A 69,538-nucleotide genomic window follows, 5' to 3' on the forward strand; every position below is an offset into this window, starting at 1 on the left:
TTTCCTTACTGTGATCCCTGATACCCAGAACGGACAGCCTTGAAAAGCACTGCGTTCAGCGCCCCCCATCCCGACGTTGTCGGAATGGCCTAGACTTGGCTTTCCTAAGACCGGGCTTGGGTTGAGGGATTCCCTCTGGCCTTCCTTGAGGCTCTCGGGGAGAATCTCATTGACTTTGCAGGTTGAGGACACTGCAGATTGTCATCTCTACTTTTTTCCACACCCTTTTTTCACCACTGCGCCCATTTCAGGACTTTGGTGGGCTCCACGGGGTGTTTCTGGCACCATTGTGACACCCACCTTCAACATCGGGCTCTGATCCAACCCCACTGATCCTCCATGGCAATGCAGTCTTTTTCTTCCCTCTTTTCCCTACTTTAGGCCAACGATTCTTAATGAAGGCCTGCATTCAAATTGTTAATAATTTAGGTTCCTGGGTCTCAGGCCAGACATTAAATCAGAATATCTGGGACCTGCATTTTGTAAACACGCTCTCCCAAGGCAATTAAGAAGCATGCTTACATTTGTGAACCGCTGGTCAAGAGTCTCTCCTGATTCTTCTGTGGTTCTTTGGTGTCCAGGCTCCAAGTTCCCTTTACTGCTCAGCACCCCCATAGTTCCTGGGGCTCCCTCCCTAATCACGTTTTTAAATGTCACTACCCCATAGGCTGATTAATTGCTCCCATTTAGGGAAGGGGAACATTGACTTCTTACTAACTAAAGATTTTAAAGAGAACAAAAATGTTCTCAGTCCGGACTGCTTAGGTTCAATTCTTTACTACTAACCTGCTATGTAACCTTAGGAAAGTAAGGCCTGTTCCCTCATTTGAAAAGGAGGAATAAGAGTACCTTCAAGGGTCGTTATGAAGATTTTTACTTATACAGCAATGCTATGTACCATGCACTATTCTCACCACCTTGCATACATTAACTCACTGGTTAAGTACTTAAAAACTGTATTTTGGCACATAACAAACATTCGGTATGTGTTACTTATCATCAGTATCCTTTTCCTGCTCAACAATCAGGCCTAGACTTTTAGAGCTGAAAGAGACCTGGTTCATTCACCCAATTCTTGAATTCTACAGAGGAGAAGACAGGCCTAGGCTGGCTCACCCAGGAGAACATAGATCTGGGACTCTTCCTATTGCTGTGGTGGGCCTTGTAGGCCCTGCCCCCTTGGGTCTCAGTATCTGGCATCTGCCTATGGGTAGACTTCAGGGCCACATTCAGAAGGAAAGTGCCCCTAACTCCTCAGTGGGCAGATGTCAGGTTGAAGAGGCCTTGCACCCACACAGGCACATCTCGGGCTTCTACAGAAGGCTTCAGGCCTTTCCTGAGAGCAGGCCTCCCACTATGCAGCTCCTAGAGTCACCTTCTCCACCACCACCTATCACTGACACCCACCAGAGCAAGTCTCTTCTTTCTAGCCTCTTGAAATCTGGGGCAGGATAGAAAAGCAAATGGCCAGTGGGATGTCAGAAGTGTTCCATTCCCTCTTAATCGGCTTATGTTTCAAGATCTTGGCCTCAGGGCCATGGCTGAGCCACAGCTCCCAACTTGGGCCACAGTGATGCCAAGGTAGATCTTGGAGTGGCCTTATCCTCCCAGATTTCCATCAGCTCTTGCAATTTTTTGAGATTCCTTATATCTTTTAAGAAGAGCTATGTAAGTGCTACTTCATGCTACAACCCATGTACACGCACACACCCCTTGTAACCAGGTTCCACCCCCTTAGTCCTGGCTTCCATGACTTACAGATTGTTCCTAACAGGGCCTCCGCAGCCATTGGCCAAACTGCTTCTCTTGGCTTAACCAGGAAAATCTGGGTCAGATTTTCTCTCAAAACACACATGGTCTCTTTAGCTATCAACCACGTCAGATGAGGTTTGGCTCATGGCATAGGGCAGTGCTGCATTCCCAGCCACACCCAACCCCTGTGCCATCTAACCTCCACTCTTGTTTCTCAAAGTACTAAGGTGACCACCCCAGACCCTCCCTTTCTTGGGACCACTGGGGGCTTCGTCGCCCCCGGCTCCATCATCAGAGATCCTGTCTCAGGGCCCATTCTTTTGGATCCCATCTCTCACTATTGGAGTTTTCTTCTGGGGTCACCTTTTCTTCCCAGAGGACACCAAGCCAGACCTCCAATGAGAAGACTCCATTGTAGGGGGTAAGGGTGAGGGTAGTGGGAGAAGTGTTCCTCTTCCAGTGATAGAATACAGGGCCAGGAATATGGGATCATATTTCTCTCCTGCTCGGGACTTCCTGCTCAGCCCTTCTCTGGCTCTACCCCCATCCTGTGTTCCTAAGTGCCAGGCCTGTGTAGTCTCCTTCCAACTGCCCCCCATCTAGGGATTTCATTCAAAGTCCCATCCCTACCTATCCTGGTTATGCAGACACGTAGCTTAAGAAGAGACAGGACACCTAGGTGGCTCAGTCAGTTCAGCATCTGACTTTGGCTCAGGTCATGATCTCATGGTTCATGAGTTCAAGCCCCACATTGGGCTCTGTTCTGACAGCGCAGAGTCCGCTTCAGATCCTCTGTACCCCTCTATCTCTGCCCCTCCCCCACTCATGCATACACACACACACACACACACACACACACACTCTCTCTCTCTCTCTCTCTCTCTCTCTCACTCGCTCGCTCAAAAATAAACATAAAAAAAGAGGAGTGCTCAACAATACCTCTGGGCAAGAGGCCTCTTAAAAGTCAATGTCAGAATATTCTTTCCTGGAGCCACATAGCAAGGACCGTTAGGGTGGGCAGAGGGTAGGCCTCATTACATTTGGACTATAGCCGACACCTGCTGGTGCGCCTTCACTTTCTCCTCCTTCCTGGAAAAGCTGCTCTGGCTTCTAGGTTGGTGGAGTCCTACACGGGACCCTACCTCATGGGAGCTCTCTGGGCAGGAATTCCCAGGACTGGCTCTTTCTAGCCAAATGGGGAGGGGTAGTGCCCAGAGTCCCACTTTCCCCCAAAACTAATTCCTTACAAGTTGTAAAGAAGACTTCAACCTCTCCTTCCCCACCTCTTCTTCCATTACCAGCACCAACACCACCATTGAAACTCCTTGAGAAAACTCCAGCAAACTGGCCCAAGTTAGTATGTTGCTACCCCTGATGCTCAGTCTTTTTATTAGATCAAGTTTGTTCTTCCCCATCCCCACTCTCTCATTCATTCACAGACGCCCGGGACACTGGGGGCCCTGGGGCAAGCAAAGACTGTAGGAAGGTGGACACTCTCTCCTTAATCATGTTCCTGGCTGCTCTAAGATTAGAAAGTAATTGAAAATGTCTGCCTTAATGTCTTCCTTTCCTCCTTTTCTGTATGCATAGCTAGTTACTTTCCTGTTATTATCTAAATATACAGAGTAGTCTGTGTCATTTTATTAATCTTCCTGTGTAAGCCGCAGTAAAGACTGCAAGCCCAGTCACCATCCTTCATTACCATTCATTCAGAAAATATCTACTGAGCCCGGATTAGGCGCCTGGCATTGTTTCAACCACCTCCTCAGCCTGGTCTCCTCCTTATATCCCACCCCCCGTGAAAAGCTCATCACAATTGCCTGGAAAGTCATATATCCTTTGATTAATTCTGTTTTATTAACCTAAGGAGAAATAAAGCTTTCCTCAACCTCTCAAATTCTAATTATTTTCTTACAGTGGATTAACTGGGACTTATTTTGAAACTGCTCACCTAGTCCTAACAGAATCAGAAATCAGTTTTTAAAGGGTCGATCTTTGCTCATACTTTAAAGACAGATGCTACCAACTGTAAAAGAAAAAGGTCGTCCTGAGTGGCTAATGGAGGGGGGGGGGGGAGAAAAAATGTCCTACGGTAGGTAGGTCGGAGCTAACAGCTCCTGCTTTCTAGCTAATGAAAGTCAAACCAGGAAATGGGTTTAGAAATACACAGTGAATGGGTAGAAATTAGGATGCAAAGAGATCTTTGTAGAGAGGGGTTTCTTTCAGGGGCTTGGTTGGACTTGCTGATGAGAGCTTTTGCAACTGAAGTTGACTTAGAAATCATATGTGTGTGGGCTTTACAAACCTACACATAACACCTAATGCTTTTTTAACCAGAATAGTCAAAAACACACGTATTTTCACACTGGTGCAAACTCTGGCGGGCTATGGAAGGGTGCTGGGGTCACTTCTCGTTTTATTTACCCACCTTGGTAGGAGCTGGGGGCATCTTTCCCACCCCCACCTTGCCCAGCACAGAATGTCACATCCTCCTGGAGAGCAGCGCTCAGGCCCAAGCTCCTTTTCTGGGCTTTCTCAGCAGGAGAGTGCACTCCCTCCTCCTCTCTTAGGCTCTCCCTCCAGTGGGAGTGGCAGCGTGGGGGTGTAGCTTTGTGCTCAGGTTTGGGCTCAGGGACTCGAGCCCTGTGGGAGTAGGGACATCTGACTTCCTGGGCTTGGGTTCCTTGAGAGCCTCATTTGCTTCCTCACACCCTGTCCCCTTCACACCAGGGCTGTTTTATTGTTTTATAACCTTCTTTAGAGCTTCAGTTGCCAAAGATTCCGATGGGGCTATTCTCCAGTTTCTCACTTTACCAAACCCCAAGTCTTGCTGTTTTAAGCAGTTTGGTCACTTGCAAAAGCTCCCCTTTCAGATCTAAGCAAATTATAGAAACCTCTAGGCATGTGGCTACCTTCACCTTTCTCACTGAGTCCATCCACAACAATACAGATCCAAGTGTTAACTCCAGCTGCCCCCCACAAGCCCACCCAGCCTCTCCCTCACCACCCTTTTTCTGTTGAAGTTTGAACAAAATCTCAAATAACTTCTGGTATATACAAGTAAGAGGTAACCTTTGATTTTCCTCTTTATTTACCACATCTAGAGCTAGAAAATGATTGAAATAAAGGAGCTGATGGTACTCACAGTGAATGCAGCCAAAGAATCATAAGACATGCCCACCAACCAGTCTTTTCGAAATAGCCCTATCTCCCAACTTAAACAGACTTCTCTGAAAAGATGCTATTTGAAAAGCCCAGGGTATTGATATGAATATGACCCCCCTTGCATCCTGAATATTTGGAACTATTTAAGTGTGAGAGAACAGTTTCAGTGAACCTTTATTTAGTGAATAAAAGTTTAAAGCCGAAGGTTATTTATGGTTGTGCAGAGATGAGACCTGAGTGGCTATTTACGAGCACGTGATTCCAATAAACTTTGTTTTATGGCTTGAGAGTTGACAAGCCAAAATATAATTCCCACCATAAATTAGGTTAAGAGCATACAAGTGCAGATGCTTGGTTCTTGGAGCAGCGATAGGGAAGTGAGAGGCTCCAGCTAGCGCCAGGCTCAGAAGGAGACAGTTCGACTCCCAGTTCCCCTGCCCACTGGGAGAAAAAAACAGTAAGTCACTTACTACTTTTTCCAGGACAACTCCAGGGGTGGGGGATTTCTCTGCCTTGTCTTTTCTGCCTGGGGTGAGGAGAAGTCCCATCGAAATTAATGTTCATTTTAGCCTAAACCTAAATTAACAAATAGAATGGGACTCCTGGGCTCTTCCCCTCCCTTCGGGACATAGAAAGTTAGGAACTGAGGGCTCCTACCTCACAAAAGGGACTTACTGTCTCTCTCTTCCTCATAATGGAGCATCTGCTTCAGACGGGAATGAAACTGTGGTAGTCTAGGTGGAGAGAGTGGCGGGGGGGGGGGGGGGGGGGGGGGGGGGGGAGGGAGAGAGAGAGAAAGGATAAGGATTGGAGATGGCTTTGCCTCTGAGATTTCTCAGAGAAGACTGCCATCATAGAAGGGATGAAAACTTAAAGCTGGACACCAGCCCCTGTGAGGATCAACGCTTTGCTTTGTGGGCTCTCCAGAAGCAATACTGACAAAATACTGCCCGGTCCATAGAGCTGCATAACAATCTAAAGCATTGCCATTTACCTTCAAACCCATCGATTTTCCTCCTCCTTCGTTATCATTTGAATCCTCATTTCCCTTGGAAATTGCTCTTTGTTTTGAATTGAGGCAGGAGTGGGAAGGCAAGTCCCAGTCATGCCTGGTCCTTCTTTGGGAAGGAGAAGACAGGTTTGGGGGGGCGCTAGTTGGGGCTGAGGAATTTGAAACTAATCTGAAACTGGCAAAAGGGGTTGAATTGCTCCCAGCGCGAGGCAGACAGGGCGCTAGGGCAGGGGACAGATGCAGCGGCTGCCCCCTCCCCAGTGGACTTGCGCCCACCCGGCTGATTGTGCAGAAGGAAAAACACAAAGGCCCATTTTCTCCTCGCTTCCCGTTTTCCCACTGGGGAAACCCTGTTACAGGCAGCCCGAGTCTGGCCAAGCAACCAGTAAGGTTTTGCCCAAGGGTGCATGGAGTGGGGGAGGTGTTGGGGACCATACTCTGCTACTCCCCGGGTCTGCCCTTGAGGACTGCGGTCTCCCGCTCCGCTCCGCGGAGAACTTGGCGCAGTTCCTGGGGGCGGCACCCGAAGCAGGGAGGTCTGGGTATTGGTGGGGTGTCTGGGCCTTGTCATTTTTCTGTGTATCCTCTACCTCTGCTTCATTATCATGTGGAATTTAAGTGACCCCCGTTTTCATTGCAACAGGTTCGGGACCATGAGAGGCTGCGGCTGTAAGTACCTTCCCGTTTCTTCCGAAATGCGAAGAGGCGGTATTGATAACTGGGGAGGTGTCGGCAGAAGGGCCGCGCCAGAAGAGTGGGCGGGTGGAAGAAGGGCCCTGACTGCCCTGGCCTGGCGGTGCAAGGGAAGCTCTCTCCGGGGTTGGAGGCTCTAAGTTGATTGAGCTCCTGGATGGATTTTCTGGGGCCTAGTTCACAGTCACCTATCCAAGAGAGCACACCGCAGGCTCTCACCCTTGTCTCCTTGGGCCTCTCTGGACCTTCTGGGCCTCCCCGGGCCTCCCCAGCTCGCACAGGTGCAGCTCCGCAGCAGCCTATGCTTCTGTTAGGAGCTTGCAGCTAATTAGCAGCCCGCTCCATTAACAAGTTGCGGCGAGCATCGCTTTCTGCTCTAACCAACCTGCTAAACACCAAAGCAATGCGATTCTCTTCCGCCCCCCCAGCCTAGCTTAACCCGTTCCAGCCTGGCGCAGTCTTCTCTTGTCTTCTTTTGTTTTTAATAAAAAGTCGAAGGAAAGAAAGAAAAACGTAACCCTCTACGGCTGCGGGTGTGTGCAGTTGGCCCGCTTCCGGGAAGGAAGGGCTGCGAATTCTGAGCTGTAAGTGGAAATCCCTCCTCGCCCCTCCCCCGGCCACAGCTCCAGACGTTTGGGCTGTGGGCTGGGGACACGGGCTGAGCAAGGAGGGAGAGATACGAAGCTTCTGGTTCACTTCTGCTTCTCTGTAACTGCAATTCGAGAATTTTCGCGCCAGAGCCGCTAGTGTTGCAAGCAAACGTGGTTTTGGTGGTGGTAGTGGTGGTAGAGTTGCGGTGGGGGCAGAGATTCTTGGGGTCCTGGGCTCAGAACTTTGGATCTTTCTGAGTTGCATGTGCCGAGGAAGACAGGTACATTTCTGAGGAGGCCTGTGGGGTCTCCAGGAAGACTATCCCATTTAAGTTGATGGTAGTGGCAGGAGAACCGAGGAAAAGATAGTGACCCTTCCCTTACTGCAAAATGGAGATGACTTTATTTTAATGGGAGATGGAATGAAGGAAGGCGGAAGGAGCCAGGGACCCATCCTCTCTGGTGAGACACCCTCTCTTCAGGGTGGAAGAAACTGGTGCTTGGCTCTGGGCCAGGTTTCTTTGCCTTCCAGGGTGGGCAGCCTAGTTGACTTCCTGGGGGCTGTGTTCACCCCCAGGAGTGGAGATACCGCCCAGTTCATAATTCCTCTCTATTAATCAGGCTGGCTTAAGTGAAACGGGCTCTGGGCTCCAGGCTGGAAAATCTGGTGTCCCCAGGACACCCTGGTTTTGCCCCCTTCCGGCTGCTGCCCCTGCTCTGGGTGCTTATCTCTGCCAGGGCTCTTCGCTTGCAAACCCGTTCGGCGGCACCCTGTAGCTGAACACAGCACAAAAAGCCCGAGAGATCAAAAGCATTTGTATGGGCAGTTGAGCGGGAGGTGAATATTTAACGCTTTTGTTCATCAATAACTCGTTGGCTTTGACCTGTCTGAACAAGTGGAGCAATAAGGTGAAATGCAGGTCACAGCGTCTAACAAATATGAAAATGTGTACCCTCACCCAGGTCCTCACCCGGGTCCCCACCCGGCCCAGCAGGCTCCCCCAATTTGTCTGGATAAAGCCTAGGCCCAGTGTCCCCAGGCAGGTGGGTATGTGGGAGCATTCAGCATTAGGGGAAGTTGGGGGGAACCACCCCCTTCAACAAGGAAATTTGGCTTGGGGCAGCCTCAGACTCTGGTTAGAATTGGCACCCAGGAAATCCCTACAAAATAGCCACAGCACTGGAACCAAAGGATGGGGGGTGTGGTGGGGAGCATGCAAAGTGCAGAGCAGAAGCAGGCAGCCAATTTTGCCAGGCTGAGAGGCAGAAAGGCGTTTCTCTGCTCTACCCCACCAGATGAAGGCTGAGGCTGAAACTAATTTTTGAATCACAAGGAGGAAATTAAAACAATCAAAAAAATTTTTTTCTAGCACCTCTGGCCTATGCTCACAGATCCAAAAGCCGGACTTGAGCCCGGGGCATCCTTCTGCCCCTGAAATCCATCCCGGCCCTGAGTGAGTCTGTGTTCTTGGTGCCCTAAACCGAGGGGTGAGCCCTAGACAGCGCTGAGGCACTGGGGCGGGCGGGTGCAACTCATGAACTTTTGTACTCTTGTGTGCTGCTGTCGGCAAAGCAAAAATAATGAAACTTTGTGATATGTTTGTAAATGATTTCGAATGACCCCTCGCCCTGCCCTTCACCATTAGCACTCCGACCCCAGCCCAGGGCAGCTTGGTGCCTGCAAGCAGTGCCTGCCGCAGGGTCTGCAGCTCTGGACGGAGAGGACAGCCCGGCACAGGGCCCAGGAAGGTAAATGCAAGACCTCTTGGGGAACTAGCTTTGTCAGCCAACCTGGCTTGCCCCTGCACTGGGAAGAAGAATGGGCAGAGGATATTCTCCTCTTGCATCTTTTCTCCTGCCACTAAGGGCATTTGCTCCTTTCTGGAAAATACCACTTGATAAGGGGGAGGGGGTGGATCTAGAGAGGAGGGTAATAAAGCCCCCATTTCTGGGATGGATTATTTTTTCTTCTTTTCTTTCTTTCTTAAGAAGAGTGTCCTGTCTCCTTGGCTGCTCGGTAACTCCGGCCCTGGTGCAAGGATGGGGAACTCGTTGCTGCAAATTGTCACCGAGCTCTTCAAGCTACCTGAACCCTCTCTGAAAGTGCGAGTGGCTGCGTCGGGCCGGTGATGGCTCCGAGGAAGAGGCCGGGGCTGGCAGCGGTCTGGGTACCCACTCTAGGTGAAACCCGGAGGTAGTAACGTTGTCTATATATACCCTGTAGAACCGAATTTGTGTGGTATCCACATAGTCACAGATTCGATTCTAGGGGAATATATGGTCGATGCAAAAACTTCATGTTTCTCCGAAATAGCCATAGTCGGAAGCTGAGGCCAGAGGCAGCCGGGTGCGGGTCAGTTTCCTTTCTGTTTTATTACCTTAGACTCCAGGAAGATGGACTGAGCCTGGTGACACGGGGGGAGCCTTTTCCCCGAAGCCCCTCACGTTTAAACAGAGGTTCCCGTGTAAACCCTTAATTGGTTGCATGAATGCAGGGCCAAAGGGCTAGCTTTTGGGGAACTGGGGAGCAAGGTGGAAAGCCAGGTAGCCCCAGCCCCAACTCTGCCCTCAAGGAGCATGAAGTGAGGTCAGAGGGTGCCCAGTGAGGAGGCTCACAGGTCGTTGACTGCCACGTGGGAAAAGGGAGTGCAGGGTCCTTTGGAGCCTATCTGGGTGAGGTGGGGGTGCCATCATCACCTTCCAGGCCCACCCCTCAGCTGTATGAGCTGGGTGGAGGGCGGTCTTGCCATACCTGTAAGACTGACTTTGGCTAAAAGCACTCCATCCTGGGCACTCACAGAAAGCTTGGCAGTTACTCATCGCCTGATTTGATTCGGGCCCGCCAGACTGTTGTAACTTTTGGGTGACCCTGAGGAAGACAAAGCCGGGACTCGGCCTTTGTATGGCAGAGTCCCCGTTCCCGCGGGCGGGAGCCCTGCCTGCCTGGGGTACTCTGCCCAACTCAGAGGCTGCCTCACCCACCGGCCTTTTGGCATTCTGCAGCCTGACAGAGTTGGGGTTTCATTCCCCCTTGAACTGTACCCATTTTGGGGGGCTGTATTTCAGCGGGGGTGAGTGGAGAGGACACTGGAGGTTAACAAAGTCAGTGGCAGACAAAAGCTGGGATTACCTGCCAGGAATGAGGGTGCGGGGAATTGGAGAACTACACTAACATCTGGCGGGGGCCCTCAAATGTGCCATGGCGAGTCACTTGATTACACGTATGTTATTTAGTTAAATTTGTGAAAATTATGAGATGCTCACCAACCCGGTGATAAACTCGCTTCCTCGCTATTGGCTGGCTTGGTCACATGGCCGCCAACTTTATTCAGTTGACAGCAAGTAGGAGGGCCCTATGGAAGGAGAAAAAAAGACAACACGAGAAAAATTAGTATTTTCTACCTTCTGAAATTAATGGCCATGAGTTCGTATATGGTGAACTCCAAGTATGTGGACCCCAAGTTCCCTCCGTGCGAAGAATATTTGCAGGGCAGCTACCTAGGCGAGCAGGGCGCCGACTACTACAGCGGAGGCGTGCAGGGTGCAGACTTCCAGCCCCCGGGGCTCTACCCACGGCCCGACTTCGGTGAGCAGACCTTCGGAGGCGGCGGGCCCGGACCCGGCTCGGCGCTACCCACGCGGGGTCACGGGCAAGAACCCGGCGGCCCCGGCGGCCACTACGGAGCCCCAGGAGAGCCGTGCCCCGCGCCCCCGGCACCGCCGCCCGCGCCTCTGCCCAGCGCCAGGGCCTGCAGCCAGCCGGGCGGCCCCAAGCAGCCGCCCCCCGGGACGGCACTCAAGCAGCCCGCGGTGGTCTACCCATGGATGAAGAAGGTGCACGTGAATTCGGGTAAGGCATGGTCCAGCGACCTCTCAGTCCCCACCCCAGCCTGGAGGCCTGGGCCCCCGAGAGGGGGTGCAAGTGGGTGGGGGCTTGTGGGGCTTCAATGGGCGCCGCAATTACTCTCTCCATAAATTTTTATAGCTGAGGGAGCAGGCCGGGACCATGTGGCTGGCTGCTTGGCTGTGGGCGAAAAAGGGGGTGGAGATGGGGGTGGGGTGGGGGAGGACTCCATTTTCAGAGCGGACGGAACCTGGTAGAGGAGGAGAGGGGGGTTTTCCAAAATGCTAGGGAATTCCGGAGCTCTCGGTGGGCCAGGGAGATGGGAGCACGTAAGGGGATCCCCGCCCCGGAGACTGGGGGAGTGGGTGGGTGGGAGTGAGCGGGTGCGCTGGGTACAGAGGACGAGAGGGCGGGAGGGAGGAAGGGAGCGGGCTGGGGAGTGCGCTGGGAGGGCCGCGGGCCTCGGGCACGCCAGGAAGTGAGCGGCAGTGGCGAGGGCCCTAAGAAGAGCCGGGCGCTGACCTGACCGTGCTGTCTGTTTTGTCTCGCAGTGAACCCCAACTACACTGGCGGGGAGCCCAAGCGGTCTCGGACGGCCTACACCCGGCAACAAGTCCTAGAACTGGAAAAAGAATTTCATTTTAACAGGTATCTGACCCGGCGCCGTCGGATTGAAATTGCTCACACCCTGTGTCTCTCTGAGCGCCAGATCAAGATCTGGTTCCAGAACCGGAGGATGAAGTGGAAAAAAGACCACAAGCTGCCCAACACCAAAGGCAGGTCCTCGTCCTCGTCCTCCTCTTCCTCCTCCTCCTGCTCCTCCTCAGCTGCCCCAGGCCAGCATTTGCAGCAGCTGGCCAAGGACCACCACACGGACCTGACGACCTTGTAGAAGTGGGGACCCTGGGCCCATTCCTCCCTGCGCTCCCGGCTGAGCCGAAGCTGCGGGGGCAGGCCAGGCTTGCTGTCACCTCCCTGGGCTCTAAGGTACTGTGGGGTGGACCTGGGATACGCAGGCCGCCCTCGGACTAGGTTAGCATCCTGCCCGAGGGCAGCCCCCTCCCTGAAGCGGGATGGGGGTGGGAGGGGGGCGGGATTCTCTCTCTAAGTATATTATCATATGGCAGGAGCTACTGAGAACATAAACCTTGGCGAGTCATTAAACTTATGAAAATCTCTGCTGTTGGATTTTGAATTTGCAAATGAAGGTTGGATGCTTTATCCCAGTGTGAATTTGAACATCCTCCCCCACCCCACCCCTCCAGGGATCTTGGTGGCTTAATAAAGTGGGGGAGTTGAGGCAGCAGGTTGGCCATCCCTGTGCTAGGTGCTTTCAGTGGAAACAGGGAAGCTGGGCCAGGATTTCTGAACTTTCTGGGTTATCTGTATAATTTCCGGTGTGAAAAAAATATTTTGCTCCCGGTGGCCCCATGCCCAAAGAAATGAGTCTAAGAAGGAAGTGGAAATAGGTTGGGTTATTTTATGTTTAGATTATATTTGCTTAAATATTTATTTGTTGGGGGATGGGGGACAGAAATAACTGACATCTTAATGCCAAAAATCTTAAGAAGGTGAAAGGGGCTGAGTTTCAGGGAGAAGAATCAGAGATGTGTGGACTAACTTCTGGCTCTAACCGGCATTTTGAACTCCACCCCTCCCCACTCCCCGGAAATGTGTGTAGGGGGCCCTTAACCCTTTTAGAGGGAAGCAAAGGGTCCACTCAAAGTTGAGTTCTTGAAAATATATTTCCACATGTGCTTTTTTCAGCACTGTGCTTACAACTAGTTCTGGGTGATTAAAGGAAAGGGAAAAGAGAAAGAAACAAATGGTCCAACATTTTCCTTCTGGGGAAAGAAAACAACACCTCTATGTTCTGGGTCATTAGATTGTGACTGAATTTTCTATTCCAACTGGATTCCAAATGCTGGATTCCAAATTACCCATGTAGCAGTATTTTATAGGAATTGGTGTACGGCCTATATGGGAGAGGGGGTGTGTGGTGGGGAGAAAGTGGGAAGGTGGGGAAATCTTGCTGTAAAAAAGAAAGAGAACACTAATTGAATCTAGAAGCCCACAAAAGTTGGTCTTAGGGTTTTTTTCCCTGAAGTTTCTTTTATTTTTTAAACAAGTGTAAGGAAGTTTTTCTCAACCCATTGATTAGAGGCAGAGATTGTAAAAGTATAAAAGTTTTAGGCCCTCCTCCTTGCCTTAAGAATAGTGGTTTCATAACAATCACTCTCAAACAACAGAGGAGTGATGTTCTTTAGTCATTTTTCTTATGCCTTGCCTGAGGATTCAAGGCTCATTTTTCTAAAATGCTGACCCTTAAGGCTAAGGGGGGGGTGGGGGGGGAGAGTCAAAGGGAATGGCCAGAGTTCATATACTCAAATGAAACAGACTTTGGAAGTTTAAACCCCAAAGCTGTGGGCTCCAAAAAGAAACCCCTGGTTGTAGCTACCAAAAAGTGACAAAAGAGGGGAGGGGAAAAGGATGAGCTTGAAAGAGAGATTAAGAATTGGAGCTATTTTTTTTTCAGTGCTTCAGAATGCTTTATAAAGTTCAGAGATAATTTTTTAAATATATTTAAGTGGAGGGAGAAAAAAAAAAGACTTTCTCTGCACGCATGTTCTTTGGTGTCTCCTGAGAGCTGAGAGCAGGTATTCACTGGAGTCCCTAGGCTGAAATTCCGCTTCTCTAAAGTATCTTCCAAGCCTTGGTCTTTTGTATTAGACCCTGGGGACAGCTCTTTGTTCCTCCTTGGGGTGAGCCTGGCTCTCAGACTTGCACATGGCAATACTTGAATATCGCCACGTCGGGATATTAAAGATGGATATTCCTGCATTATTCGCATCATTGTTTCTATGACAAAAAGCAAAGAGTTCATACATAGTCAAGACGTCTTTTTTCTGACGCCCTCACGTTGAGAAGCTGAAAAGGTATTTTACTGAAGTTCGGCTAAATTACAGAATCAGGTTCATCCAGAGGACAAATTTTCTATTCGATTAGCTGTATTTCAGCCGGGAGGACTGACCTCTAAACCCTTAACCTTTTGGACTCTAACTACCCTTCTCTTCTTTTTTTCCCCCTCTAATGGGGAGAGCAGTCTTTGGATGTAGCATTTGAAAAGAGCCGCTATCGTCAGAGGCAAGTTGGAAAGTTGCTAAGATTCTTTCCTAAAGCCCAAATCTGTGAATATATTGAACCTTCTCCTTGGGAGGGGGGAAAAGTATATATTTTCACGACACCCAACTACATATATATTATAAAGATTATTATATAGATTTCCCCATTCCCAGAAGTTCAGGTTATCTACCCCAGCTTCAGACCAAATGCCAAAACTGCTTCACTGACTTCACCCATGTCCCAGAGGAAAGCCAAGAGGCATGTTTTGTTGAAGAAAACCCACCTTCTTCTCAAACATAGCTTCACTACTTTGAAAAGTAACTTAATCAGAGAAACAACTTCTTTGTTTATAAGTCTCAGTTCTCCTCAGTTTCCAGGGATTGTCTTTTGAAATGTTAATGGAGCTTGGATGGCCCAGGGGGCAGTCCTCAACCCTGTGGTCCCAATCGGACCCCAGCGTCCATTTGGGCCCACAGGAGTGGGGCAGGGGAGAAGCAGCAGCACCCCCCCCCCCTTCTCAAAACCACCTAGGGCAGGGAAGGAAATGAGTTTCCATCTGGGAACATACTCTGGAGAAACCTAGATGTGGAAAGGCTCAGTGCCCATTTGCTTTCATTTGTTTCCAGTTTGTTCCCCCAAATATGAGCCAGAAGTGTTTGTTTTGGTGTTGTTTTTTTTTTTTTTAAGCTGTGTTGGGGTCGTGACTGGGGAGGAGTGAAGTGTTTACCGAGGACATTGCTCCTCAGACTCCCATCTCACTTTGTCCATTGCAGCCTTTTGTTGGGAGATGACATTGTCTGTCAGCCCCATGGTGTCTGTTCACACAGGATGCTTTTTTAATAGAATTGACCAATGTTCTGCTGCCACTGATTAAAGTATTATTTATACTAATTGTCGCCTGTAGTTTTGATGTAATTCATTGATCTATATTTGAAATAATAAAAGGTGTAGCGAAACTTCCATCCTGTTTGGTGCCTCCAAAGAAGCATTCTTCATTAAGTCTTCTAAAAGCTAACATTCAATATAAACAATTTATTATTTTCTGCATTGTGCCTGACATGTGAAGGTTAAAGTGTGTAAGGGTTAGCAAATCTGTCATTAACCTCTCCCCCCACACATACACAGTCCCAATTTGGCCACCATGTTTTGTGAGCATTGGGAAGCCTAACGTTGCATTCAGGCTGCAGGGCGTTATTTTTTGGAAGAAAAAATAAGTAACTTCCCAGGCTAAAAGGAGGCTCCAGGTTGGCCCCGGTTAGCTCCAGACACCTCCAATCTCTCTTTGTCTTGTGGTGGGTGAGAGACCTCCCTGCCCCCCAACTCTGGGAGAGTGCTGGGTTCTGGACCAAGCTGAGACTGGCCAGTGGCTGCTGGGACCAAACCCCTCTGGCCTCCAATCTTGGACTCCTACTTTCCTTGTGCTATTTAGTCCCACTGGGGCCTCCAGCACCTGCCCCTCCTTCCCCCAGAGCCCCCTCTGCCCTCCAGACGACAATAAACACTCCCCACCATAAAAAGTGGCGTGCGCTATTTTTTTTTTTTTTTTCTGCAAAGGCTTTTTCGCGTCTTTGCCTTGCCTTGGAGAGTGGGCCAAGACAGGAGTCCCAAAATAGCTAGGGGTGGGGGGGGATTGCTCGCGACAGGAAATGAGCAGAATGCATAAAATCAGACATGTGTCCTTAATATATGGAAGGGCTCGCCTCAGACGCGTGGACATGTGTATTTATAAGTGCGCAGACAGAAGTTTAAATATTCAGACACATTTTATGATTGTCCTCTGCCCGTCTTCTGGTTAATGGCTCCTCCTGTGCCCACCAATACATCAATACCGTTGTGTGTATTGAATCACGGGCAGGGACGAGGAGGAAGCGAGTCCATAGCCGAGCCCGCTTGAGTACAGTACAGTAAATCGGGACCCTCGGCAGAAGGCGCTTCCCGCCCGCCCGCCATGTTGGGGAGCCCTCCCTGCCCCCCGCGCCTGGCTGGGCGGCCGGGGCTCGCCGGCAGCCGGGGGAGGGCCTTTCATAACCCGGAGAATTTTCAAAGTGCGAGGAAGATGATAAGAATAGATTTCTACAAGTCCCGACCACGTGATTGGCGAAATAATTAATTCAGCACGTCCCTTAAGAAACACGGAGTCGTCATTAATCTGCCACGCAAAGGGCTCTCTCCGACTTGGAAAGTGCAGGGATCCCAAGAATATCACCCGCCGAGGGGGGCTGCGCGGCGCCCCCAGCCCTCCACCCTCGGCCCCCAGTGGCGGGCGCGGGAGCGCGGCCAGCAGGTAAATATTTTGGCGACTTTTATTTCTTCGGATTTAAATCCTTAATGAACTTAGCTGTCAGGGCCGCTGACAAATAGTTCCCTTTGCTTCCTGATTTGGAACCGCGCGCCGGCGAGAAGTTGTTAGTGGCTTGGATGGTGACCTTTGGTTCAGCAAAGCTTTGCACTTATGAAAAATTACTGAGAGCGGCCGAGTGCGTGTATGTGAGCGAGAGAGAGGGTGTGTGTGAGCATGTGGGGGTGGGCGAGGGGCGAGGGGGTGAGGGGGCGAGGGGCGAGGGTGCGCGCGGGCTGCTCCGAAACAACAGGAGTTGTTTAAAAAAAAAAAAAAAAAAAAAAAAACCCGCCCGGCTGGGGGACGCGCCTGGCGCACGCGGGCCGAGGTTGCCCGGTCGCCTGTGTCTACCGGGAACAATGGTCGCTGTCACGGCATCTGCTGCCTATTCTTAAACCGGTGAGAAAAGGCCCCGGCCCTCTTTTCAAGCGAGGGTCGTAAATTTTTCTTTGCGTCATAATAGAAGGCTATAAAATCGAGTTGAAATTTTACCCCAGGCAGGTTTTAACCAACAGATAATGATTTCCGAGTTGCTTCTCCCACTCCCCTCCTTTCCCACCCCAGCTCTGTTTCGGCCACCCCAGCAAGGAGTTTCTCCTTCTTCCCCTTTATTTTTGTATTTTTAATTTGGGGGAAGATGGAAAATAAAGGCGCGGGTTAGAAGTCCCTGCCGGCAGGGTGGGAGACCCTGGGGCGAAGGGGAGCCTGGGGCAGGGATGTGCAAGAGAGGCCAGGGAGAGGTGCAAAAGCTGTCTGTCCGGTTGCCTCCCGTTTCAGCCTTTCTTCTCCCACACTCCAAGGAGATTCGAGGTCCCACTCGCCACTACGCTGCCACCCCACCCCACCCCCAGCTTGCCGGGGTCTGGGTCGGGGCGGCAGCGGGCATTCTCCTCCTTCAGCTTGAAACTCAGGGCCGGTGCCGGGGAGGAGAGCCTCTTTATTCGCCTCCTTCCCTGTCGTTGGCTTTGAGGATGATTTCCGCTAGCTGGGGCTGGCTGCGTTGGTAGTTGTTGTGGGATTGTGTGTATGTTTTGATTTCTTTTTTGGTGTGTGTATATTTCCCCGTCAGGACAGAGACAAAGTTTCCTCCGTTATGAATTATACATTCAAACAATAATACATTAATTCAATTATTCAAAGATGACAAATGTTTATGTGCTTTGCAAGTGACTCCGACGCAGATTCCGGGCGCTTTCTTTGAGCTGCTTGCGTTTTTCTCAATGAGAATTGGCTCCCCTCCCACCCCAACCCCACCCACCCCAACCCACCACACCATCCCCTGGTAGGCCCAGAGAAGGAACCCACAAAAAGCCTCCCCAGCCCCGCTGGCAGCCCGGCAGCCAACAGCCTCCCAAGTCCTGGGCTTGGCGGGCACCGGCCCGGGCTATTTTATCAGTGTGACAATTGCCCGGGTTGATGTGATAAATCATCGTAAGTAATTCCTGAAAGGGTGCGAGGCTGTTGGGGGCCGGGCGAGGACTGTAAATCTTTCCGGTTTATTGCTCTATGAACATATGCTCCGATTGAAGAAGGCTTAGATCCTTTCCTGGAGACAAATTCCCGCAAAGCGGCCCCCCTCTTTGGCAGGAGATTAACACTTGCTGCGGGCCCGTTGCTCGGCCCCTGGCGGGAGGCTAGGGGGCGGGATACTCCGGTGGGGGTGAACTGGGGGCACCCACGGTCCGGCTCCAAGAGGCGTCCCGAGTGGGCCTCCAGCCAGGCCCGTCCAGGTGAACAAAAGGAGGAGCTCCCTCACAGGTCTAAAGGGCTCTGAGCAGCCTGTGACCTGTCTTCCGGGACTTCCTGTGCCTCTGCAATGGGGATGAGGAGGACTTTACCCCCTTCTCCCCGGCTCTTCTGGGGCTGCTGAGCACATTCACATTCGCCTTGGTCGCTCGGAGACCTCGCCGGCGGCGACAGGGCATCTGCTCCGTGCCCGATGCCGTTGGGAAGCAGAACTGGCCATGAAAATCAGACTTCGGGGATGGGGTGGAGACTTCCGCATGGTGCGGGATTCTGGGGAGCGGGTCGGGCTGGGAGACGACCTTGGGGACTCGCGGCAGGCCGGGACCTGGAAGCCGGTCGCTCACCCTGGCTGGGAGCTTAACTCTTTCTCACACGCAGAATTGTTACCGTAAATTCCGCCTGACCACTCGGAGAGTGCTGGGAACAGGTCCCGATGTAATATTTCTAAAATAGAAGCTCCCAGGACTCCCAGATAAGCCCGGCTAGGGCTGATTTCTCAGCCACCTCGCCTTCTTGGAGGCGCCGCAGGAAGCGGGAAGCCGCGGCCTGGCAGTCGCCGGGCCTGCGGATTCCGTGAGCCCTGCCCAGGTTTGGAGGCGCGCGCTCTTGGCAAACAGCAGCTCGGCGCCTTGGCGGCTCCACGCCGCGCGGAACCCGAGTGGAGCGCGCAAGACGCAGAGCAGGGAGACCGCTACGGGTCCGGTCGGCTGCTTATGCGCCCTTTCTGGCTCTGGGGAGTGGCGGCTCCTCTGCAGCGTCTGCGGAACGAGCCAGAGCCCCAGCGGGGTGGGGGTGGGCGTGGGGGTGGGGTTTCCCCGAGGTGACCGGCCCCGGTCTGGGAGCTGGAGTCACCCACCTCAGGGCTGGAGCCTGCGCTGTGCCACAACTAATTGCCTCGACCGGGGAGGGGGCGAGCAGCCCGTCCGCCTAGGCGGAGCCTGGCCCGGGTGCGTGCGGATGAGAGGTATCGGGCTCGACTGGGGAGCTAAGGGAACCCTGGGCCTCCGAAGCTCCATAGTCACCTCCGGAGACGCCTCTGAAAGGCAGCCTCTAAAATTTCCAGTCCGCGGGCTGGTCCGGTGGAAGGCTGGGCCAGGGTCAGAGGTCGTGGGGGGTGAGACTCTCAGCGCCCCTCATGCCACTGCCGGTGGCCGGACTGGGGCTGGGTTGGACTCGAGCTGCGAGATGAGGGCTTTCTTTCCGCTCCATACCCACTCAAGCCTGCTCCGGGGAAGGGGCCCGGATCCCACGCTTCCCGCCCCTCCTCCTAGCCCCCAGGCCTGGCTGCGCTCCGGGGCTGGATGGCGTGAAAGTTTCAGCCTCAATCAGTACAATCTTCCCTTGGGGTCACGTGAACAAATATGCTCGCATTTGAAGGCAGCGTCTGTATTTCCCGACCATGAGGGGGTTTCCGGGGCTCTCTCCAAATCCAGAAAGGGCCACATTCCGAAAGCAAAACAAACCCCGAGCTCTGGGGGGTCTGGGAGGGCTGGGCAGGAACCCAGGAGTGGGTGGGGGCGCGGGTGGCCGCCGCTCTGGGCCTGGGAGCGGACAGGCGGGCGGGTGGACCGACGGGCGCGCATCGCAGGCGAAGCCAGCTCGGGGACTGCGAACTCGTTCCTCCTGCGTTTATTGGTAGTTGAACCTCAGCCTGGTTCCGTTCTACCGGGAATTCCGTGTGCTCGGGTATATGGCCGCGTCTGCGAGCGCGCAAGACCAGGGTTGGGACAGTGTTGTCTGCAGACAAAGGGGGAAGGCTAGCTCTGCCCCCCACTGGCGCCCACTCTGAGGCCGAGGACACCAGGTTTATGATAAATTGGGATCCAGGTAAGCAATTGCATGACAAAATGGAAATCTTTGGGCACCGGGCTGCTTGCTGCCCTGAGCGGGATACTAAATATGATTTATTTTGTGTAATCTGTGATCTTGATTATTGCCAATTGGTGAGGCAGTCCGCGTAGACCTAGATACACTTCTACATATACATTGAGGACGGTGATTAATCGTAAGGAGGTGCGCTTTGTGGGGATGCTCCCCGCCTACCCAAAGGTTAGGAGGACACACTAGCTTGCCAGGCTTGGGGGGTGGCTGATGGCATGGTGGGGGGGATGTGGCAGTTTGAGGAGAGGGTCGGTGAAGGGGTTGGGGGCTGGAGGAACTATTTTGGGGGTAAATGTGCAGTTATGAAAATGGGCTGGGAAATGAAATGAATAAAAAGAAACTTTTTTTACACTGTCACTGCCAAAGTAAGATGGAGCGTCATATTAATTCTGTGTCTTGGGCTGCCTGGCTGGGCATAGGCAGGTTGATTTATATGTATTTAAAATAAACTCTGTGACCAGCCAGCTCCCTGCATTGTTCTGGGAACTAGCTCCATATACGCACGCCTTTATCTCTTGCTGTTGGCTTAATATTTTTTTCCTTTAGAGGTTAAAGTGCTTCTCAAGCTTCTCCCCCAAATTCAAGAGAACCCCCAAACTACTCAGAAGAGTTTGAGAGGCTCCTCCAGTACATGCTCCCTCAGTAATCTGGGTTTTGACTTCCAGAGTGGCAGAGAAAAAAGGTTTAGGGCTCCTGGGTTCTTCTCCCCAAAGAACCCAGGATGAAAGCTAAATCATTATTTTGGCTCCTGCTTCCCATCCATCCTTTTGTTTACGGGATCCTGTGGCTCCTGGCTGGAGGAGGACAGGACAATTCATCCTGGATTTTTCCGGGGCCAAAGCCCAAGTAAGCAGCTCCATGAGTCCGAGGGAGCGGCTCTAGGCTCATGGGAGCGTCACACAGCCGGGCCAGACCGGGCCTCTGTGGGGAAGGGTCCCAGAAAGCAAGGAGCAGTCCCTTCACCTACGATGGGACAGGCCCCAGCTGGAGAGGGACCGACTTCCAAGAGGACATCGCCATCAAAGGAGAGCAGTAAAGCTGTTTTGTCAATCGCCTGCTCTTGGCTCCATCAGAACTTAAAGTCACTGGACATTTTTCTTCGCCTGCTGCCTTGGAGCAGCGCGCCTGCCAACTTAGTCAGCTGAATCCAATTACCGCGAGCAGCATTTCATTTGGCCCCGTGGAGCACTCACTTATAACTTCCCCGAAAATTTCAATAATCCGCACCAAGGCTCCCTATCCTAAAGACTTTTCCCGGGGATGCTGGTGGGGGCTGGGGTATAGGGCCCGGCCTGCGCCTGCCGCGGACCAGCTCTCCGTTGACAGCTCCCAGATGGGTCTCCCTCCCGCTACCCCAGTTTCTGGCTGTGGAAAGGGTACTTGAGCTGGTGGCCCAGAGCCAGCAGGGTTAAGCCCACGATTCTGGTCAAGCAGGAGGCTGAAGTTGGGCTTGTGCTGGAGGGTGGGTGGGCTTAGCAGGGAGCTCCAGAGAAGGCAATGGGGACTCTGGGTGGCCTAACGTTGGCCACCTTGGGGTCCTCTTTTCTTTTCCCTTCCCAAGCCTCCTGAGCCTAGAGCACAGGGTGCACAGGGCATCCCAGAATGCCCAGGAGCAAACTTACCCTGATCATCCACGGCTGGAAAAACAAAATCTAGCTACAGGCATCGTGGGATCAGCCCTGGTGGTCTTTCAATTTAGCCCTCTTCTGAGGGGGAAGATCCTACTTTTAAAGAACCCCCTTTTAAAAAAAAATAATAAAACATAGTCAAGCGGCGAAAGTTGATGTCTGTTCACGTGAACGTATCATATAAAGTAGCTTCCGGCTCGCTGATCAGGTCTGAGTACCTGCGTACATCGCACACCCACTGCACAGCCCTCAAGGCGGGCCTAGCGGCCTGGGCCCCCTGGGCCCAGACCGGCTGGGAAGCTGAAGCCTGGGCTCGATATTAGGAGCCCTACTGGGCTGGGATCTCTCCGAGGCGCTTCCGTTGGGTGTTCATTAAGGGGTGAGTTATTGCTGTCTAAGCCAAAGGTCACTTCAAAGGCTTATGGCTGTGTGCTCTGGTCTTTAGAAGGGACTGGAATGCTTTGTGTGGGGCTTTCTCCTGCCCGGTTTAGTGTTTGCAAACTACTGAGTCGACAAATTGCACAGGGCAGATGCAAGAGGGGGGATTGTGTCTCTCCTTTCACCTGACCTGCATGGGCACCCGCTAAGTGCCCGTAGTGGTGGGCAGCTTGGTCTGTTGGGTGGAAGGGATGTGTGTTTCTTAGATTGTTTGCAGCCTAATCCCGACCCAGGAGTGGGCAGCCCAGGCCAGGAGTGTGGTGGGTACCGACTGGAAAAAAATAAATTCAGAGGAACCATGCAAGATACAAAGTACAAATCAGGAAATAGCGCCCAGCTCCCTTTCCACTGGGGCTGAGTAGGGCAGCCATTGACTAGGACCCACCCAGGCCCATCTTTTTCAGGTGCCCTATGCTGTAGCCTCCCTCCCATGCCAATTTTGTACAGTCCTTCTCTTTTACTCCTAGGAGGTTTGGGCTCAGCCTGGGAGACTAAGGCACCTGGAGCACTAAGAGCTTGGCTGAAGCAGGGGGAGAGGACAGATTCCCCTTGTGCCTTTGACCCACTTGGCTCACCCGTTGCTTGAGGGTCTGGCACTTCCCTCTGGTCTGAGCTCCTCCTTCCCCCATCCAGCCAAAGATTTTGGTGTTAAAGGCCACTCACTCCCTAGAAGCCAATCAAGTCTCCCTTTCTGCCAGGGAGAAGGTGCCTGGAATGGGTTCGGGCAACATATACAATAGTCACATTGATTATGACACCCTTAAAGGGGAAAGCCTCTCAACATGTGTGCGTTAGAAGCGGCTGCCACTGAGAGTTTTCCATTTTGTTCCAGATCCGCCTCAACAGAATATCAAAAGGACCCTGAAGAACCTAAAAAGAGTTACAGACAAAATTCGAGAGCTTGCGCGGGGGCACACACACACACACACACACACACTGTGGTGAGTAGTGTGATTTAAAAAAATAATTTCCACTACATTTCCATCTGTCCTGCAACTCAAGGTAGCCATCTCAGGATTCATACATCAAGACATAAAACAAAGGGCGGCTTTGAAGTGGATCACCTCAGTGTGAACTGCTGCCCGTTACATGATAACCGATCATCGGCCTTCAAATTTATGGCGCTTTAATGGGGTGAGCCCAGTGCCTTAAATGGAGGGTGTATTACGTATTGAGTTATCTGGGCTAAATAAGAATGATTTAGAAGGCGCGTCCAGGGCTTCCCATAGGGTAGAGGAGGCTCAGGCTGAGAGATCGAGAGAACTCGGGCAGAGAGCGAGCCCAGCTCTGCAGCAAATATATCCCCACTGAGCAAACCCGAAAAGGAGTGGTTTCAGAATCCCCCAATAGTAAAGCCAACAGGGAGCGAAGAATCGTTGCTATGTTCCAGTGAATTAACGGAGGTGCCCAGCACAAGTCTTGTCCGCCAGAAAGAGATGTGTGGGTTTCCCAGGCCCTGGTTTCCTGGTTTAGGAAAAACAAAAACAAAAACAAGGAGAGGAGCCAACTACAACCTTAGAAAAATTTGAGAGCAACAGAAGCAACCGGCACATCATCGCCTCCCCCTTCTCTTTCAACTTGCCCTGACTCTACCGGCCCATAATTTACTGCGACTGCCGCGCTAGTCACAGCCCAGCGACTGCCGCCCCCTCCTTCCCCGAGCCCCTCGGTCTTTCACGGCCCCGGCGGGAGAGCGAGCGCCGGGCCGGCCTCTGAGCATCCAGCGAGCTTCCCGGCTTCCCCAGGCAGCGGCGGGCAGCGGGTCTTCGGCCCCGGCGGAGCTGCGCGCGTCCGGTCCTACGTCTGGCCGTGCAGCGGAGCTGTTCGGAGAGACCGGCACCGGCCACTTTATATAATCCCCCAGCTCGCGGGGCGCGGGGCCGGGAAAAGTGCGGAGTAGGGAATTCTTTTGCCGCTCTTCCTCCTACGCGGAGCCTGTTTTCCACTTCTGAAAAGTGCCGGGCCTTGGGAAGTGTTTTTCTTTTCATTCCTTACTGAAGCGTTTACTGCCGCCGTGCTTGCAGTCATAAATTTTGTTACAAACCACAATGACAGGTGCATTGATATGCACCGTGAGAGCTCCAGCTGCTTAATAACCCCGTCCCCTGGCCGCTGTGAGCGCCTTTTATTTATTCGGTATCATATTAGGTATTGATCCCGGGCAGAATTAAGTGCAGTGAGCAAGTATCAGGGTTCGGCTGTTTCAGAGGCGCGGCGAGTGTGGCGGTCCAGCGCGGCCCAGGCGGCGGGCGGTGGTCGCTCTGAGGCCGCCTTCCTTCCGTGTGGCTAGGAATCCTTTGGCCCTGCATTCCCAGCCTGCGGTTGGGCCTCCAAGCTGAGTTGGGCAACTTCCCGGGACCGCAAGAAGGGTCGAGTCAGACCCTGTGTAGTGCCCTTACTCTAGAAAGGGCCAGGCTTGGTGCCGGCGGGGTTCTGGGGAACCTGCCCTGGCCGGTGCCCTGGGGGTTGAGGGGAGGAGGAATGAGAGAAAAGGGCAGCTGAGGACTTCGAAGACTGCCCCTCCCCCGACACGGGCTAGTCTTCACCCCAAGGCATTTGGGTCCCCGAGCAAAAATGAGCAGAGATACCAAAGGGCCAGGAAAGAAAGCCTTTAAAGGGGGGGGGGGGGATCGAAAAGATGAGCCACTGAACAGTTGACCATTGTCCAAGTGATTTATGACCCATTCCTGCTTTTTAGGTTCAAGCAGAGTTCACAAGGAGTAGGGATTTCTAGAAAGAAATAAGCTTTTTTATTTTTTTTTAACCAGTTTTGTAACAATATTCTCAGGTTCTGTTTTAGGAGAGGTGGCTTTTGGGGGGCATTATACTGCGGAGGTGGGGGGAGTCTGCAAAGCCCTTCCTGGTGAGGAGAGGGCTACTACCCTTGCTTCTGGGGCAAATAGACATTGGAGTGGTGGATCATCACTGAGTGGGCCTTGAAATTCCTTAAGACAATGAAAACGGAGGCAGAACAGACGCTGTGGTTATTCATGAAGCTGCCAGATATTTACACTTTTAAGGCCCAGTACACAGCTTTTCCTAAGAATATACCATAGGAAAAATATATATGTAAAGCCATCTGTTTCAAAAACCTGGTCAGTTCCTAAAGAAGCCATTTTAATGTGACTGGTCCACCTATCAAGATAACCTTGGTCAACGTGGGAGGCAAGAGGGAAAGTATTTTGCTTCCACACTTGTAAATGAAATGACAGAAGCAGCAGTGACTTCTGGTGGGTTGTCAAATGTGGCCATTCTGATATCCAGAGGGCCCAAGGTTTAAGACTGGAAGTAGGATCCCAGAAAACTCCAGAAACAGCTAAACCAGTCCTTTGGCTTGGGGGCAAACCAAGCCAAATGTTAGACACAGGATGAGGCTGTAACTTTCCATTTGATATTCAGTAACTTTAATAGTCAGAATGACATAGAAATTGAATGAAAGAAAGATTAACATCAGCTTTGCTAGGTAGATATCTTAACTGCATACATTTCAGAACAATAATAGAAACAATTCCTAAAACATAACATCCTAGTATTCTATTATTCCATTGAAAAGGGTCTGTGTCTTATCAAGATAAATGCCATATTCACTTATTCTTTGTAACAAAATGGGCAACAGTATTACCAAACAAAGGCTAATATAAAGGATTTTAAAAATTGGGTTAGGCTGTTTGGTGAAAGTGGAGGGGAAATGAGTGAATGGCAGAGTGGTTTTGGTACCAGTGGTCAAATCCTTTAGGCCACGTAAGTCGTCTAGACAATGTGGTCCATCATGATGACCATGATGGAAGCCCAGGGAGTTTTGAGGAAGGAAAGGTGCCTGAAAGAGGAGATCAAGAATTAAGACCAGGGAGCTGACCTATGAGTTTTCTTTATCAAGCACACAAAAGTGGTTGAATGCTATTAGTTATACTTTAACTCCTTAGGAGCCTTTCACAAGATGGGGGTGGAGTGGTTGACAAGGAAAACTTCCATCAAGAGTCAGAGGACACAAAAGGGAAGAATTTTTCTTAGTTTTTTTTTTCTTCTTCTTCTAAATCTGGGTCCATTCATCATGCCATGAGAGGTTCTCTCATTGGTTGTAGAGTGGGTGGAGGTGGGGTGCAGTGTATGATCCAGAGCAGAGGTCAATAATAATATCTGTTCACACAATTAGATGCAGGATAAAAATGATAAAGTTGTAACATGAAGCATTCTGCGTTTACCCATGCTCCATGCATTTCAAATTCTAAATCTCTTTACCAAGTTTCTAGTGGTATCCACTTAAAAGTAGTGGAGGACAAAGTAAAGAGTCTAGAAAAATGCAGATGAAAGAGAAGAAACATCTTTCTAACCTCAAAATAAGTTTGGGAGTCTTTAAGTGTTCTTGGTTTTTATCTCCTGGTAGATTTCACAGTGCTGACACACAGAGTTAACTGGGTGGATTCTCATCCCGGCACCAGAAAGTGGACTGTCTGGTCTCCATGAAAGATGCTGTGATTTTGAAACCAGGTGGGGGAGATACTTTTCTTCTTCTCCTCCTCCTTCTCCTCCTTCTCCTCCTTCTCCTCCTTCTTCTCCTTCTCCTTCTCCTTCCTCCTCGTCCTCCTTCCTTTGAGAGTTCTGGCTGTTCTGAACTTTCTTTTCTCATCAAAACTGTGGGATGACCCAAAGATTGATTGATAGGTCCATTTATTCACTCATTCAACAAGCATTTATTACACTTACTACATGTAGGGCACTGGGCTGGGTGTTAGGAATATATAGATGAATAAGACACAAGGAGCTCAAAGTCCAGTGGGAGAATCAGCCATTAAAATATATGTCCATAAGTGCTTTCCTATGCCATATCAAAAGCTATTTGACAATCTTGAAGAAAGAAAACATTATCTGGGTGGGGGTGGGGGAAGCCCCTTCTCTTGGATGGAGTTGAGCTAAAGAGTGGGAGTGGTCTTTTCATGTTTATAAGAAATTCCTTCTGACTTTTTCAAAGGTTCAAATAAGTTGAACTTCATAAAATCTCAGCTCCTTCCACTCTGAACTGGGTGGGCAGCAGAGAGCCTGGGCTAGCTAGTCCTTATATATCGACTGTCCTGTCAGTTACAGTCTCTCTGGGGCCTTTTGCTTTTCTTCTCCACAGGTCACCTGGTGCCTGTGGCTACCCCAGCCCTCTCGGGATTCGGCAGACAGTGGAGGTGGTGGTGAAGGAGACAGTGGTGGTCAATGTTATTTGAGCAGGGTCAACAGACCCTGGAACTTCCTGAGTGCACGATGCAGAAGGCTGCTTACTATGAAAACCCAGGACTCTTCGGAGGCTATGGCTACAGCAAAGCCACCGACACTTATGGCTACGGCACTCCCCATCAGCCTTACCCACCCCCTGCCGCTGCCAACTCCCTGGACACTGATTACACGGGCTCCGCCTGTTCCATCCAGAGTTCCGCACCTCTGAGAGCCCCAGCCCACAAAGGAGCTGAACTTAACGGCAGCTGTATGCGTCCTGGCACTGGGAACAGCCAGGGTGGGGGGGGTGGCAGCCAGCCTCCCGGCCTGAACTCAGAGCAGCAGCCACCACAACCCCCTCCTCCGCCACCAACACTGCCCCCATCCTCGCCCACCAATCCCGGAGGTGGAGCGCCTGCCAAGAAGGCCAAGGGTGGGCCCAATGCTTCTGGCTCTTCAGCCACCATCAGCAAGCAGATCTTCCCCTGGATGAAAGAGTCCCGACAGAACTCCAAGCAGAAGAACGGCTGTGCCGCTGCAGGTAGCTCTCTGAGGGGGCTCATCCTGGGCTAAGTCTCCTCCCCCTCCCCCCCCCCCCCCCCCCGCACTGAACCCCAGAGGCTAGCTCAGGCTCATCTAGGAATCAAGAGACTGGGGGCTAGAAGCGCAACTTTGGAGGCCACATGTCTAAACTCCTACTCATGCAGAAATGTCCTTTCTTTTTAGTGTCCCTGATTGGACCCATGCCCTTACAGTGACAGGGTGTTCCATTCCGGGCTGTTGGTGCCATTGCTGGACAAGTCCCATAGTTATTAATAGATAGCTCTTCCATATATTGACCTAACATTTGTTTTCCTGGGTGGCTGGTCATAACTTGGCTCCTTCTCCCATCCAATAGCTCTTCGAAACCTGTGATTCCCCAAGCCTGGGTTTTTATGTATCTTACATCACACGAATCCCGTTCCCTTAAATTAATAAGAACTAAAGTCTGTGAAGGGCTATGTTAAGAACCATGGTAAGCGCTTTACAAGCACTATCTAATTTTCCAAAGAACCGTTTGAGGTAGGTATAGCCCCATTTTACAGATAAAGGGTTAGACAGTTGCACAAGATCACAAAACCACAGAATGGGGCACTCGAATCCAACCGGAGCCTGCAACACAGCCAGACTCTACTTGGTCCACACCAGCCCAGTTCTCCCCATCCCAGCAAATCCATAATGGGGAGGGGCATATCTTAAGGGAAGGGGATATGCTCTAAAACAAGAGCAGCCTTGGATTTCTCTCCCTGAAAAGGGAGACCCCAGAGTTGGGAAGAATCTTCTGTGGGTCTATTCAGGGTGGGCAGAAGAAGATGGGCAGGGCCAGGAGCTCTGAGGCCTACTGCCTCTCTCTGTTTAGCCTGCCTGGTCCCTAAAATTTTCTGGCCTCGTGTCGTTTGATGCAGTTTATCTTCAGATAGATGAATATGCTTCCAGGTCCAGGGCCAGTTTGAGGCATGGGATGTAACTACCTTGTTATCAAATCTCTGGTTTGCCTGCAACTCTCTGGGGCTGCTGCTCTTGGGGGAAAGTGCCTTCCAGCCTGTAAGCTCCTTCTCCTGCCCCTCCCTCCCAGCTGCAAGTCCAGGCCCCTCCCTCCCAGGAGAAATCCATTTGTGTAACCAAGGAGGGAGTGGACAAGCTGCAGAGAGGTGGCAGGGGTAGTGGAAACCAGTGTTCAGACTGCTGCTCCTAGCACTGCAATACTCAGAATGCACCCAGGCTGGCCTTGGAGCCCCTGAAACTCTGGAGAAGTATTTTTATGACTTATCACCTCCCTGGGTTTGGGTGCAGCTGAGCTGGGGTGAGGTGCCATGATCTCTACCCTCATTCCATGCTCCCTGGGGTGCCTTGCCCAGGAGCCAGCCCCTAAGCAAGGCAAGCTGGGGCTGCCTTCCTCCCCCAGCCCGGCAGAGGCTGGGAAGAGTATTCAGAGAAGTCTGTTCCTTCTTTAATGGGGGTTGGAAGAGGGGGGTAGGCCCTACCAGCTGCTACTAGTTTCTCATTAAACTCCTCCACAGCCTTAGCCTTAGGGACAGGATGATGGACTAGGCTGAAGGGGAGGGGGTGGCAGAGTGAATCGGACCTCAGAAGGCAGATGTGTGTGTGTGTGTGTGTGTGTGTGTGTGTGGCAGGGGTGGGGGGTGGGGGGGGCTGGAGTTCAGGTGCAACTCATAGGTATGGCTGGGGCCTGTGAAGTCCCGATTGGAATCTTACGTCTCAGACGCCCCTCCCTCATTCCAGCCAGCATTAAGGTGGGAGGAGAGGGGGAGGAAGAGGAGGGATCCAGGGAAGCACCCCGCTTTGGCCCTGGATGTCCTCCCCATCCCCCGCTCCCGCTCAGCGTCCCCTCTGTCTCCCTTCCTGCCCAGGAGAGAGCTGCGAGGATAAGAGCCCGCCGGGCCCAGCGTCCAAGCGGGTGCGCACGGCCTACACGAGTGCGCAGCTGGTGGAGTTGGAGAAGGAATTCCACTTCAACCGCTACTTGTGCCGGCCACGGCGCGTGGAGATGGCCAACCTGCTGAACCTCACCGAGCGCCAGATCAAGATCTGGTTCCAGAACCGGCGCATGAAGTACAAGAAGGACCAGAAGGCCAAGGGCATCCTGCACTCGCCAGCCGGTCAGTCCCCGGAGCGCAGCCCGCCTCTGGGCAGCGCCGCCGGCCACGTGGCCTACTCGGGCCAGCTGCCGCCCGTGCCCGGCCTGGCCTACGACGCGCCCTCGCCGCCCGCCTTCGCCAAATCTCAGCCCAACATGTACGGCCTGGCCGCCTACACGGCGCCGCTCAGCAGCTGCCTGCCACAGCAGAAGCGCTACGCGGCGCCCGAGTTCGAGCCCCACCCCATGGCCAGCAACGGCGGCGGCTTCGCCAGCGCCAACCTGCAGGGCAGCCCGGTGTACGTGGGGGGCAATTTCGTCGACTCCATGGCGCCCGCGTCCGGGCCCGTCTTCAACCTGGGCCACCTCTCGCATCCGTCTTCGGCCAGCGTGGACTACAGCTGCGCCGCGCAGATTCCCGGCAACCACCACCATGGACCGTGCGACCCTCATCCCACCTACACAGATCTCTCGGCCCACCACTCGTCTCAGGGACGCCTGCCCGAGGCCCCCAAACTGACGCATCTGTAGCGGCCGCCACCGGCCCGAACTCGCGGCGCAATTACCTCTCTTGCTTTGGTGGCGGGGGTGGCGGGCGGGGCCCGCGGGGCAGCTCTGTGACCCCCCCCTCCCTCGCTCTGGCCCGGTTGCCGCCTCCTGGGTCTCGGGCCAACAGCGGCCGAGGCGCAGGCGACTGGGCCTCCCCTCCAGGAGCTCCCTCCTTTGGGTGACTCGCCATAAATCAGCCGCAAGGATTGTCCTCTGTAACCCTGACAGTGCCATATACTGCGGACCGAGGGACTCTAATCTGGTAATGGTGTCCCGAAGGTAAGTCTGAGATCCACCGGCGGCGCGCTCTGCAGAGGGACCAGAGCCCGGACAGCCCCGGGCCTGGCCCGCGTCTAGCTTAGTTGCGGAGACCTTAATTTATATGCTCCTTCCCGTCCCGTAAGGATTGCATCGGACTCAACGACCGTATTTATTATTTGAAGCGAGTCATTTCGTTTCCCTGATTATTTATCCTCGTCTTAATGTATTTATGTGTATATTTGTAGAATTCTCCAGCCGAGCTTAGGAACGCGCTCCCAGGCCGCGGGGGCCACGTCTCACCTCTTTAGTCCCCTTGCTCTGAACTAGTTGAGAGAGTAGTTTTGAACAGTTGTAACCGTGGCTGGTGTTTGTAGTTGTAAAGGATTAAGACCGCAAATTGTCCTTCATGGGTATAGAGTCAGGCGGCCCCGTGGCGTGGCACGACACCCGTTACTCATTTCTCAACAGCCGCAGCCCTCACCACTCGACACAGTTTATTGATTTCAAATTGTCTGGTACTATTTGAACAAATATTTAGAATAAAAAAAAATTTCTCAGTCGGAAGTGTATCTGTGTTAATCAAGCACACTTGGAAGTAGATCGCTCTGCCTTTTATCTTTTGCACACTCCCAGCAGAAGGCCCCCGAATAGGCTGATTCTTTGATATATCTATTTTTCATTTATTTGGAATCTGGTATACGAATTGGTTCTGGGGATACTTGATTACATTGCAGCTATTGACATTGGTGGGGGGTGGAAATCTGAGGATGCAAACCCAGAAATGCCCCGGGGAGGAGGGGGGGATAATCTGGGTAGGGCTTTGTGCTGTGCCTGCTATGCTATTTCCACCACCTTCTTTTTAGACATAAATCGACTTTTTAAGGTTGCATTTACACTGGGGAGGCCAGCTCTCACGTTTCTGCGCTAATAAAAAATAAACTTTGAAAGAAAACTGACAATCAAAGAAAAGACACAAGAAGTTGTAAGAAGAACTGAGCTCTGAAAAAGCTAAGGTGCACAAAAAGAAACGATCATTTGGAGACACGCACCTAAGCTTTTTCTCTAGGAAATGCTGTCAGGACTTTTTCCTTTATGATGGTTGGTGGTTCATTTCTCAAGTAAACAAACGTTCCCCACGATGTAAAGTAATAAAAGTTTAATTAATGGAACACAACAAGTATAAACACCTTGTTTATTCCGGTTTCTTTGTACAACATGGGCAAAAATGTCTTCAAGGATTTATATCCACTTTGTAAATATTAGCCTGGCTTCGGCTAGGGGTGGACAATGTCCACCCGTTTCTCTAGGAGGAGACACTTGGAAAGGAAAGCGCCTTCAGATAAGGTTCAAGTCTTTTGTATTTCAGCAAAGTCAGCCCACGCATCTCTATTCGGTTTGACAAATAATACAGCTCCTACTACATCCCCCTGGTGACACGAGGTGAAATTCCCATTGTGTGGAAATAATTTAACTTCTAATCTTCTGGTGGAACAACAATCGTTTCTATTTGGATGTTTGTGTTTCGCTAAATAATGATAGCTCAAATAATATCTAGTTCCCTTGTTCCTTTGTTTTTAAAATGGCATGTTAGATCGGGGGTGGTAGGGATTATCCTTTTGCAAAATTTCACTTTATCTGAGCAGGTTTAGAGTATACATGTTGTACAAGTGTATCAACAGAATAAATGACTTCAACTGAAGGGATATTTTACCCATTTGCAAGGTTTAAAATTGTTTTCTATGAAATTTGCATCCATAGGCAGAATTTCTAATTGTCTTGTAAGAAATTATTTTTTAAGCTATTAGGGAAGTCAAAGAAGAGCTTGCTGCCTTGCAGGGATTACAACAACCTTTCTTAACTGGCTAAATATTAAATAGATGAATTATCAGGCTGTTTAGATTCAGCCCGGTTTTCCCTCATCTCCTCTTCCTACCATAAATAATAATAAAAATACATAATGCATTATGGCTCCAGGCGTTTTCCAGCGCGGTGTGTTACCGCAGGAGTATCTGCTGAGTCTGCGGGTGTCTGCAAGGCCCCAAGTGTCATCTGCGGCTTAGGTCTCATGGATTAGACTTTAAACGGTGTCTAGGCCGGCTGACATCAGCTTCCTCTCACACTGATGCTCCAGAGAGGTGCGGGGTCGGGGGCTCCCTCTCCGGACAGTTACCCGGAGGCACCCCTCTCTAACGGGGTGGGGGAGTTCGCTTGGGACAAATTGACTTTCTCTCACCTTTGGTGACAGGTTTCCCCGAGGCTTCCTAGAATGGCTTGGATTCTTTCCTGCCCTCGGCGTGTCATGTGATGGGCACACTCCGCCGCTCCTGGCGCGGGGAGGAGGGCGCGGTGGCGAGTCTGGGGAGGCGCTTCCCGCGCGGCCGCCGGCCAGGGCGAGAGGAGGGCCTGCAGCACAGCCATTTAAAACTTCATAAATTATAAACAAGCCGCCTTGGCCTTCGCCATAAATTCTGCTCCTTTTGAGCCCGCAATTAGTGTTAGGAAGCACCGGAGTCTAAACACAACCAAACGCCCTCTGAAGGGCCCAACTGCCCAAGGTTGCAAACCTTTATTTATTTCCCAGTACCACCCCCCTCTGCACCCCGAGGTCTGCGCATACAGTCGCCTCCTCCCCCGCCAGCGGTACACTCGGTTGGGTTCCCGCTCGGCGAGGGAAGGTCACAATAGCTGCTCTATCGGCGGAGGCGCCCGCCTCCTCCCTCCCGGGCCTCGGGAAAGCAGAATGAAGAGCGTGGGGGAGGGGAACACCGGCTGGGCAATGGCGCTCTGGGCCCAGGCCTCTCCTTCCCGGGGAAGTGGGGGGAGTGTGTGACCTGGAGCGGGAAGGGGCAAGCTGGCAGGAGAAGGAAACCTCCACCCCAGCCCGTGACTTTTGCCCGAGACGGCCGCACGGGGTAGAATGGGGGAGCGCACAAGGCCTCGACTGTCCGGCGCTAGGTTGAGGGCGCCGAGCAAGCCGGGCTTCCAGGAGCGGCTTCGCCTTTGTGTGCGCAGCTTCCCCAAGGGCTCCGCGTCGGGAAAGGCCTCACAATGGCACTGTTGGGCCTACGCCTGGAGGTGGGGAAGGGCCGGGCCTCCCTTTGGGCATTGGTCTCTGGGAGGTTTACCCCGTTTGCTGCTCCAGAGGAGGAAGTGGCTCTCTGGCTCAGGCTTTGACCAGCTCGGCTTTTTTTTTTTTTTTTTTTCCTATAGAGGCGGCGGGGAGGGCTGGGGGAGGGGAGGGATCAGCGAGGTTGTGGGGGATCATCCTGAGGCCTGAAGAAAGGGTCCATGGATGGGGGTGGCAGCGGTTTGGGAGCCCCTGGTTGTTCTCTCCAGGCAATCAAATGTTAATTACAGCTGGGTAGAGAAGGGCTGCAAAAATGGCCCGCAGTAGAATGGGAGGTGGGAGTGGGAAAAGATTTAGCCATAAGGAGACCTTGCCGTGGCTACCAGGAGAAACTCAGGCCCAGCCAGGAGTGGGATAAGAAGACCCAACTGAGCTAGCCAGGGGTACGGGGACGTGGCAGAGGAAAGGTCTGAAGAGCAGTCCTGGCCCCTGGAAAGGCTACGGTAAGAAAGGGCGATTAAGTAAATGTTCTGCCTCCTGGCTTTCAGACCTCAGCCTCATCCCGGGACCTGACAGAGAAAAATCCGCCTCTGATGGAATCATTAAGTTAACCATCCATTTGTACCATTTCTTTGTACAGGCTTTCAAATGAGAGAGAATGATAGAATATAGAGTGAGTACTTTCCCCCTGGTGCAGCCCCAAGCCTAGTCCCTATCACAGACACATCAGCCAAATCGGTTTCCCAGGCCCCAGAGGGTGCTAACCTTGCGGAACTGGATTTTTTGGATTTCTATCTGTAAGGAGTATTAAAAGACAGTAATTACCTATACTAGCTTCCCATTTCTTCTCTCTCCCCCATTCTGTACAAGCCAACCCACCCTTGAGTGAAGTGCATCTTCTCAGCCATAAGTCTTGGGAGCCTAGGCTCTCCATCTGTTGAGGTTTGTTCATTAGGGAGGGACAAGGGGATGTGTGTGGGTGTATGTTTGAATAACAAAGAAGAAACCCAACATTCTAATGAAAAGTGTTCCTCTGCTTGACCTGGAGGAGCCAGAAGCTTGTTTACACTATCAGTGTTCAAGGGACAGTCACAGGCCTGTTTGCTTTTATCCTGAGGATTAGTTGAAACTTTCTCTCCCAGTAAAGAACTGGTTAATCCCAGTTACAGATCCAGGAAGGTCCTCTTCATCTGGGAGTTCTTGGTGTTACTTCGGTCCTTCTTTCAGAAACTGTAAGGGAAAAAAAAGGGGGGGGGGGATGAAGAGAAGTTTGTGAGTATTAAATAAAAATAAAAAGAGGGGCAGGAGGCCCCAGTTCCCACAGGCCTACAGCCTCACCACTTTAGGGCGCTGTGCCTTCCCAGAGAGGATATAGCTACCGGTGAGCAGACTTCTCCCTAGACCTTTGGACACAGTTGAGACACAGTTGAGACTGAGTCACCAGCCATACCCTCCACCATCTCTGAGCACTGGCTCACTCTTGCAGAGGGCCCGGATGGAGAGGAAAAACGACTGGGTAGGTGAATCCTCTGTACTTACAGCATTGTTGGTACTGGTGGTGGTGAAGATCATCACAGAGGGTGAAATTTTAGTTTTCACTGTTCCCCTCTCTTCTGGTGCAGCTACACATGCCCTTATCCTTGGGGCCCAAAGTTGGTACCAAATGGATTTACACACCTGGCCCAAAGTCCACGCCTAAACACCTCCCTCAGGTCTCCTAACCACCTTGGCAAGTTGGAATGGTACAAGGGGAATTCAAGGACCCACTTTCAGGCCAGGTGCAGCCTGAAGCACAGTGAACAAAAGTTTCCTTCCACACATGAAGAAGAGGAAATGTAAATGGATGTCCAATCATTTGCAGTAGCAGAAGCAGGTGAAAGGTCCCTAGGAGATTTGCAAGGTGGGCAATAGTAGGTAAATCCTCTTGTCCTAGATCTTGTGGCAAAATATCTTGACTGGTTCCTATGGCTAGTCTGGATCAATTTATGGAAGAATAGTATCTGGAAAATAATGAAAATGGGATGTTTACATCAGTAAGAGTCCAAGGAGGAGACTTAGGATTCGTGGAGGACAGATGAAGTGTTTTTACTGGGAAAGCAGGCCTAAAATCAGGCCAAGAGGACCTGTTGGGCCTCCGCCTTTCTGAAAGAGGGGAGAAGAGCCTAGCTGCCTTAGGAGGAGACCAGGGAGAAGGCCTTTTGATGGCTCTATTGTTCCAAGCGCTTGCCCTACAAATACCACATCCCTCCCTGTCTCTTCCGCAAGGGCAGAGCGGGAAACTGGGTCGGTCGGTTGGGCCGAGCTCGAAGTAGCTACAGCGCTGGCACCAACCTCTCGGCCCCTTCTGCGGCCCCTTGGGGCGGCAACGGCGCGCCATTCCCGTCGCAGGCCCGAAACACACAAAGGAAGCCCCCACCCGTCCTCAGATGTGGGGACACTCTCGGGAGGAGGCTGGCGTGGACCCCGAGTCTGAGCACCTCCCTCCCCCGCGGGGAACAATAGCCGCCGCCTCCCCGGGGCGGCCGGGCGATAGCGCGGCACAAAGGCCGGCTCCGCGCCGCGCCACCATGTGACGCGCGCGCTCGTTCCGCGCTCTCCGGCCTGCAGCCGGGCGCAGTCAGCAGAGAGCCGGAGCGGCCAGGCTGCCTCAATCCACCTGGCACACTTTCCGAAAGACAAACGGTGAGTTAATCACCCAACCGGCTGGCGGCCGCGTCCCCTCTTGCCGGCGAGGAGGCCTGGGGAGGGGCGGGGGGGGGGGGGGGGCTTGGGTGAAGGATTTCTCAGTGTGTGTCGAGGGTCGGGGGGGGGGGGTGGTGGCGGGAGAGGTTAGTCCTATTAAGAATTCATCAATCACCCGGTGTGCACTTTTCACTCGACAGCGGTTCCTCCTACTTCAGAGCAAGTCTGGGCCAGCTGGGAGCCGACCAGAAACCGCAAGCAGAGGAGACACAGGCACCCGGGGTGAGCGCTCACGGAGGGCGCGACCCGCTGCCCCACGCTCTGCGGCGCGAGGCCGGACACCCCCCCACTCCCTGTCCTCCCGGCCGCCTGCCGGCCCCGCCTCCGGACCCCTTGCAGCCCACGGTTCTCCCAAGGGGCGGCCCCCGCGCCCGCCCCAGACGCACGGAGACTGTATACCCTGCCCCCCCCTCCTGCTCCCCGCCCCCCGTCACACCCTTAGCGCAGCTGTACCCCTGGAAAGGGAAGAGGAAAATCCCAGGTTTTGCAGACACTATGTAAGAGTCTTAAAAAAAAAAAAAAAAAAAAAAAGATTCCCAGGGGACTAGAATTCAGGGACGGGGCGGAGCTAGTTTAGTTCTCTTATTTACCTGCAGGAGTCATTTATTTGGAAGGAAGCAAGGGTATCCCTGTTAAACTTGGAACTAAACCTGAATGCCATATAAAAAGAACAATAAAAATACACGTAAAATGCCAACCATAATGATACGCCTCTCCTCTCTTTTCAAGTGTGAAGGAAGGACTGGAGTATTTTTACTTCAGCTCTTTTGGGGTTCATTTTAGAAATACCAGAAAGGGATAGACTGAAAACTGTAAGCGTTGGTGGAGGGAGAGAGAAGGAGGTCATTAGCATTAGAGCTGTTTGCAGCAGGAGGTCATGGGTAAAGTGGGTGGTGAAGCGTTCTTATGGTGGTGCTTGTAGTCCTCGGTAAGTTCTAAGAAAGTTTCAGGCTACCCCCTCTTTTACCCTCTTTTTGAGTGACATCAGCTGAGAAATTTCTGACGTTAGTTAAAAGTTGTTGCCTCAGCCTATAGGAAAGAGCCCCTGAAAGACAAAATCCCAGCTCCTCCCTCCCTGTCTTCTCGCTCAGCATCCTCTCAGGTGGAAATTAACTTGCTTTGGAGAGATGTTCTACTATCATTTTACTTTAGATAGATATAAGCTGTAGCATTAAGTCTTGCACAGTGTCCTGAATTCTTTAAGCAATTACAATACTGGTCCTCTTGTCCTTGGGTCAGAGTCTCTCTCTCCTTGCCTTTCAGCAATACCTGCTGAACAGCTCCTGTGTGCACTGTGCTGGGCTCTGAGATCTAAAAATGGGTCACTAATAGTGTATGCCTTTTGATCTACTGGGGAAGAAAAAGAATCCTAAAACGGTGTGACAGATGCTAGAACAGAAGTGTGGCCTAAAGGTTCCTGGAATAAAGAGAAGGAGCCACTAACACAAGTGGAGTGTCAGAAAAGGCTTCTCAGAGGAGGTGAATTTTGATTCCTGAAGTATGAGCTTTTTAGGTCTAGGAAGGAGGGACATACTCGGTGGAAAGAGCAGCACACGCAAGCAGGGAGGGAAGAAAGAACAAGGTCTAGACCTGGAACAAAGAGAGTTTGGAGTAGAGCATCTGGCTGGCAAAAGAGGTTGTATGAGGTCCGTGGAAAGGAGTCTGGAATTAATCTGCAGGCAGTGAGAGGCCACTGAAGTTTTTAAACTGGGACATGACGTTATCTATTTGGAAAGCTTGCTCTTTGGGAGGGATGCTGTGTCTGACTGGAGGAGGGATAGGAGGCAAGAAGGAAAGAAGAAGGGGAAGCTGCTGCAATAATCCAGCCTAGGGAGGAACTAAGGTAACGAGGATGAAGAGGGAAGACATTTAGGAGGACAAATTCACAGGACTTGCTGACAGTTGGACAAGTGAAAGAGGAGTTATGGATGTTAATCCCTAGGCTTCTATTTAGAGGCCCTGATTGGGTGGCCAGGTCATTCACCAAAATGAATACAGGAAGGGGAAAAAGAAGATTTTGCAGGGGGAAACTAAGGACTTCCGTTTTAGGTCTACACTGTATTTTCTGTTTTGCTGATACATTGTATGACCCTAAACAATTCACTTAATCTTTCTGGCCTTCAGTTTCATCTTCAGTGAAACAGTCAATAGATATCTACCTCATAAGTTTATCAGTAAAGTTGCGTGCGTGCGTGCGTGCGTGCGTGTGTGTGTGTGTGTGTATCTTCACCAGGTCTAAATGAGAGTCACAGGCAAAGCTAAAACCAAGGGAAAACATCCTCTTACCCACACCATGCTGATCAATAACTTAGATCCTGGATGTCCAGTGAGAAATAAGTCTCAGGAAAATTAAAAACAACACCTACTGCTTCCCAGATATTGAATACAGGCTAATGCTTAGGACTAGGTCAGATCATATTGCTAATTAGAGCTCCTCTGCTTCCGGAGGGTACTCTCCAGGGACACATGCAGAAATGTGGTCTTGGTATCAGACCACTAAGGAGGAGGCCTCTTAGCAGATGTCGGAAAGCTTTTTTATATCATGTGTCTTTCAGGGAATGCTTGAAGCCACCCACTCTCTCTGAATCTCCTTAGGCTTCCTTGGGGCACAGTGCAGTACAGGAAAGAGTGCTGAACGTCTGACCTTGGCCATTTACATTGGGTGTGATAATGACCAACAGTTTATCTTTTCTGTGTCGCCATTACCATTTGTAAACTAGAATTATGAAAAGATCAAACAAGATAAAAAAGAATGGCATTTTTGGAGATGCTATAAGGACAAGTAAAAGGTATTATTCTTTATTTATCAGACTGGCAAAAATAAAAACTTTTACTATCCCACTGACTTGGCAAGGGTATGAGGTAACAGGAATTCTCATATGTTGCTGGCAGAAGCATAAAGTGATTCACATCTAAGGAGAGCAATATGGCAATCTGCGTCAAGATTGCCAGCGCACATACTTTTGACTAAGTAATTCCATGTCTGGGGATTTTTCTAATAGGTTAAAAACTTGAACATGTGTTTGTAATGGGAAAACAATGAATAATAAGCGAAATATCCATTAATAGGGGGTTAGTTAAATAAATTGTGGTAGGTGTGTACAGAACAGCATGAAGTTGTAAAAATAAGCCAGGAAGTTCTGTATGCATTTATAGGAAATGATCTTCAAGATACAACAGGGGAAAAAACATGGTGCGAGAGAGTCTGTCTGGTACACCATCATTTAAGCAAAAAAAAGAAAAAAAAAAACGTGGGGGGATTTATAGATAGATAGAAACATATAAGGTATCTCTGGAAAGATATGTAAGAAACTCTTAACTGGTGCCTATGTGAAGGAGAACTAGGTGATGGGAGAAAGATGCTCACTGCATACCACTGTGTACCCTTTGAATCTTGAACCATGTAAATTTCAATGTATACCCTATTTAAAAAATAAAGGAGAAAAAGATTAGTACAAGTGTAACCGACCTGGGTATACCTGTGTTCACACGGTCCTAAATTTGTACTATCCAGTTACATTAATGGAAAGACACCTCTGGTTTTGATCCCCCAGGGGTCAAGCTCAGCAGGAAATGAGGGGATCCTTAACCCTTGCGTGGTGGAGGGGGTGGGGACCCAGATCCACCTCTGCCTTCTCTTGTAGGAGTAGCTCAAGGTTGGGCCTCAGAAGTCTGGAGCACCAGTTCAGCAAATTGCAAAGGGAGGCCAGCAAGCCTCCCAGTCAGTCACACTGCCTGTGTGGCCTTCCAGAAACAAGGGTGTCTTCTTCAACACTGCTCTGCTTGCTCAGCATTGACCCTGCCACAGTGCAAAGGAGGGGCTGTTTTACTCTTTCCTCTTCGTACACTGTGGACAGGCAGCAGACTGTAGACAGCTGGGAGACCCAAGTTAGTTCCCTCATTTTTTGCAGGGTAGTTTTGTCTTTTTTTTTTTTTAAATTTTTTTTTTTTTAACGTTTATTTATTTTTGAGACAGAGAGAGACAGAGCATGAACAGGGGAGGAGCACAGAGAGAGGGAGACACAGAATCTGAAACAGGCTCCAGGCTCTGAGCTGTCAGCACAGAGCCCGATGCGGGGCTCGAACTCACGGACCGTGAGATCATGACCTGAGCTGAAGTCGGACGCTTAACCGACGAGCCACCCAGGCGCCCCATTTTTTTTTTTTTTTAAATGTTTATTTATTTTTGAGAAAGAGAGAGAGACAGAGCAGGAGTGGGGGAGGGGCAGAGAGTGAGGGAGACAGAATCCAAAGCAGGCTTCAGGCTCTGAGCTGTCAGCACAGAGACCAATGCGGGGCTTGAACTCACAGACCGCAAGATCATGTCCTGAGCCAAAGTCGGACGCCCAGCCGACTGAGCCATCCAGGCACCCCGATAGTTTTGTCTTTTAACCTCTGAGTAAAGTTACTCCCTCTTTGAAATGAGGGGTTCAATGTCACTCATCTCTAAGGGGCCTTCTTGCACTGACATTTTATGACATCTTGATCTTTAATCAAAGGAAGAGTTACAGCTTAGGCCAAGGGACATTTCATCCCCTCTGGCTCCCCGGAGCTCAGATGTTCATTCCAGACAATTTGGGAGAGGTGGAAGGAAAGAAGAGTTGGCTCCGCCCTCTTGAAACTCCTATTCCTACTCCTCCTTCCTTCTTTCCATTACCTCAGAACTACTCTACATTTTCTCTAAGAGACCGGGAGAGACAAACGCCTTTCACTTCCTACCTTACTGGCATCCCTAAAGCCAAGTTAGGAAGGTGACAAGGAGCGGAAGCCAGGTCTCTGCAAAGCACTATTTTATCAGCAAAACTTGGGAAAGTTCTACTGACTACTACTTAAGGATATTTTATAAAACTTCACCCCAACTAGACTTAGGCTGCCAAACCAAAATGTGAGAGCCATTTCACATTCTCTGCCCCTACCACCCAAGAGGCTTCTGGGCACTGTTCAGGTATAATGTTCCCGCTAGCCATGAGCTCTCATGATGCTAGCCAAGGGCCCCTCCCACCGAATTACCGCTCTCTTCCCACATTGCCCACCCCAATTTCTGAGAGGCAGAAATTCTCAAAATATGGTTCCCAAGAACCCTGCTTGAGAATCACTCAAGAGGCTTATCACAACTCCTACTGGAGTCAGGCATACTAGATAAATATCTCTTGGGTGGGCTCAGGAACCTGCACTTTTAAAGAAGCTTCTATGCTGATTTCCACCCACATGAATTGGTTTTGGGAGCCGTTATCTAAAGATATCTTTTATCCGATATTAGTCATGGTAAAAACACACCATTCTGTCCATTTTTATTTCTGTCCAACAAACATTTCTTGTATGTTTACTGTGTGCCAGACAAGGGCTTGACCCATGAGCCTTTCATTCACAAAGCTCGCAGGGAAAGGCACAGCACTCCAAACTGTTTTCCTCAAGGAGGGTCCTGTTATCAGGCTTCTGATAGGTTTAGAATTCCTGTCCTTCACCCCCACTTCCATCATGGGATGACTGAAGGCTTCTGCAGAGAACTACAAATCTTGCTTGAGAGAAAAGCCCATCCCCCCACCATTCCTCACCCCCCCCCCCCCCCCCCGCTTTTCACCCCAACAAGCAAGAGCCCTTCTACCCTTTGGGGCTGTGGAGCCAAGAGTCTGCATGTGCTCAAAGCGTCTCCAAGGGGTAACATGAAGAGGCTCGTGGAGAGGGGTTGCAAGAGGCTTCTTAGGAACAACTGTAAACATACAGAAGACCAGAGTGTCACCCTCCCTCACTTCTGTCTTCTGTCTGCAGGAGAAAAAAAAGTTTGTTGTTTGAATGAGAGACAAAGGTTGTCATGGGGGGTGGGGGTTTCAGGGTGGCTGCCCTGGTTAGCAGTATGGGAGAGATTTCAAAGCATTCCTACATCAAACACAACCTGGCAATCAGGCCCCTCTGCTGTCACCTCCTGCTGAGAACTCACAGCACCCGGACCGGCAGGGCAAGTGACCCTTGGGAATTCATGACTTGAACAAGCAATAAAATTAGTAAGACATTTCTCCCATACTCTGTGAACATCTAGGAAACAAACTTTAAAGTTACTCAAAATATCCTACGTTCACATCTTTCTGCATATAGCTCCTCCAATAATATCTTCCGATCTCTCCTTAGAGAACTATAGATTCACATTCTTCTGGAGTAGATTTATAGCATAGTTGAGACCTGTGCCAGAAATGAATCCCTTGTTCCTTTGGTTTGAGAGTATCTTTTTTTGTACAGCCTAGACCTCCCCTAACAAAATGTTCTTACACAGTAGGTCCTTGGGAAATGATGAATCTGAGTCTGAGATGACCAGAGTCTCGGCTCCAATATGAATAAGTCAAGGACCAGTCCAGGGGTTGAGATGGCAGCTCTTGGCCCCAAGGTGTAGGATATGCCAAAGCCTGAGAGGTTAAAGGGAGTAGAGAGAAGGACGAACAGAATGTAGCTCTCTGTACGCAATGATCATTGAACTGCAATTGGGTCTGAACGAATATTGAACACCCTCCTCCCGGCAACTCTCACTCATAGTTCTGAAAACAAAACAATACAATTTTAAGAAAAAAATCTCATTCTCTTTTAGGACATTTTCTTCCACCAGCGAAAGTTCAATCTCCAAAATTTTGCTTCAGAGAAACAGTGTAGACAGCTCATGGGTGGATCAAAGTCAATGCTTAATTGTGACAGGAAGGACCCAACCTTTGCCCCAAGTGCTTAGCAGCAGAAGCCTGGTCTCTGTTGCAATGAAGTTTGCCAAGGCACCTAGGCTGCCTATTTTCCCTGAAACCTTAGAGCAAAGGCCCTTAGTGTGATAAGTTTTGGTCAGATCTGCCGGGCAATTAGGCTTAGTTTTCTGTCCTACATCCTGAGTTGCAGCCTGCAGGATGCCTTCTCCAGAGAGGTTTACAAGGCCATCTTCCTTCTTGACCTGCTGGGGCTTCTGGGCCTAGGAGTTGTGATTAACCGAAAACCTTTCGAGAGAAAGACTGATTTAGACAGAGGTGTGCATGCTAGGTCACTATCCTGGTAAAACTGGCTCTTAAAGTCTAGCCAGGGGTGCATGAGGTGTTATGTGAACTCAGCAGCATCTGGGTCGCTGATATTTTTGTATGGCCATCAGAGTTGGGGACAGCCAAAAAATGTTTCTACATATGAAGTCTCAGCTAGGTCTGAAGAGCTCTACCATTCCCTGTCCAGAGAGCTAGAAAAAAGACTCTATTTTTCTCTTTCAAAGAACTATTTAGGACCTTTGTCATCTGATTGGCTAAAGGAAAAGACTGAAGTAGCAACATCAAGTTTGAAGGGCCATCTTCAGCACAGGATTCCATTTCCCAACCAAATCCCAGAACTCCAGCAGTGCCGCAACACCAGAACTATTAGCTTTGTGCTCACTCCTAGCTGGGTACCCTCCACCTCCCCCCTCCCCACCTTGGCTCAACTTCACCCTCACCAGGGTAACACTTCTGGTGTGGCTCTGTTTATTCACAGGTTCACATCCCTGTAAGGAACTGGCTCCCCGGACTGTGATGGCTCCTATTTTCCCGGCTTCCTCAGAGTGGAATTTTAGGCAAGGGCTCAATCGCTCTTGCATGACAAGTGGATCAGTGAAACAATAATAAAACCTCCGTCACCATAACTAAGAGGCTATAATAGATCAAATTCTCAAGGGCACTTGAATAAGTCAAGAGTAGACCGTATTCACACAGTTTTAGGAAGCCACCCTCTCTCATGACTGCTGTGTGTAAATAACATTTATTTATATAGTTTTGCTATTTTCCTGCAGCCCCAAAGAAATGTTCAAGGAAGTTGAAAAGTTTGTCCATGTAAAGCCGGTCTTTGTAACCTTTCTACTCTTCATTTCCTGTGCCAGTTGCGCTTTTATTTCCCGTCTCTCCACACTCCGTAAACAAAACCGTATTATCAAGGGAAAGACGTGAGCCCATTAACATTGTGAGCCCTCAGATTTCACTCGCAAGAGACGACGCAGCACTTATCTGATGGAACAGAAGCTTTAATTGCTTCAAGGTACAAGCCCGTCCAAACCTCTGAGATCTGACGGCTCCCTGGGAAGCCTCTGCACCCTCCAGCCAAGCGCCCCAGCCAGAGCGTGCGCAGCCCGGGTGCGGGAGCCAGCCTCCCGGAGAGGAGCACGAGCGTTCAACCACAAGCGCAGATGCTGTATTTGGATAACCCAGTTATGGGGGAAGCCTGGTAAACTTCTCCGCAAGGCAGAAACCTTATCTTTTGTCCCAGTCAAAACCTGGCGCTCCAACACTCGCCCCCACCTTGACTCCACAAACGGTAAGAGCGGAAACTGAAGGGACTCTGCCGAAGTAACGTGAAAATCTAGTCTAAAGGTGAAGATCTGATGCCGCCCCAGGGCCCCAGGGCGCCCCAGCGCCTAGGGCACAACATTTAGTCCGGTGAATCGGAGGCAGGCTGAAAGCGAGGGAAAAGTAAACACGTCCTCTAGGTTTAGGAGAAGGGTAACACCAGTGCCAGGAAAACCGAAAGCGCATAGGGCTCTGAACAGTGCCCACGGGTCGAACTCCACGCTCCCTTTTAACCCCTTCCCCACCTCAGTGCCCACTATCCGCACCCGAGGGATCAGCCACCCACCGATCCAGAAGAACAAGCGTCTCGCCCTCTATCCTCTCGTCCTCACCCGAGCGGCTAGTCTTGCCTTTCTCCTCCCGCTTCGTCCAGTGCCCGTCCCGGGGGGGCAGGCGTCCGGCGCTCTCGCCCCGCCCTTCTCCACGCCGCCCCGGGGCCGCGCCCGCTCTCCCCGCGGCCCGGGGGCGCTGGACGGCGGCCACCCGCAGGTTTGGCAAAGTTGGCGGCGGGGCAGGCGCGTGGAGCAGCGCGCCAGTCGGGACCCCGGCCGTGCGGGGCAGGCGCCCATTGGCCGGCCAGCGCCACGTGGCCACCCCCGCTGCTATATTAGGCCACTATTTACCTCCGGCCCGCTCGCCATGGCTCGGCGAAGGCAGTTCGGGTAGAGAGGAAGGGCGGAACGGCGCAGCCCGCGGCGGTCCTGCCCGGCCCCGCGCTCGGGCCCCCGCTCAGGCGGGTGGGCCGGAACCATGAGCTCCTACCTGGAATACGTGTCGTGCGGCAGCGGCGGGGGCGGCGGCGACGCGCTCAGCTTCGCGCCCAAGTTCTGCCGCGCCGACGCCCGGCCCGTGGCCCTGCAGCCCGCCTTCCCCTTGGGCAGCGGCGACGGCGCCTTCGTCAGCTGCCTGCCCCTGGCCGCCGCCCGACCTGCGCCTTTGCCCCCGGCCACCCCCGCGCCGCCCTCCGCGCCGCCCTCGGCCGCGCCCTCCTACGCGCCGTGCACCCTGGAGGGCGCCTACGAGCCGGGCGCCGCACCTGCCGCGGCAGGGGGCGCGGACTACGGCTTCCTGGGGCCGGGGCCGGCGTACGACTTCCCGTGCGCGCTCGGGCGGCCGGCCGACGACGGCGGGGCGCACGTCCACTACGCCACTTCAGCCGTCTTCTCGGGCAGTGGTTCCTTTCTCCTCAGCGGCCAGGTGGATTACGCGGCCTTCGGCGAGCCCGGCCCCTTGCCGGCGTGTCTGAAAGAGCCAGCCGACGGCCACCCTGGGACCTTCCAGACTGCGTCCCCGGCCCCTGGCGCCTACCCCAAGTCTGCGTCGCCGGCCTCCGGCCTCCCCGCCGCCTTCAGCACCTTCGAGTGGATGAAAGTGAAGAGGAACGCCCCTAAGAAAAGTAAGTATCTGGGCCTTGGACGGACGCGACTGGGGTTGGGATCGGAGCCTCCTCCGCAGAATTGTGCTGGGAGCGCGTTGCAGCTGCCCCTCTGGACGGCGATTTAGGACTTCGGAAGGAAATGCGTCCCGCAGCGCTGTTAAGTAGGCGCATTCCATTGAGCGTGCCCCAAGTACACGCTCCGAAAATGTGCCAGGCATTGAGGAAATTTCGGGAAGGCGCTCTCCGTGGGGCGTTTCTCCTGGCACACCTTGTGTCTACAGAGACCCAGGAGAGCTGAGCTGTGATTTTGATTCTCACCAGCCCCGCTGCTCGCCCGCGTTCTATGTCCGCGTCCTCTCACCCCACCGATGCCCTGTCTTTATGTTGCAGGCAAACTCGCCGAGTATGGAGCCGCTAGCCCCTCCAGCGCGATCCGCACGAATTTCAGCACCAAGCAACTGACAGAACTGGAGAAGGAGTTTCATTTCAATAAGTACTTAACTCGAGCCCGACGCATCGAGATAGCCAACTCCTTGCAGCTGAATGATACGCAAGTCAAAATCTGGTTCCAGAACCGCAGGATGAAACAGAAGAAAAGAGAACGAGAAGGGCTTCTCCCCTCGGCCACCCCTGTGGCTTCCCTCCAACTCCCCCTCTCAGGAACGAGCACCACCAAGTCTGACAAGAGCCCAGGGAGCCCTTCTCAGGCCCAAGAGCCCTCATGAGGTTTAGTCTTGGGGCTGAGAAACCTTGGCCTGCAGAAGTCATAGGTCACCTCACCCCTGTCTAGACTTACTAGTTCAGTTTGGGATAGAGGTTTCACTTGGGAAACGAAGTATCCTAGTCGGCTTCTGAGTTCTAGGCTGTAGGTGTACAGATACCAATTTGAGGTCTCTTAAGCCACTCGTTTGTGTTTTATTTGTGTCTTATCAGGGAAAAGGTGCCCAGCTGCCAGCCCAGCCCTGCTGCTGTGTCGCCTAACTTAGTCATATGCAATTCTTGGGTGCCGAGTGGCAGTTGCTGATCTCTGACAACCCCTGATGTACTCAGAAGAACATCTACCCAAAGTTTTCCAGATTTTAATTTAAAGAATGGGCTACATGTATTCAGCTTGAGATGACCAAAGCTAGTTAGGGCCTCCTTGATGTAGCTAAGCTGCTTCAAAGATGATCTTCACATTTGCACTCCAGTTTTGTTGTTTTTTTCTTTAAAAAGCAGTTTCTACCTCTTCATGTGCCTGAGTGAAGATACAATCGCTGTTTAGTTAGTAGCTGAACAAATCCACAGGGTGGGTGAAGATTCGAACCTGAACTACACCTTGACACCAACTACTCAGACTTGAATGTAAATATATACAGTATGTATATTTTTTAAAATGTTTGCTTGCAATGAACTTCTACATGGCATTGAATGTCATAGCATGTAAAGAGTTCGAACTTTTTTTTTGTAATAAAAATTACAGAATCTGCTCCTCTCTGTCTTTCCTTACGCTCCTTTCATTTCCATGATTTTTCTTAAAAGCTAATGGGGTTTCTTCAATTTGGAATTTCTTGATTCTGCTCTGGGAAATTTTTGACTGTAATAACTTTAAAAAGTAACAAACACATTTTTTATAGGTTGTTTACACAAACAAGTAACGGACAATTATCTGAGCAGTTTAAGGGTGAAAAAAAACTACTCTGCCAAATATTCAAGTAACTAAGGAGGTACTATACTTTAAGTGCCTGAGTTTTATGGTGAATACAGAGACTGCACATTAACTCAAAGGTGCCCACTGTGGGAATGTCGTAAAGCCAAGAAGACACTGCAGAAAGACCTCCTTATTCTTTTACCTCTTGCTCTCAGGCAAGGAAAAGGCAACCTGAAGATTTTGTTAGTCGGTTTGCGTTCTCTGAGAAAGGCAGCTGCATATCAAAAAGTTCTCAATGGCTGAATTCCCATTTCCAAAGTCAGGAATTACAAAGGAAGCTGGCAGAGACTTTCCACTTCCTGTAACCCAGACTAAGCATCTGGCCTACTAAGACAGCACAGAGGTGTCTCCGTTTTTAAAAGTGAAATATTTTCAAAGAATTCTTTGAAAGAAGCACAAAATTTGAAAGTTGGCAAGAGGGTGGGTATGTGATAAACTTCTTGTTTTCACCCAAACTCCTAGCTTCTAACCCCAAAAGCACTCATGGTTGACTAGGCTTTTATGCAACCTTACAGAAATATGTGAAAAAATGCAACAGTCATACACAAAGCCAAGTGGATACTTGAGACAATTGTCAGGGCAGGTCCTCACTTTATGAATAGTTATAGCTGTATCTTTAAAATCTCTCTATAGTTCAACCAAAAAGCATAAAGGCCCAGATAATCCAGATGAGAACTTTTAAGCTCTCCTTTTACCTAGATTTCTAAATTCTAATGTAGTGCTTTTTTTTTTTTTTTAATGTTTTATTTATTTTTGAGAGAGAGAGAGCGAGCACAAGCGGGGGAGGAGCAGAGAGAGAAGGCGACCAGAGGATCCGAAGAGGGCTCTGAGCTGACAGCAGCAAGCCTGGATGTAGGGCTCAAACTCATGAACTGAGACATCATGACTGGAGCCAAAGTCGGACGCTCAACCGACTGAGCCACCCAGGCGCCCCTAGCGTCACGCTTTAAATCCAATAATTCAGAAGTCTAACAGTTGTGGGTGATTACTATCCCTGTAAAACTGTGATGCGATTGTCTTAGGAGATTGAAGTTACACTTAAATTCTTGTCTTTTGCACCCACGGTTTAATGGAGTTGAAGAAATAAAAAGAGATCGGGTAGAACTCAGGTCTGTCAATATTATTCTTTTTTTTGTTTTTCACAGTTTCACCCTCTTTTTTAAAGGTTTTTATTTAAATTTCTGTTCGTTAACATACAGTATGATAGTAGTTTCAGATTGTTGATATTATTCTTGTGTTTCACCATCTGCCCTCCATTGACTTGATGCTAATCAGATCTTGTTTGAAAAACAGCCCCACCTCACCCTTCCACTCCCAGCTTTGTAGCTATTTGAAAGGACTTGTTACAGGAGCTGTGATCTCCTTGCTCCAGCCACCTCAGGGCTTCCCCTGCAGCGGTCTTTGACAAGACAATGTTTCCTTTTTGATAAGCATTAAATGTATACCTAAACAACAACAACAACAGTAAAATACCAACACGCCTGGTCATTTCCTTAATCTACCACGGTTTTCTCTGAGAAAATAAAGCTTTTCCTTTTGAAGCTGTAGCTAGCACTTAACCCTGATGGATGTCTTCCTTGATAAAGGTGGCTGTTTTGACATATGTATAATGTTGTTCTATGAATCAGACCAATATTAGCTATTTTTTGACCAACCCCAGGGATCTTTAAAAGCTTTCTTAATGCAGATCACTATATAGCTATATTCAGTATTAGGGAGAGTCCTGGCTGGAGATCCGGATGAACTAGGTGACCTCTGGAGGTACCCTCCAGCAATGAAAATGATACAGAAACAATTCAAAGATTTCTGCATATTTTATTTTAGGCCTAACATTGGAAAAAAGTTCAGCTCTAAGAAAGTAAATGCAGTCCATGGGAATACAGTGATACTGTGTTTGTATAGGAAAAGTGGATTGAAAAAAAATTTTTAATGTTTATTTTTGAGAGAGAGAGAGAGAGAGAGAGAGAGAGAGAGAGAGAGAGAGAGAGAGAGAAATAGAGCACAAGAGCAGGGGAGGGGCAGAGAGAGGGAGACACAGAACTGGAAGTAGGCTCCAGGCTCTGAGCTGTCAGCACAGAGCCCCATGTGGGGCTCGAATCCACGAACCGTGAGATCATGACCTGAGCCTAAGTCAGACGCTTAACCAACTGAACCACCCACATGTCCCTGGGAAAAGTGGGTTTTAGAGTTTGTTAAATGTATCTTGTCAGTGGAGGTACCCAACCCTTGTGAATTGTTTATAGAACATTTCCCCTTCCCATTATTCAGAGCCTTGCATTATTTTGAGTCAGATCGTCCATGGAGTATGATGGTAGCTATGCACACTGTGAAACTGCTAGAACAATCCCATCTCTATTTTATAAAAATTCAAACTAAATATGCTAATGTACCCACCAGTGTTCCATTACAAGAATGAATACACAGTGGACCGTTCTGGCTGTTGTATAATTTACTGTTCAATGTTCTTTTGTCTTCACAGAATGACCATGTGTCTGTCTGTTTTTCTGGATTCAGGATAGTTAGGAATGAGGAAGAAGAAATAAAGCATTTAATAATACTTAAAATTCCATTACTTGAGTACTAGCAAACAAAGGGCTTGCTAATGTAAAAACCTAAAGCAATGTCACCTAAATCCTCAAAAGATTAATTGTATGTGAGTCTTCTGTCCCAGTCTTATATACGGTGAGGCCTGGGACCAGACAAGGTTATGTCCGATTATCATATCATCAGAAAAGAGGGGGGCAGACTCAGGGAGACCTACAGTAGCTCTGGAGTTCTTAATTATTTCTTATGGCCTAACAAATGCTCTATATTTGCTGAATATTGAATTTAAAAACCTCAGGACCTAATCAGGTTCAGAGAGATATTTAGTCTGACCACAGACCTCTCAACAAGAAAAATGCCGATTGTTAAAACTGTATTTGTGGTTTTAAAGTGAAATCATACTGGACATAGCTCACAAATAATGATAAATCTCCATCTAAATAGAAATCTAGTTTTTCATGGTTTTGACCTCTAAAGCATACTTCCAGAGCATGAACATGCAACAAACATACAAAATAGTTCTATTTGACATCTCACTTATATGCTTCTGAAGGTATAATTGTTATGCAGGAATATGAATTCAATAGAAACTTTAACTAAATTCAATAGCGAACTAAGAGGAAAGAATTCCTAAATATTGGCATAAAAGGAAAGTCAATTGCTTAGACTGTAAAGACTTCAACATTATCTCTTCCACTTCTACTAGTCTTATTGATATAATTTAATACATACAAAGGGTGGCCAAAGACTGGTGGTCATTTGGACTTGGAAATAGCTAATACAGCAGGTTACTGACCCTTTTGAGGCATTTCTAGAGAATGCTAGACTATAGCACCTTCTTATATTCCACTCTTCCACTATATTCCCTTCTTAGGGGTTTTGTTGAAACTAAACTACAATTTGGGGGAATATCTTTAAGAAAAAAAATTACGAATACAAAATTGCTAGGGTATCTTTCAGGACCTGAAAGGGCCCAAGTTAGTGAAGCTCAAGTTTTTTTCTTTCTTTTTTAATTTTAAGCTTCTTTTTTTTTTTTTTTTTAGTTTTTTAATGTTTATTTAGTTTGAGAGAGAGACAGAGAGTGAGCAGGAAGGACAGAGAGAGAGACAGACACAGAATCCGAAGTGGGCTCCGGGCTCCAAACTATTAGCAGAGAGCCTGATATGGGGCTCGAACCCACCAGCGGTGAGATCATGACCTGAGCCAAAGTCGGACACTTAACCAACTGAGCCACCCAGGCACCCCTTAAGATTCTATCTTTAAGTAATCTCTACACCCAATGTGGGGCTTGAGCTCACAACCGGAGATCAAGAGTTGCATGGTCTACTGACTGAGAGCCCAGGCGCCCAAAGTTTCTTTGGGTTCAGGGTCAATCTCTATCTTCCCCTTCCGGAAAAGGCTGTTCCATTCCTAGTATCCAGGATTGTTTGCAAGATGATAGCAGTGATTGCTTCTCTCCAACATCTTGGAAACAGAAGGTCTGTTTGCTCCTCTTGAAGTACATCAAGTAGTGGCAGATAATGCAGACAAGAATAGGTTGGGGCTTTGTCCTCCACGCTGAGTATCTCAATCCCACTCTGCTCTTCTGGGCTACTGGCTGGCTGAACTATTTCACTGTCTTGGAAGGAGAGCTCTGTCTCATCCAGGAGGCTCTTTTCTGTTGTATTTCCTTCTCAGTGTTATAAACAGAAGAGAAATACAGAACTAGATATGACACAGCTACACAGCTGGCTTCTAAGCATTTCCCAGAAGGATGGAATCACTGAAGCTTAGGTAAAGGACTGGGAAAAAAAGAGAACATTATTCTTCAGGGAGGAGATGCAGATTTTAGCACCAGTTGTGTTTTCTCTTTCTTTCTTTCTTTCTTTCTTTCTTTCTTTCTTTCTTTCTTTCTTTCTTTTGTTTAACCCTTTTCCTTTCTTTTTGTTTTCTATTTATCTATTTTTTAAAATTTAATTTATTTTTAAAAACTTACATTCAAGTTAGTTAGCATATGGTGCAACAATGATTTCAGGAGTAGATTCCTTAATGCCCCTTACCCAGTTAGCTCATCTCCCCTCCCACAACCCCTCCAGTTCTCCATATTTATGAGTCTCTTCTGTTTTGTCCCCCTCCCTGTTTTTATATTATTTTTGCTTCCCTTCCCTTATGTTCATCTGTTTTGTATCTTAAAGTCCTCATATGAGTGAAATCATATATTTGTCCTTCTCTGACTAATTTCACTTAGCATAATACCCTCTAGTTCCATCCACGTAGTTGCAAATGGCAAGGTTTCATTCTTTTTGATTGCCGAGTAATACTCCATTGTATATATATATATATGCCACATCTTCTTTATCCATTCACCCATCAATGGACATTTGGGCTCTTTCCATACTTTGGTTATTATTGATAGTGCTGCTATAATCATTGGGGTGCATGTGTCCTTTTGAAACAGCATACATGTATCCCTTGGATAAATGCCTAGTAGGGCAATTGCTGGATCATAGAGTAGTTCTATTTTTAATTTTTTGAGGAATCTCCATACGGTTTTCCAGAGTGGCTGCACCAGCTTGCATTCCCACCAGCAGTGCCAAAGAGATCCTCTTTCTCCGCATCCTTGCCAATATCTGTTGTTGCCTGAGTTGTTAATATTCACCATTCTGACAGGTGTGAGGTGGTATCTCGTTGTGGTTTTGATTTGTATTTCCCTGATGATGAGTGATGTGGAGCATTTTTTCATGTGTCAGTTGGCCATCTGGATGTTGTCTTTGGAGAAGTGTCTATTCATGTCTTTTGCCCATTTCTTCACTGGATTATTTGTTTTTTGGGTGTTGGGTTTGATAAATTCTTTATAGATTTTGGATACTAACCTTTTATCTGATGTGTCATTTGCAAATAGCTTCTCCCATTCTGTCGGTTGCCTTTTAGTTTTGCTGATTGTTTCCTTCGCTGTGCAGAAGGTTTTATTTTGATGAGGTCCCAATAGTTCATTTTTGCTTTTGTTTTCCTTGCCTCTGGAGATGTGTTGAGTAAGAAGTTGCTGTGGCCAAGGTCAAAGAGGTTTTTGCCTGCTTTCTCCTCGAGGATTTTGATGGCTTTCTGTCTTACATTTAGGTCTTTCATCCATTTTGAGGTTTTTTTTTTTAATATGGTGTAAGAAAGTGGTCCAGTTTCATTTATCTGCGTGTCGCTGTCCAGTTTTCCTAGCACCACTTGCTGAAGAGACTGTCTTTATTCCATTGGATATTCTTTCCTGCTTTGTCAAAGATTAGTTCACTATACATTTGTGGGTCCATTTCTGGGTTTTCTATTCTGTTCCATTGATCTGAGTGTCTGTTCTTGTGCCAGTACCATCCCGTCTTGATGATTACAGCTTTGTAGTATAGCTTGAAGTCTGGGATTGTGATGCCTCCTGCTTTGGTTTTCTTTTTCAAGATTGCTTTGGCTAGTCAGTGTCTTTTCTGTTCCCATACAAATTTTAGGATTGTCTGTTGTAGCTCTGTGAAGAATGCTGGTGTTATTTTGATAGGTATTGCCTTGAATATGTAGATTACTGTGAGTAGTATTGACGTTTTAACAATATTTGTTCTTCCTATCCAGGAGCATGGAATATTTTTTCATTTTTTGATGTCTTCTTCACTTTCTCTCATAAGCTTTCTATAGTTTACAGCATATAGATTTTTCACCTCTTTGGTTAGATTTATTCCTAGATATTTTATGGGTTTTGGTGCAATTGTAAATGGGATCTATTCCTTGATTTTTCTTTCTGTTGCTTCATTATTGGTATACAAGAATGCAACCAATTTCTGTGCATTGATTTTATATCCTGTGGCTGCTGAATTCATGGATCAGTTCTAGCAGTTTTTTGGTGAAATCTTTTGGGTTTTCCATATAGAGTATCATGTCATCTGCAAAGAGTGAAAGTTTGACTTCTTCCTGACCGATTTGGATGCCTTTTATTTCTTTGTGTTGTCTGATTGCTGAGGCTAAGACTTCCAATACTACGTTGAATAACAGTGGTGAGACATCCCTGTCTTGTTCCTGACCTTAGGGGGGAAGCTCTCAGTTTTTCCCCGTTGAGGATGATATTAGCGTTGGGTCTTTCATATATGGCTTTTATGATCTCAAGGTATGGTTTTTCTATCCCTACTTTCTTGAGGGTTTTTATCAAGAAAGGATGCTGTATTTTGTAAAATGCTTTCTCTGCATCTATTGAGAGGATCCTATGGTTCTTGTCCTTCTTTTATTGATGTAATGAATCACATTGATTATTTTGCAGATATTAAACCAGCCTTGCATCCCAGGTATATTCACCCACTTGGTCGTGGTGAATAATTTTTTTTTAATGTGTTGTTGGATCTGGTTGGCTAATATCTTGTTGAGGATTTTTGCATCCATGTTCATCAGGGAAATTGGTCTATAGTTCTCCTTTTTAGTGGAATCTTTGTCTGGTTTTGGAATCAAGGTAATGCTGGCTTCATTAGTTTTTCCTTTCATTTTTATTTTTTGGTATAGCTTCAAGAGAATAGGTGTTAACTCTTCCTTAAATGTGTGGTAGAATTCCCCTGGAAAGCCATCTGGCCCCGGACTCTTGTTTTTTGGGACATTTTTGATTACTAATTTGATTTCTTTACTGGTTATGGGTAGCTCCAGTTGTGTTTTCTAATTGAAAGGGGACATAATTTCCCTGGTCTCAGTTTCTTCTATAAAACAGAGGGGTTGGTCTGGGTGATCATTAAGTTTCCACATCACCCTATTATTCTGCTGGATTCCTTATCTTGCTGGTTATTACTGAAAAGTTTATTTAACAGCAATGTAGCTGTGTAAGATTAGCATCAACAAGAAGCTTTTACGTTTTCATCTACTTGTGTGTGTGTATGTGTGAACTAGATGATGTTTCTCATTGGTCTTAACTGGAACAAAAGAGCTAACAATGGTGATAGCTACCCCCAAAGTTACCACTTCCCTTTGAACAGATAAATTAGGGTCTAATAAACTTTTCAAATGTATGTCAGTGCTTCAAGTTAGGATTCTCAATCTCCTTATTCTTAATACTTCAAAGTAGACAGCTTTCGGAACAGAGAAATCTGGAATTTCTCCTCCTTTAAGATATGTGGGATTCCAAAGTAAATACTCTGTTCTGTTCAGGAAAAGAGATACAAATACCCAACTTGCTCCTGCTTTCCATTAGTCACCAAGCCCTACTTATTCTTCCTTCAAAATGTCTCATGCCTTCTTTCCTTCTCCATTGGTTCAGGCTTTATCATCTCTCAATCAGCTACGCAATGGATGCCCTGCTGACCTCCTTGCCTCCAGTCTCCTTCCCAGCCAATCCATTTTAAAGCCCTGTCTTCATGTTGTCCATTTTAAATTCTTGGTAGCTCTTGGTTGCCAGTGGGAAAAACTCAAATGTTTTAACCTGAGATCCAACTCTCTCAATGTCTGTGTCCATTCATGTTAATCTCACACCTGACATAGAAACTTTACCCTAATTAACGTTATCTCTTCAGTCTTTTCCACAAGGAAATTTATGCTTTTTCTGCCTCTGCACCTTTTCTTATGCCATTCCTTTCTCTTCTGCCTTTCTGCCTATCCAAGGTCATCCTTTATGGCACAGCTCGAATCTCATCACTGTGACATCTGTTTGCACCACCCAAACTTAAAGTGAACTCCTCTGAGCTTCTGTAGCATTTGCTTGTATTACTCATTCAGCACTTACAATATCCTGCTGTATTGTAAGATCGCTTTCTCTCTCTCTTTCCCTCTCCCTCCCTACCGCTGTCTCCCTCTTCCCCCTTCTCCATTAGTTTTCTCTCCATTGTTATATATTTTATCTCTCACTGAATACCTGTTACATAATAGTGATTCTGTATTAGTTGCTGAATGTTGAATGCAGTTTTATTACATCATCACATACAGTGCACCTCTTCTGCCAGGAATATTATAAACAATTTGTTAAGTATTCCTTTTCTTTCTTTCTTTCATTTATTTATTTTTTTCAAAAGTAATCTCTGTGCTCAGTGTGAGACTCAAACTCAGGATCCTGAGATCAAGAGTCACATGCTCTACTGACCGAGCCAGGCCAGAGCCTCGTGCTAAGTATTCTTTCTTTCTTTCTTTTTTCTTTTTTTTTCAAAGTTTATTTACTTATTTTGAGAGAGAGAGAGAGAAAGAGAGAGTGCACAAGCATGAGCAGGGGAGGGACAGAGAGAGACGGAGAGAGAGAATCCCAAGCAAGCTCTGTACTGACAGGGCTCAATCCCACGATCATGAGATGATGACCCAAGCTGAGATCAAGAGTTGAGCGCGTAACCAACCGAGCCACCCAGGTACTCCATTATTCTTTATATTTCATTATTCACAGAAGAACATGAGCTATTCTTGGCCACACAATAAACTACCAATAGGAGGTGAGGAAGTGAAGGAGGAACTATGAATTTTCCTTCTTGAGCTTCAAGGCACATTTTTTTTTCCAAGTTTTTTTTTTTTTTAATTCATTTATTTTGAAAGAGGGAGAGTGTGGGAGGGGCAGAGAGAGAAGGAGAGAAAGAGAATCCCACTGTCAGCGCAGAGCCTGACGCAGGGCTTGAATTCAGAAACTGAGAACATGACCTGAGCTGAAAACAAGAGTCAGACATAACCGACACAGCCACTTAGGGGCCCCAAGGCACATTCTTTCAATTGAATATATTGTAAACCAACAGAGACTGTGAATGTTATCTAAAACTATCCCTTTTATCCTTATAGACTATAATGTATAATGCACTTTGGTTGTTATTTGGGGCTTTGTAATATACTGTATTGCATTCATTACTATAATTACTTGAGTACCTTGTGGGAACTTGAGTACCTTATGGGAATAGAACCATTGGAAGAGGAGTTTTGAAACCAAACGAGGTCTAGTATGGGGTTTCTCAAGAATGGTCTGGAGACGATTAAACATAGTGGTTACAAGAGTGCATCTTGGAGGCAGACAGTCTTGGGAGCAAATCCTAGGATGGATAATGGAATGTCACTTAGCCCTACGTTCCTCCCTTAAAGACAGGAATAATAATATCCTTATTTCATTGACTTGTGAGGATGAACAGAGGTCATTCGTGCATATTGCTTCACACAATGTCCGATGCTTAATAAACATTCACGAATTATTAAAACAGGATGGATGGATTATGAGAGTTGTAACAGGAAGCTAAGATGGAAAGACACAGGCTGAGGGAGAGAAATATTCATGTATATATAAAACATATATTTATTGAGCTCTTAGGTGCCAGGCACAGAGAATTAACAGCTAGAGTTGAAGAGATATTGAGAAGGGAACCAGAATTACAGGGAATCAGGGGCGCCTGAGTGGCTCAATCAGTTGAGCATCCAACTCTTGATCTCGGCTTATGTCAGGATCTCACAGTTGTGAGACCAAGCCCTGAGTCGGAAACCTGCTTAAGATTCTCTCTCTCTTTCTCTCTCCCCCTCTGCTCTCCCCTCACACTCATTCACTCTCTCTCTCTCTCAAAAAAAAAAAAAAAAAAAGAAAGAAAAGAAAAGAATTATAGGGAATCAGGTTGGAGTGAATAAGTAAAGGTTTAGGGTTATTGATAAAATTAACAAAATATAGGTGGTTCATGATAACAGACTAAAACAAAATGGTAGTTAATGAATACTTGATGAGAGCCATGGCTGAGCACTCACTGAATTAAGATCCCAAGACAGAAGATCCCAGCCTAGGAGAAATAAAGGATGAAAGGGGCATTAGACCATTGACCTTGGCTTCCAATTTACTAGATCATTCCAAGCAATGCAAAAAACTTAAGTCCATTATACTCAATTTTTCCCTATCCAAAAGGACATGTGAAATCACATGCATGGTATTTTGAGGGTCGGGCATCATAAATTAGATTGCAGTGATGATTTACATGAGTTTCCTACATTGTGGCACTTCCCCAGGTTTGAATTTATCAACCTTAAAAATAGAGACTCTGGTTGCTGTGTTCTGTTGACATCAAAGTTAAAATAGGATCAACCTATTGATTCTGTTGCTGCAGAAAGAAGAAATTCTTCCCTCTACCTACTCTGGCAGTGGGGAATCATGAATTTTCTTAACTGTGCATAAACCTGTAACTATTTCCATTGTGGGTTTATGAAAGACTGCCCTTAAACTGGAAAAGAAAGAAAGAAAGAAAGAAAGAAGAAAGAAAAGCTTGCTGCAGAGGGGACATTTTAAGGCAAGATTATCCTATGTAAACAGAAAGTATTTTATTTTTCCTAAATGCCTATGACCTAATTGTCGAAATATTGTTAGTATTCTATTGCTTGTATGAGTAATTATATATAAATGTTTATATCTCCTCTTACATTTGAAACTTAAGCTACGTTTCAAATTCATGAAGTGTTGGGGTGCCTGGGTGGCTCGGTCGCTTAAGCGGCCGACTTCGGCTCAGGTCACAATCTCGCAGTCCGTGAGTTCGAGCCCCGTGTTGGCTCTGTGCTGACCGCTTGGAGCCTGGAGTCTGTTTTGGATTCTGTGTCTCCCTCTCTCTCTGCCCCTCCCCCATTCATGCTCTGTCTCTCTCTGTCTCAAAAATAAAGAAACGTTAAAAAAAAAAAAGAAAAAAGAAAAAAAGAAAAAAAACAAATTCATGAAGTGTTTTGGCTTTACTATAGGGGGCAAGGAAAGAAATTACTAGCTTATAAAAGAATTGTAGAAAATATAGATTCAAAGTAAATAAATATAACAAGCTACAAAGGACAAGTTAAAAAATATAATATTTCTGAGGTGTCTGGGTGAATCAGTCGGTTGAGTGTCTGACTCTTGATTTCTGCTCGGGTCATGATCTCATGGTTGTGAGATCGAGCCCCTTGTCAGGCTCTGTGCTGAGTGTGGATCCTGCTTAAGATTCTCTCTCTCTCTCCTTCTGCCCCTCCCCTGCTTATGCTAGCTCTCTCTCTTTAAAAAAAAAAAGTTTAAAAAATATATAATATTTCTTATTCAGACAAGGATCACATACTATTTGTCCCTAAAAATCTTTAATCAACTTTAAAAACAATTTAAACTTCCTTGGGTTAACCTGCCAAGAAGCCCAGTTTATTCCTCTGTTTTGACTGCAAGTGAAAGCCCACATGCAACCAGAATAATCTATTTTTCTAGTAGCATATGGTTCCTTTGCAAACTTCAAAACCAGCTGTGTTTGTGTCTCTAAAGAAGCTTTGGAATTTGTTACATGGTGACGCTATCCAAGAACTGTCCAAGTCTACTTTTATTGAAAGTTTGTGATTTTTGGCTTGGCCCTGAATTTTGAAAATTATATAGGTTATAAAAAAAATGTTAGGGGCGCCTGGGTGGCTCAGTCGGTTAAGTGTCAGACTTCAGCTTGTGTCATGATCTCACAGCCCGTGAGTTCGAGCCCTGCATGGGGCTCTGTGCTGACAGCCCAGAGCCTGGAGCCTGCTTCAGATTCTGTGTCTCCCTCTCTCTCTGTTCCTCCCCTGCTCATGTTCTGTCTCTCTCTCTCTCTCTCAACAATTAAGAATAAACATTAAAAAAAAGTTTTAAAAAAGTTATAGATTTCTTAACTATAAACAAAAACTATTATAAGTTACATATTTTATTATACCAACAAACTGAAAGAACTTCAGTCTGAATGATCAAAGATGAATAAAAGTATTGCTTTATACCTGTCCCTAACGTCATATGCATCACAAAGACAAAGGTGAGCTAGCACCAGATTATTTGTAAGTAAAAGTTTCAGATTTTCCAATTCTGTTCCCTTCTAATTTTAGTTGTAAAACACAATTAACATTTTGAACTCAGAACACATAGAGTTAGCTTAAAGCTTTCTGAGTTAAGATTATGTAGTATTAGGGGCACTAATAAAATCAAAAAACACATTTGAGTTGCTAAAATGTCCAGACTTTTAAGTATTTTCCCCCCTTAGTGTCAGAAGGCTCTTCTAGAGACTACTCTCTTAGTGAAGAAGAAATAGTTACATGTTGGGACACCTGGGTAGCTCAGTTGGTTAAGCATCCAACTTCAGCTCAGGTCATGATCTCACCATTCACGAGTTCAAGTCCCACATCAGGCTCTGTGCTGACAGCTCAGAGCCTGGAGCCTGCTTCAGATTCTGTGTCTCCCTTTCTCTCTGCCCCTCCCCTGCTCGCACTCTGTCTCTCAAAATAAAAATAAACACTAAAAAAATTAAAAAAAAAAAGAAATAGTTACCTGTTAGTTTCATCTGTTTCTCATTTCTTAAATTCAATATTTTTATTTTAAAACTAACATGCACGGTATATCCCCAGTTTTAGAAAATTATTTCCATGTACTAAGCTATCTCTGCATGTGTTCATCTATCATTCCTCCTGTCTGTGTGTCTACATAGATAGGAATGTCAAAAAAGATGTTCACCTAATGTTGACGATGGTTGTTTCTACATGGCAGGAAAATTTTGTTGATTTTTTCTCTGTAGTACTTTTTTATGTTGCTTAAAATTTTAAAATAATGGATCACTAAATGTAGAGGTAATACAGTCATTACTCTCAAATACATGAAAAAGGGAAAATTGCATTGGACAGTCACAGTCTTTGCATTTATTTTTGCCAGTGGAAGACCCCAGAGGAATTAGGTAATGCATCTCATGTGCCAAATCCTGAATAATTAAATAAAAATGTCTGTCATATACATGGGTGTACACATGAGTCGAATAAATGATAGATAAGGTCTATCATTCATTTCTTCAACAGGGAATTCAGCACTTGGGTGTCACATATGTTCAATTTTCATCCTACCAGTTGGAAACAAGCTCTGAATCATGCTGATAAAAGCAGAATTCGTGATTAGCAGAAGAATAAGAAAAAAATACGTTTAGCTTAAGTAAAATGGAGAACCAAGAAATATGGGAAACGACACTCTATTCTAGTGTATGGAACATAGTTTTTAAAGGGAAGTATGGTTGACACACAATGTTGCGTTAGTTTCAGGTGTACAACACAGGGATTGGACAATTTTTTTTTAAATTTTTTTAAACATTTATTTATTTTTGAGACAGAGAATGAGAGAGAGAGAGAACATGAATAGGGGAGGGTCAGAGAAAGAGGGAGACACAGAATCCGAAACAGGCTCCAGGCTCTGAGCTGTCAGCACAGAGCCCCACGTGGGGCTCGAACCCACGGACCGCGAGATCATGACCTGAGCCGAACTCGGACGCTTAACCGACTGAGCCACCCAGGTGCCCCATGATTGGACAAGTTTATACGTTATGCTGTGCTCACCACAAGCGTAGCTACCATCTGTTACCACACCTTGCTATTATAATACCATCGATTATATTCCCTGTGTTGTGCCTTTTATTCCCTTGACTTATCCATTCCGTAACTGGAAGCCTGTATCTCCCACTCCCCTTCACCCATTTTGCCCATCCCCCAAGCCCCCCCAAACTAGACTCCTGGTTATCATTTTTCCATACGTCTAAAGCAAAATTGGGGAAACGTTGCTTTTTATGTGAAAATCAAGTTTCCGAAGACGTGAGCAAACTTTTGATAAGAAGGAGTATTCTTAACTTGCGTTGCATTTTTTCTGGAGAGCGACACCAAAATATCCTTTGGTATCCATCGTCCATTCATGTTGTAGAAAGACTAATGAAATGTCACGGTGGTCTCTGAGAGAGACCCACCAAAAACTCAGGTCCAGTTGAGCCTCCGGGAGACTAGTTCAAGGTCCAATAACTACCGGGAGAAAATGCTAGCTCTTTCACTGGCTTTATTTTGGGTTGGCTTATTTTGTTAGCAACTTGATACCTCTAAGTTTTTGTGAGAAACTTTAAAATGGGTACGTATTCCAACCGTATGAGGTGTCTTCATGTGGCCCAAAGTATTAAAATTCTGTGGAGCACCTGCATTGCGGCTGCTAGTGGTCTGGTCATTTTGGCTGACCTTGTGCCTTCTTCTTCTTTCTCCAACAGCTTTCCGCTTTTTCGGGGGGTGAAGGAACAGCTGATTGTCCTGCCCACGGCAGCGAAGCCAGCTCTAGGACGGGTGCTAGCTTATATTGAGGGAGGTGTTCCTGGCTGGCTGGAGAGCCTCCTCTGAGCGAAGGTCTGTGACCCTCCTGGAGGAACCACACCTAATCATTTTCCCACCCTGTTTCAACTAACTTGAGTGGGTCCAATGTGTGCCTCTTAGAACCCTGTGTGATGCACTGCCCTCAAGGAACTTAAAAACTGAGTAGTAAGGGAGATCAGACAAGTCCAAAAATAACTTTAAGTGCCTTATCGGAGCTTCACATGCTTAGGACTGTGTCTACACAGCACAAAACAAAGTGGCAGTCTGGCACGCGTCCAGTTGCTTTAACAAATTTGGCAGCCCGTTGGATACATGAGGCTTCAGAGTCTATCATAAGATCTCTGGAGAAGGGATTCCACAACTTCCACTGGAAACTCATTGTGAGTCGCTTCATAGACTGGCATTAGAGAAATGGAATAGGTTTTTTCCATCCATCTCTTTTGGTTTCCAGGAAGTTTCTCAGCTCAAAGTGGGAATTTTGAACTAAATGATGGCAAAGACCCCATTGCCAATTGCTTCTTGCTTTGTTTCATAGTTCGATTAACTTTAATTCTATTTCTAAATCCTTCTGTCTTCAACTTTGCATTTTGTACACAAAATGTCGCAATGATCTGCATCGGTGTCTGTCTCCTCCAGGAAAGGAGCTGTAGTATTCATCTTCCTAACTCTGGATTCCCTACCTTATCTGTTTAGTGTTACGCTGGTTTTACACACCATAATTACTGAAGAGATTTTTGTATTTTTTAAATTTTTATATGTTTATTTCTTTTGAGAGAAACAGCGCGAGCAGGAGAGGTGCAGACAGAGAGGGGAACAGAGGATCCCAAGCAGGCTCTGCGTTGACAGCAGCAAGCCCGACGCGGGGCTCAAACTCATGAACCATGAGATCATGACCTGAGCTGAAGTCGACCACTCAACCAACTGAGCCACCCAGGTGCCCCTGAAGAGGTTTTTCTTTAAAGGAGTTGTCCATGTGTCCCACTCTGGTCCTGTTAGAAGGTTCTTTCACCCATGCTTGGGTTAAGATGATAAAGTAAGAGAAATTTGTCTCTGTATCTTCTTTTTTTGAGGCACTCTCTGCTACTCCTCCATTTACCTGTGCTATCTAGTCAGTTAGCAACAAGCAGTAGCTGGCAATATTCTATCGCAACCAGGTTACATGGGTAGTTGAAATTACACACGAAAGCTTAACGTACCCTTCTGCCTGTATGCTGTATTTCACCATCAGAATAAGTGAGGGGTGCCTGACTGGCTCAATTGGTACAGCATGCGATTCTCAATCTTGGGGTGGTGAGTTCAAGCCCCACGTGTGGTGTAGAGTTTACTTAAGAATAAAATTAAAAAATAAGTGAAATAATGCTTGTTAAAAACGGGTGTCCAGCCTGGGTTTCCCTCTGAATGAGAGAGAAGACTGTTTAAAAAAAATTTTTTTTAATGTTTATTTATTTTTGAGACAGGGAGAGACAGAGCATGAATGGGGGAGGGTCAGAGAGAGGGAGACACGGAATCTGAAACAGGCTCCAGGCTCTGAGCTGTCAGCACAGAGCCCGACGCGGGGCTCGAACTCACGGACCACGAGATCATGACCTGAGCCGAAGTCGGCCAGAGAGAAGACTGTTTTAATATGTGTGAAGCTTCTTCTAAAGGCAAGAGTGAGGCCCTGAGAGAGTTAAACTCTCGGATGACACAGAAACCAGTGCTGTGAGACAGATTGGATGGGATGAGGCGGTATCCGTGAGGCCATTTAACGGGTTCATTTCAATAGACTACATGAGAGATGATGACGGCTTGAGGCAAAGAAGAAGATGGAAAAACATAAAACAGACACTTTGGAGGAAAAATGGGAAGGAGTTAGTGAGACCAGATATAGACCTTGGAGCTCTAGCAACAGAAACGATTAGAAAATAAGTTTTTTGTTACGGTAAAAGATACATAAATTAAAATTCACCATTGTACGCACTTTTACGTGAACAATTCGGTGGCATGACGTGCGTTCACATTGTTATGTAGCCATCACCACCATCCATCACCAGAACTGTTTCATCTCCCCAGACTGAAGCTCTGTGCCCATTAAACACGAACTCCCCTAGGGGCGCCTGGGTGGCGCAGTCGGTTAAGCGTCCGACTTCAGCCAGATCCAGGTCACGATCTCGCGGTCCGTGAGTTCGAGCCCCGCGTCAGGCTCTGGGCTGATGGCTCGGAGCCTGGAGCCTGTTTCCAATTCTGTGTGTCTCCCTCTCTCTCTGCCCCTCCCCCGTTCATGCTCTGTCTCTCTCTGTCCCAAAAATAAATAAAAAACGTTGAAAAAAAAATTAAAAAAAAAATAAACACGAACTCCCCATTCCCTACCCCACCCCCCGCTGCCCCAGCAACCACCATTCCCACTGCTGTCTCCACGAATTTGTCTCTTCCAGATACCTTCCACGCGTGGAGTCATGTATTATTTGTCCGTTTGCGTCTGGCATATTTAAGTTAGCATGATGTTTTCACAACAGGAACGAATGTTGTTGTGCCTCACCTCTAATACGAGGCACTTAAGATAAAATCGTGTTTTTCAAAATCACACCAAATTATATGTACCCTTAAATTTAAGAAAGCATATCTCTGGGTTTTCTGGTTGCAAATTTTGGATGATTGAAGCTAAACTTTCCTCTCTTTCTGCGTCGAAGGTGTGGGTGGGATGTGCGTGTAGGAAATACTGTCCGCTCACCTACTGGGTATTCACCCGCTCAGGGGCCTTCCAACACCCGGAAACGCTGCATTTTCAGATCTTTCTCAAATGTTCTTTAAACATTTCCCAGCTAACATTCAAATTGTAATTAGGGATTTTTTTTTAAATTTAATTTAATTTCATTTTTTTTTACTAGACCTTAAAAATTCCTACAGACAATCTAGAAAGGGAAATTCAGGAGAGACGATGGGAGACTTTGGCCAGAGCAGGCTTGGGGCTCTCCCAAATCTCACATGCGGATGAGCACCTGGGATGGCTCTAGGGTCCCAGGACAGGCCACTCCAGGTGGCTGGTGCTTTAGGTGGCATGAAGCAAGGAGGGGAGGAGGAGCTTTTCACAACACAGAACTCACAACACACAACTCTGCTCGGGCCAGAAAGAGACTTAGTGATTTTCCGCTCCAGTCCCAAAACATGGGCTTGGAAATCAGAGGATTGGAGTTCGAATTCTGACTCTACTCCTTACTCTTTGCCCTTGGGCAGGCCGTTGGACCTCTCTCTTCTGTGCTTGAGTTACCTTACGGGGAAATGAACAAAATGGTATCTGCCTCCTAAGACTGTGGTAAGGATTAAATACAACAATATATAGAAGGTGCTTATATGTTTATAAAGGTAGTGGTTTATTTAAAGCAACAGCAATCACCCGTGACCTCACAGTTTCTGCGTCTTGGGAATTCTGGAGTGGCTTGGCTGGGTTGTTCTGGCTCAGGATGTCTCACGAGGTTACAGCCAGATATCAGCTGCACTGCAGCGGTCTGACGGCTTGGCTGGGTCTGAAGGGTTTACTTCTAACGTGACTCCCTCACGTGACTGGCAGGTCAGTGCTCTCCACGCGGGCCTCTCTGTGGGGCTGCTTGAGTGACTTTGCGACCTGGATACTGGCTTCCTCCAAAACAAGAAACTCAAGAAACCAAGGCAAAAGCCTCAATACCCTGCCCGTCTGGCCTCTGGAATGACACACTACACTTTGGAATGTTCTACCAGTCACACAGGCCAGCTCTGATCCAGTGTGGGAGGGGACTACACAAGGGTGTGAAGAGCAGGAAGCGAGGCCCTTGGAGGCCAGCCACTAGTTCCGTCTTCGGCTCCAATTCTGGATATGAATTACCCCAGGACCCCAGGAGTGGGAGAAACATGGTGGTCGGGTGGGGTCTGGAGGGAGGCCTGACATTGGCCCTGAATACACGGAAGTGAGCTTTATCCACCTTTCCCTGTCCCAATAGAGGGTCCAAAAGGCAGCTTGAGTCTGGAGGGTGCAGAAGGAAGCTACAGACCTGGGGAGCATAGTCATGCCTGGGAAATACAGATAAGATGTTTCCTCTTTTAAGCAAATTGGGTACAATTTTGCACAAATGCCCTGGTAATCCCTGTCACCCGGCTCCACCAGGAGTTTTAGACAGCCACTACTGCTCTTACCAACACATTGTAGGCGACGGCCAGTTGATCTCTTCATGCCTTACTGTCTCTCATCTTTGAAATGGGTTTGACGATGTAAATTCCTCGACGGTTGTTTTGAAAAACACGTTTCTCACTACAAATACAAATACAAAGTATATTTATTTTCGTGTTATTATTTTGCTTTAAAATATTCACTAGTCTGCTTAAAAGATAGTATAAAGATCCTCATAGATGCATTAATCAACACATTTTCTTGCTCGTTTTTCTTCTAATTTCAGTTTTCAAAAATACCCAAAGGCTACGTTTATTACAGGGTAATGGACTGCAAAATCTTATTTAATTGCAATGAGCATATTTAGTGGAGTTACAAAAAAGGAAAAAAATACGTAATTCTGTGAACATCCACCAGTTTAAAAGAATCAAAACCACTGTTCTCACTCTCCTTTACCACTCCTTCCATCCTCATTCACTCTGACTTCACAGACCTTGAGAAAGCAGGAGACCCCGGGCCTCTACATTCAGAAGGCCTTAGAGACCCATGGCTCATGGAGTTGGATGTATCTAACATGCTTCAGGGGTGACTCTGATACAGGACTTTCGGGTGGCTCACCACCAGCAATCTCCAGAACCTTCCTCCTCTGCAGACTGAGAATGCTCAGCAGACAGATTGTGTTGGGGGGACCCTTGGGCCACAAGCAGTCCCACTGTCTATGAGCTATTCTGGTGCATTCCCTACTTACCCTGAAGACAGTGTGAGCATTTTCTGAGGTGATTAACAGTGGCCTCACACCAACAGTCTTATTTACGATTCTCGATTTGGAAGCTATTTTAATGGAAGAATTTCTCCAGACATTTAAAGGCAATAATTAAAGATAGATAAAACACACGAGTTTGGGAAAAGTTACTTCACTCAAATTCTTCTAGCAGATCCTGGTGCTATTACGTATATGAGTATATTTAATTCAATCTAAGATGATTACTTCAAACTGGATTCTCCTGCTGTCTATTTCTGGTTCCTCAGGGATCCTGTGAAAAATCTGAGGAAATTTCTTGCTGATTGGGGAGATATTAAACGGCAACATATGGCCCACACATGTGATTAGTATTCCTCTAAGGAAAAATGTAAAGGATTATATTTAGAACACAGGGTATGTGTTCAGTGGTTCTGGATGACCCGGGGGATTATTAGGTTCTTCTTATGGAATTTTCTATAGTTAAAAGATGAACCTGGAATTCTGACTGTTTGGTGTGGACATGGGAGCTCATCTGTAAGATTTTGCAGGTGTGAGGCCTGCCAAATTTTCAACATCATGTAGTTTCCTGAAAGGTATTTATACTGTTCTTCAGAGATTTTCTGAGTTTAGTATCTCTACCATATATTTTAGAGGAGTCTTCTCACACAGGTGTCTTCTGAAGGAAAAAATTAATAATTCATGAGCAATATGTTATTGGCCCCCAAGTAAAATGGGTTGAGCCTGTACTGGCATTACCCGTTTTGTGCCCTACAGTACCTTAAATGAAATAATCCCAGATCTCATTCTTTTTTGTTCTGACGTTTCACCACAAATGTGTTTTACCACATAGTTGATCATGGAACTAAAGAATGGGGCATGATTTCTGATAAAATTCTGACACTCACATCATGGTCCTGGGAGGCCGCAGGCAGATATCAAGATGGCCTGCTGCCTTGGTCCAAGGCCATGGGTAATCTGACCATCTCAGAAGCTCCATAGTCCCTTTTCGGTCTTCTGGTAAAATGTTCTGTATTGTAATATGAACTCCTTGTTTTGTATGTATCCGACTTCAACCACAAAAATCCTAAAGAACAAAAGGGCTTCCAACCACCTATAGGAGGCCTTTCCCCCTGAATATCCTACTATCAACTCAAAATCATATCCCACGCCCAATATCCCCCTCCAGTAAACTGGTTCTCCTTCCTGGTTACTCAAGTCCTGTCAGTTTAGTGGTACCACCTTCTCCTCATCTCCAGTCACTCAGGTGAGAATTTTGGGGAAGTCCAATTTTGTTCATTCTCTTACACTAATGTCTTTCTAAGTTCCTTTATTCATTTTTCTCTTCAAGCATTTGGATTCACTTTCCACATCCCCCTCCTTTGACATCACATGGGAAGTTCTGATTATAGATATTTTCCATAACTCCGGTGTCCTTCCTGTCCAGTTCAGCCTCAATCCTGTCCAGTGATTCTTCATGAACCATCCCTCTCTCAGTTGTGCCACTGCCCTGGGCTCCAGACATGGACAGCAAGCTTACACTATTTTATCTCAAGGGCGCCTCTAATAGGAATCTATTCATCTGGCCTGATTTCCCACCGTCGCTAAAAAAAACCTTCTACTTCAATCAGGTTAATTTCCTTCTGTCTTTTCCCCTTTTTTTCATATTAAGCTCTTGTTCTGTTTATTTTTTTTTCTTCCTGGAATACTTCTCTTCCCACCTTTCAAATCTCCATATTCAGACCTCTGATAATCCTGCCTCCCAGTAGCTTCTTCCTTCTCTGTACTTAAAATCGACAAAAACATGCTTCAGAGTCTGTGTCTTATTCTTTCTCTGTGCCTCCCCCACTTGTGCTCTGTCTCTCTCTGTCTCTCAAAAATAAATAAATGTAAAAAAAAAGGGGGGTGCCTGGGTGGCTCAGTTGGTTAAGCTCTGACTTTGGTTCGGGTCGTGATCTCAAGGTTTGTGGGTTTGAGCCCCGCGTCGGGCTCTGGCTGACAGTTCAGAGCCTGGAGCCTGCTTCGGATTCTGTGTCTCATTCTC

General features: G+C 48.1%; 3 protein-coding genes and 4 long non-coding RNA genes across 7 annotated transcripts in view; 5 read left to right on the plus strand and 2 right to left on the minus strand.

The window, feature by feature from the left end:
• Positions 1-9,505: 9,505 nt before the first annotated feature.
• Positions 9,506-15,071, plus strand: HOXD4 (homeobox D4). Its single transcript, XM_042994742.1, has 2 exons — positions 9,506-11,062; positions 11,608-15,071. Exons 1-2 carry the CDS (start codon positions 10,627-10,629, stop codon positions 11,946-11,948), a joined length of 777 nt encoding a protein of 258 aa, XP_042850676.1. The 5' UTR covers positions 9,506-10,626; the 3' UTR covers positions 11,949-15,071.
• A 12,330-nt stretch (positions 15,072-27,401) lies between these two features.
• Positions 27,402-31,621, plus strand: HOXD3 (homeobox D3). Its single transcript, XM_042994738.1, has 2 exons — positions 27,402-27,950; positions 29,821-31,621. Exons 1-2 carry the CDS (start codon positions 27,410-27,412, stop codon positions 30,576-30,578), a joined length of 1,299 nt encoding a protein of 432 aa, XP_042850672.1. The 5' UTR covers positions 27,402-27,409; the 3' UTR covers positions 30,579-31,621.
• A 414-nt stretch (positions 31,622-32,035) lies between these two features.
• On the minus strand, positions 32,036-36,344 carry LOC102952110. Its single transcript, XR_006220797.1, has 3 exons — positions 36,256-36,344; positions 35,464-35,924; positions 32,036-35,154 (listed from the first exon to the last, which is right to left on the minus strand). It is a non-coding gene; the product is annotated as an uncharacterized LOC102952110 (long non-coding RNA).
• Positions 36,345-36,422: 78 nt separating this feature from the next.
• Positions 36,423-37,365, plus strand: LOC122240960. Its single transcript, XR_006220796.1, has 2 exons — positions 36,423-36,606; positions 36,807-37,365. It is a non-coding gene; the product is annotated as an uncharacterized LOC122240960 (long non-coding RNA).
• Positions 37,366-45,743: 8,378 nt separating this feature from the next.
• On the plus strand, positions 45,744-47,840 carry HOXD1 (homeobox D1). Its single transcript, XM_042994740.1, has 2 exons — positions 45,744-46,389; positions 46,762-47,840. Exons 1-2 carry the CDS (start codon positions 45,744-45,746, stop codon positions 47,094-47,096), a joined length of 981 nt encoding a protein of 326 aa, XP_042850674.1. The 3' UTR covers positions 47,097-47,840.
• An 18,189-nt stretch (positions 47,841-66,029) lies between these two features.
• LOC122241378 lies at positions 66,030-67,859 on the minus strand. Its single transcript, XR_006221483.1, has 3 exons — positions 67,744-67,859; positions 66,782-66,896; positions 66,030-66,266 (listed from the first exon to the last, which is right to left on the minus strand). It is a non-coding gene; the product is annotated as an uncharacterized LOC122241378 (long non-coding RNA).
• A 137-nt stretch (positions 67,860-67,996) lies between these two features.
• The window catches only part of LOC122241377, a 15,870-nt gene continuing 14,328 nt past the window's right edge, over positions 67,997-69,538 (plus strand). Inside the window, exon 1 of the long non-coding RNA XR_006221482.1 lies at positions 67,997-68,090. This is a non-coding gene — a long non-coding RNA (uncharacterized LOC122241377). The remainder of the gene's footprint in view (positions 68,091-69,538) is intronic.

This window comes from Panthera tigris, chromosome C1, assembly GCF_018350195.1.
Source record: "Panthera tigris isolate Pti1 chromosome C1, P.tigris_Pti1_mat1.1, whole genome shotgun sequence".
Taxonomy (NCBI): domain Eukaryota; kingdom Metazoa; phylum Chordata; class Mammalia; order Carnivora; family Felidae; genus Panthera; species Panthera tigris.

Bases quoted from the DNA above. Each gene is read 5' to 3' on its own strand.
- HOXD4 (XM_042994742.1), top strand. From the start codon at position 10,627: ATGGCCATGAGTTCGTATATGGTGAACTCCAAGTATGTGGACCCCAAG. The intron at 11,063-11,607 runs GTAAGGCATGGT...TTTGTCTCGCAG, and splicing joins GAAGGTGCACGTGAATTCGG to TGAACCCCAACTACACTGGC.
- HOXD3 (XM_042994738.1), top strand. From the start codon at position 27,410: ATGTTATTTGAGCAGGGTCAACAGACCCTGGAACTTCCTGAGTGCACG. The intron at 27,951-29,820 runs GTAGCTCTCTGA...CTTCCTGCCCAG, and splicing joins GAACGGCTGTGCCGCTGCAG to GAGAGAGCTGCGAGGATAAG.
- HOXD1 (XM_042994740.1), top strand. From the start codon at position 45,744: ATGAGCTCCTACCTGGAATACGTGTCGTGCGGCAGCGGCGGGGGCGGC. The intron at 46,390-46,761 runs GTAAGTATCTGG...TTTATGTTGCAG, and splicing joins GAGGAACGCCCCTAAGAAAA to GCAAACTCGCCGAGTATGGA.